At 35.6% G+C, this 61,256-nt stretch overlaps 1 protein-coding gene and 1 long non-coding RNA gene across 3 annotated transcripts; one reads left to right on the top strand and one right to left on the bottom strand.

Annotated features, from left to right (window-relative positions):
* Window positions 1–10,188: 10,188 nt before the first annotated feature.
* LOC106054110 (prostaglandin reductase 1-like) lies at window positions 10,189–54,142 on the bottom strand. Of its 2 annotated transcripts, XM_056026629.1 has the most exons (9): window positions 53,567–54,142; window positions 37,299–37,344; window positions 26,952–27,002; window positions 24,204–24,407; window positions 20,223–20,340; window positions 19,195–19,347; window positions 17,861–17,966; window positions 16,095–16,222; window positions 10,189–11,768 (listed from the first exon to the last, which is right to left on the bottom strand). In XM_056026629.1, the coding sequence occupies exons 1-9, from the start codon at window positions 53,670–53,672 to the stop codon at window positions 11,658–11,660; spliced, it is 1,023 nt and encodes a 340-aa protein (XP_055882604.1). In that variant the 5' UTR covers window positions 53,673–54,142; the 3' UTR covers window positions 10,189–11,657. The 2 variants fall into 2 exon arrangements, with proteins under 2 accessions (XP_055882604.1, XP_055882605.1); XM_056026630.1 differs by lacking the exon at window positions 24,204–24,407 and having other exon boundaries at window positions 53,567–54,140.
* Window positions 24,724–25,942, top strand: LOC129925816 (uncharacterized). Its single transcript, XR_008777501.1, has 2 exons — window positions 24,724–25,202; window positions 25,317–25,942. It is a non-coding gene; the product is annotated as an uncharacterized LOC129925816 (long non-coding RNA).
* Window positions 54,143–61,256: the final 7,114 nt, after the last annotated feature.

Here is a 61,256-nt window from a genome sequence, read left to right as displayed (position 1 = left end):
TGAATAAATTTGTTTAGAAAATGCTAATAATAATTGTCCGATTGTTAAAAATAAACACACACACACACAAAAAAACAATTAAATATTTTTTAAAAAGTTAAAATAGAGCTTCGATTTTGCATAATTGCGTCAATTAGTTTGGATTAGTCTTGTAATTAAATTTGTAATAGATCTATAGATTCTAGACTAACAAAAAAAAAAAAGCATTTATTCAAAAAAAAAAAAAAAAGACTAAGGAATAGGGAAAGGGAAAGGTAAAAATTAACCCATTGTTAATTTTTTTTTTTTAATTGATTCTTGTGTTGTCAGGCAAAAGAAATAATTGTGCAAAATCTCAACTTGATCCCAGATTGTGTTTTGGAGAAATAACGTGTAAAAACCGTTTACCAGACAGACTGAAAGAATGAGTTGATATAAGCTTTGTTAAAAATAGTCTCTCGGGACGTTAAATGACACAGAGATGGAAGGGAAATAATAGCAGTAATTTGTTATGCACATTTTAAAAATAATAATCCCCCTTTTTTTCACACGAGTTGGGAAAAAGGTTAAATATGAAAAAAAAACAAAAACACTTTTTTAAAAAGCTTGCGTACAGTGAGTGAAATTAATTATTTTGAATCAATCCTTGAATTAATTTTTAATGACTGAAAATTCAATTATATGCTTGCAATACCACATAAATTTATTGTCCAAGATCCACCCAAGAATACCAACAGGTTTCCAAAAGTCAGTGTAGGTAACACGTCATCCTATTGGTCATTTTGTTACTGTATATTTTGGAGATGGGGTTTCAGCAAGAAAAACATTTTAGAAATACAAGTATAAATGAAAAAAAAGGAATGACGATCAGATATAAGAAAAGTCACTCTCCACTAAAGAAGTTGAAAAATAACATGGTCCTCGTCAGGGAGGGTGTTGCTGTTTACTTAACTAGGGGTAGATACACTTGCATTGAATTTCCGGATTCTTCCATCCCCCCGCCTGACAGTATAAAGCAAGAACCATAAGGTAATAGCATGTAAACTACGAACATTGAATAAAAGTTACTCAACTGAACATTTAGTGAATAACAACAGTTGTCAACATGAACAATATTTAATTGTAAATTAGTAACATATTTACATGTACATCAATATCATTGATGTTAGCATTCCATTAATAATTATTGAAATATCACACCAATAACACACCTTCTACACGCACACTCCATCTCGGCGCCCTACAGAACATCACCTCCCTACACCTCCATCGACGATAGTTAACGATACAGCTCTAAGGGCGGAAGGCGCAACCTTGACCATAGCCCCAAGCCAAACACCCTGAAACGAAAAGAAAACCTAGATCTAGCGATGCCGCTACAACAACAAACTTTTCAATAGCAACACCCGTCCCGAAAGATCAGCCTACTTAATAAAACTATGTACTTACGTACCTTTACAGCCGGGAAACAAACAGCCAGCTACCCAGCTAACAAAAGAAGCTCTCTCTCTTGCGGGAACTAAGGATGACGTAAACACACACACACACAATATTCTAGACAACAAAACGCACCTAAAAGAAACTGCTTCCTATACGCTAAAACACAGATATTAAATACAAAGAAAACTTCACGCCCGCACGACAGGCCTCTTGTTTATTTTTCACTTTCATGGTATTATGTTGACACAATCGGATTTTTGTTTTTTAGAATTTCTAAGATGACGATTAACATCATAAATAAGGTTGAAGACCTGCCAATAAATTGACATTCAAAAAAATGTTACATAATTAATTAACGATTTGTAGCATAACAATTACTTAGTAGTCGTCTATTTAAATAATAGAATAATGTTAATTATTTATAGTTTATTATCATATCACTTTTGCATGCATTTTAAAATTTATTTTTTTTTTAAATTTTATTACCATTTGCATTTGTGTAGAAAATATTAATTTAAAAATTCAGGACTTTTTGTTTTTATCTTACAGTTTACGTGGATGCTCTACAAAGCTTCTATCAACTCAGTCTGTCTGGGTGGAATAATTGGATGAAGTTGTTTCTTTCATTACCAATTCCATTAGGTCGTTCGTTAAAAATTGTAAACTAATTACAGACTCTTTAAACATATTTCTAGAAATAATAGTACTAGAATAGCTTAGTGGCCAAACACGTCGGCCTTTCATCATGGAGGCTCGAGTTCCAATTCAGACGCGAACAACCTTCCTTTTGTTTTTCTTCGCTGGCTCTTGTCAACATGAAAAGGGGCAGCGATAGGTAAAGGTCCCAAGACCAGGAGAGTAGCATACGCAATTGTTTATAGTTTTTAGCAGGGCCGGCCTTACAAATTGCAGGCCCAATTAGATGGATACTACAGAGGCCCTTCTTCTAATTTTTTTTTTACAATAACAACTGTTACTATTAATTAGATATCAACATTAATAATTATACAACATGAATAAGAACAAACACAAATGAAGTAGGCGCCAGTTAAAGTTCCATCAATCGAACAAAATATGTTAACCCTTTAAGTCCTACATCTTTAAAAGCCTGTGACATAATTCATTTTGTCCCGCAAACCTCATGCGAAGCTCTGTCACAACCTTACTAAGGGGTCAACTCCCAGTTCGGCATAGGATTTCCTTGATTGAGACCCGATCTCTATAACTGTCTTCTAAAATCCGTCTCAGCCATCTTTGTTGAGCCACATTTAGTCTTTTTCAATTTTGGCGGATGACTCATGGGCGTAGCCAGGATTTTTTTCGGAGGGGGGGGGGTTTGGGGGGGATTTTTTTCTTTCTTCCCTTCCCCCGAAACAAATTATATATATATATGTTTGTATGGATGGATGTGTGTGTGCACATAATTAATCTCTATTACTTTCTGACCTTCATTCTTTTGGAAGTCGTTTATTGTGCCCTTGAATTAGTGAAAAATTTGTAGACTCCTCGCCATTGCCAGCAAGGGGTATGGGGGGAGCACTGAGAGCTCCCCAGTGCGGGGCGAAGCACTATTTCTGGTATTGAAAGCCAACTAAATGCATATTCTGATGTACCTACAGTGCATTATTCTGCTATCAAAAAGTTTTATTTCAAAAACCTAATGTGCTATTCTTACTGACTTAAACCCTCAAGCGCCATTTGGCGCATTTGTTGGCAAGCTGTTTCCATAAAAATCTGTCACTGGCAATGTCTGAAGCCTCTTCCCACCTGCTCTGAGGACTTCTATGAAAGTGTGGCGCCAAGTTGTACTAGGATGTCATCGCAACTCTTATTATGCGTATTTCATTTTGTCGGAGAACATGTCCCGCAAACCTCATGCGACTCTCTGTCACTATCTTACTAAGGGGTCGACTTCAACTTCGGCATAGGATTTCCTTGATTTAGACCCGATCTCTATAACTGGCTCCTAAAATCCGTCTTAGCCATCTTTGTAGAGGCACATTTAGTGCTTTTCAATTTCGGCAGATGACTATACATTGCACTTTATTAATGAAGCCCAGCCACTGGTAGACATGTGTAACTTCTCTTGACTACGATCTAGTTTACTATTTTGCTATAGATGTTATATCGAAAGGGGAAGTTTTATCGTCAAAATCATCTGTTGGGGGTTTTTAAACTAAAATATATCTGAAGGTTTCTTTTTGTTATTTTTTTTAATTCAAAACCACATTTAGCTACGGTCATAGAATTTGGTGACTGTTGTTTGCTTTAGAAATTATATTGAATAAAGAGGCTTTCAACCTTAAAACGCTTTGTAGTGGGATTTTAAACTCAAAACTATCTTGAGGGGTTTTAAACTTTTAAAAACGCAATCTGGAGAAGAGGGGTTGAACCTCTAAACCCCCATAGGCTTGGTTACGCTCAAAGAATTTTAGTGTGTAATTTGTTTTATTTTATACTGAAGAGGTATTTTTTTTACATCAAACCCCTCTGAAGGGAAATTTAAACTCAAAACACCCAATAGGCTTGGCTTCGCTCATAGCATTTTGATTGCGAATTTTTAAATATTTTTTTTTATTTTGAAGATTTATTTTTTAGCTTCAAATCCCGCTGGTGTGGGTTTTAAACTAAAACCCCATTTGGCTATGCTCATAGTATATTGAGTGCGTAATTTGCATTTTTTAATATTGAAAAGGTATTTTTAGCTTCAAACCCAGCTGAAGAGGAATTTAAACTCAAAACCAGTTTGGCTACGCTCATACAATTTTGAGTGTGTAATTTGCTTTTTTATATTGAAGAGGGGTTTATCGTAAATTTTGGTAAGGGGTACAAAATCTACCTTAGATGTTCTCTTGGAATTTGGGGATTGTCGTTTGCATTTTTTTTTTGTTTTATAGAAGAGGGGGATTTAAATGCAAAACCCCCTGGTATGGGGTTTTAAACTCAAAACCCCTTTGGTAATGGGTTTCAAACCCAGAATCCCCTGTTAGGGAGTTTTAACTTAAAACCTCCTGGTAGGGAGTTTTAAACTCAAAACCCATGGTAGGGGGTTTTAAACTTGAAACACTCTGGCAGGGGTTTTCAAACTCAAAACCCCCTGGTAGGGGGTTTTAAACTCAAAACCCCTGGTAGGGGGTTTTAAACTTGAAACACTGGTAGGGGTTTTCAAACTCAAAACCCCCTGGTAGGGGGTTTTAAACTCAAAACCCCCTTAGCTGTGCTAGGGCAAGTGATGGTTTAGTATTAAAATTTCACCTAAAATAAAGAAAATTAAAGCAAAAGATCAGTCACTTAACTCCGGGGGGGGGGGGGGATTTCATTAAAAAAAAATTCTGAAATTGTTTTTTAAAATTAGAATTTAAATTTAGAATAATATTGAAGAGAGATGTTTCAACTTCAAAACTCTCTGTAGGGGGATTTTAAACTCAAAACCATCTGGAGGGGTTTTAAACTTAAAACAAAAAACTCTGGTGGAGTGGGGGGTTTAAACTAAAAATTCTCCTTGGATTGGCTACGCTCATTTTTGAGTGTGTAATTTGCTATTGTTTATATTAAAGAAGTATTTTTTAGCATCAAACCCCCCTGAAGAGGGGTTTAAACTCAAAACCCCTTTGACTACGCTCAATGCTTTTTGAGTGTGTAATTACCTTTTTTTTTATATTGAAGAGGTATTTTTTGGCTACAAACCCCGCTGAAGGAGGGTTTAAACTCAAAACCCCTTTGGCTATGCCCATAGAATTTTGAGTAAGTAATTTGCTTTCTTTTATATTGAAGAGGTATTTTTTGGCTTCAAACCCTACTGAAGGGAGGTTTAAACTCAAAACTCCTTTGGCTACGCTCATAGAATTTTTTTGTGTGTCATTTGCTTTTTTTTATATTAAAGAGGTATTTTTTTTAGCTGGAAACCCTGCTGGAGGGGTGTTTTAAACACAAAACCTTCTTGGCTACTCTCATAGAATCTGGTGATTGATGACTGGATAGTCTTATATTGAAGAGGGGGTTTTAAAATCAAAATCCTCCTAAGCTATGCTCTTGGAATATGGGGATTGACGTTTGCATTATTATTTTGTTTTGTTTTATAGAAGAGAGCGATTGGACGGGGTTTTAAACTCAAAAACCTCTTGGCTGCGCTAGGCTTAGCATTAGGTTACAATGTCACCTAAAATAAACAAAATCAAAGCAAAAATAATCAGTCACTAAATTCCGACACCCGCCCTGCGGGAGGGGGATTTCATTGGGGGGGGGGAGGGGGGTTCAACCACAACCCCTCTCCGGCTACGCCCATTGAGCATAATAAATATTTTCTAGAAGTGACGCCTGTAGTAATAAGATAAGATAAACTAAAAAAGTAATGTATAGACATCTGCAAAGGGCCGCAATCTAAGTAAGTAATATTTACAAAATTAATGGCCATTTTCTTAATAAATCTTGAACACAGTAATCTCCTCTTTGTTTACATTTCAATTTTAAAGATCCGTTTTGTAGTCTTCAAGCCATAAAATACACCAACAAAGAAACAATATAGAATGCAATTTGGAGAACTTTGGAGGCGATCTAAGAAACTGAATAAAAACATTAGAACATAAAAAAGAGGAAAGAAGAGATTTTTAAATAGACAAACTAATCAATAAAGGTCACAGCTGCCAACTAAATATTTATAATGACAATAAGTTTGTGCAACAAGCGAAAAAGCTTAGTAATTTGATTTTAATGCTCGAAAATCCAAGCAGGCCGTTTTGGCGCCGCCGTTTTGGCGCCGCCGTTTTGGCGCGAAGGTCGTTTTGGCGCGAGCCGTTTTGGCGACGGGACGTTTTGGCGCGAAATACATAATGTACGTTTATTGTATTATTTGTTTTAAAAGAATTATTCATATCTATGTTTTGCATGAGTGTTTGTGTTAAGACATATTTTTCACGTATTAATGTAAATGTGTGTTTGTTTTTCACATTATTTTCTTTAATAAACATTTTGGCTTGTGTATGTGTGTTTATTAAGAGGCACACTTTTATTGTCAAAAAAGTTTTTTAAGATATTACTTTAAAATTAAAAACAAAAATCGCGTGAGAGAGGGGTGGAGGAAAGAGTATATACAAGGAGTGAAATATGAGCAGAAGAGAGGGGCCGGGATAGGTGTCACATGTAATGATAATTCCCAAGGAGATGATCGCCAGACGCATGACGCCAACGACCAGTGCTCGGTGCTGGACTTGTCTTCATTTGTTTAATTCTACCTGCGTCAATGCGAGATGTGTCACCAAAATCACCCCTACCCAATTTCTCAAAATATATCTTTTCACGTTAGAGTTTGTACTGACCACATTCCGTGTCTTGATCTTTACTATGTGTGGAGTTATTGTTGTCATTCAGCGTAATAGATGCTAACATGGTTTTTGTTATATTAAAGTGTGACACTTAGCTAGTTCGTATATTACACTAATGTCAAATAAAAAAAATCTTTTGGAAAGAAATCCAAAAATGTCATCCAGTGCGATTAGCAGAACTTACATATAGCATGTCATTACCATTCAGGAATCTGACTTATTATAGGCCTATATTCATGAAGTAAGCAAAACCTTTATAATTAAAAAAAACAATTCGCTGAACGGAGTTAGAATTCATACTATGGCCTACATACAATATTATGGTAGAGTAAAATAAACATTGTTATAAAAGCTACGTGCTTATTAAATTATCGTCAAATGATATCTCGCGCCAAAACGTCCCGTCGCCAAAACGGCTCGCGCCAAAACGTCCCGTCGCCAAAACGGCGGGGCCAAAACGGCGGCGCCAAAACGGCGGTGCCAAAACGTCACGTACCGTCTAAAATTTCGAAAAAAATATTTGATTTTACTGTTCTAAAATTTCGAAAACAATATTTGATTTTACTGTTTCAAAATTGCGAAACAAATATTTTAAATATTAAAAAAAAAAAAAAAAAGATTACTAGATCTATATTCTATACACCGGATACACCAAAATGCTATCAGTTTACAGCCATTCGTTATAGATCAAAATCGTCAATGAAAATCAATATAAGAAATGACAAATTTAATCCTAGAGACTTGTGTTTTTTTTTGTTTTTTTAAGCTTTATGACAATTGTTAAACTAAAACATTAACACGCGTAATAAACAACAGCACAGTTTGGACATTGTTCAATATATTTGTAGAATATAACAATGATAAAAGTGTCCACAATTAAAAGTGTGTGCATATAATATCACATTTTGTGAAAGTTTCTCACAGATAAACTTCTTCACATCATTACAAATAATACAAAAATATTTACAGCAAATTATCTTTCATAAAAATAATTTTCACAACTCACAATGATGAGATTCATAATAAACTGTAGATTGTGGTTTCACTGAAGCGTTACTATTGTAACATTGAGCACTTCCGTTCCATTATAACAAAAAACAAATACGTTAAATTCCATAACTTTCTTTGTCCCTTATCTTTCAAAAAGTTCAACTGTGGACATTTGTCTTTCAAAAAAAAAAACAATGTTAATATACAGAAAGTGCTAGAAAACATGAAATGATAACTGTGAATAGGCCTACATGAGGACACGAACGCAATTCGTTTTATTAGCCCTAGTGGGGATAAAAAAGTTCCCATTTCAGACCTTGCCATCTATAGGGCAGAAGATGTTAAGGGATTATCTGTTGTTGATTTTTGGCCAACGGTTAACGAACAAGGTGTCATGTGACCAGCACATCGACCAACCGCCTTTACTTACCTCAACTAAAGTCAAATACCCATCAGAGTTGAGTGAACTCTACTACTTCTACAGTAATCAACTCAAACCCAATGTCTACAAGAAGGCTCTTTTAAGTCGAGTTGGTTCACCAACATGCTTTAGATTTATATACAATTCTCTTCTATACGAAGTCTGGCTCGAATCGACAAGTAGCCTCTTTTAGACCTGGCCAGTGGACTGCAACAGCGCGTACTCAGAAGTCCCGAGGAGAGGCACTTGCTGGAAGTGCAACGTGACAGATTGGCATGTGCCACACTACACATCATTTGAATGAGCCACAATACATGATTTGTAATGAGCCACAACAGAGGCTAATGTAATGAGCCACAACACAAGCTTAGTTAATGAGCTGCAATCCAGGGTTTTGTAATGAGCCCCAATACAGGCTAATGTAATGAGACAGATTACATGATATTTCTAATGAGCCATATTACATACTGTTGGGATGAGCTGCGCTATGGGGCTGTTGGAATGAGCCTTACAAGGAGCTTTTGGAATGAGCCTTACAAGGAGCTATTGGAATGAGCCTTACAAGGAGCTATTGGAATGAGCCTTACTAGGAGCTATTGGAATGAGCCTTACAAGGAGCTATTGGCAATACGAGCTATTGGAATGAGCCTTACTAGGAGCTATTGGAATGAGCCTTACAAGGAGCTATTGGCAATACGAGCTATTGGAATGAGCCTTACAAGGAGCTATTGGCAATATGAGCTATTGGAATGAGCCTTACAAGGAGGTATTGGCAATACGAGCTATTGGAATGAGCCTTACTAGGAGCTATTGGAATGATCCTTACAAGAAGCTATTGGAATGAGCCTTACAAGAAGCTATTGGAATGAGCCTTACAAGGAGCTATTGGAATGAGCCTTACTAGGAGCTATTGGAATGAGCCTTACAAGGAGCTATTGGAATGAGCCTTACAAGAAGCTATTGGAATGAGCCTTACAAGGAGCTATTGGAATGAGCCTTACTAGGAGCTATTGGAATGAGCCTTACAAGAAGCTATTGGCAATACGAGCTATTGGAATGAGCCTTACTAGGAGCTATTGGAATGATCCTTACAAGAAGCTATTGGGATGAGCCTTACAATGAGCTATTGGAATGAGCCTTACAAAGAGTTATTGGAATGAGCCTTACAAGAAGCTATTGGAATGAGCCTTACAAGGAGCTATTGGAATGAGCCTTACTAGGAGCTATTGGAATGAGCCTTACAAGAAGCTATTGGCAATACGAGCTATTGGAATGAGCCTTACTAGGAGCTATTGGAATGATCCTTACAAGAAGCTATTGGGATGAGCCTTACAAGGAGCTATTGGAATGAGCCTTACAAAGAGTTATTGGAATGAGCCTTACAAGAAGCTATTGGAATGAGCCTTACAATGAGCTATTGGAATGAGCCTTACTAGGAGCTATTGGAATGAGCCTTACAAGAAGCTATTGGAATGAGCCTTACAAGGAGCTATTGGAATGAGCCTTACTAGGAGCTATTGGAATGAGCCTTACAAGAAGCTATTGGCAATACGAGCTATTGGAATGAGCCTTACTAGGAGCTATTGGAATGATCCTTACAAGAAGCTATTGGAATGAGCCTTACAAGGAGCTATTGGAATGAGCCTTACAAAGAGTTATTGGAATGAGCCTTACAAGAAGCTATTGGAATGAGCCTTACAATGAGCTATTGGAATGAGCCTTACTAGGAGCTATTGGAATGAGCCTTACAAGAAGCTATTGGAATGAGCCTTACAAGGAGCTATTGGAATGAGCCTTACAAGGAGCTATTGGAATGAGCCTTACAAGAAGCTATTGGAATGAGCCTTACAAGGAGCTATTGGAATGAGCCGCACAATTGAAAGAATGCTTACCTCTCTAGAATTAGACTCTGCATCAACACCCGATGGCAATAATACCAAGAGGTAAACATTTGACTTCATTAGATGAAAGGATGACTAGGAATCAGTCCAATCAACTTTAATCATTCGAAAATTCAAATTTTATATATGTATAGTAAACTTTTAACTTAGCTTACAGAAGCTACAACTTTATAATTTATGTTCAGAAGAAGTAGAAAAGTTCTGTCAACTAAAGTGTGCTTTCAGAAATAACCAACTGGGTCAGATGTTTAAAAGTATTCTGGACAAAAAAAAAAAAAAAATAATTTTATAAATCAACAAGTTGATTAGATTAGTGCCGGATTTAAGTAAGTGGAGACCTGGGTAGTACTTTTGTGTAGGCCCTTTCTCGCTTTTAAAGACGTTAATAAAAATAAAGTTTATCTTAAAGAAAGCTATTTACTGACTCATTAGAGTTAAGAGAATTAATACAATCAATCTATATTTTTTTTTTAGAATTAGTGAGAGCATTAAAAAAAAAAAACAGCATTTTTACATTTTTTTTAAAGACCCCTTAAAAACTTGCAATTTGTAAACTGTCTTAAATATGGCCCTGGATTAGATCTATGGTAAATACTGGTGAGAGCAGACCCGAGCTTGTTGCCCTGCCTCATCGTGGCGCCCGGGTGGAAACGGTCGTGAGAGGGGACGACTAGGCCAAAAGGGTAGCACAACAAGGTTCCCGCCGGGAGTGCCTAAGAGGGTACGAGAGTATTCTTATTGCACTGTGCTGGGATGAAAAAAAGCTCCAGCAACGATCTGGCAAGGGACCGTTACATAAATGGCGTGTCCCGCACGGTTAGCCTAGTATATTAAAGGAAAATGGTGTGGGGTCCCATTGGTGCGGCATTTGGCAGCGTCTCTAGTCCGCGAGTCTGTGTCCACTGGAAGTGAACACAAAATCACCCCCCCCCCATGCCAGACAGGATGGCGGGAAGGAGGAACTCGCCGCCACTTCAGGCCGGTTAAAGGAAAATTTTGTTCGCTTTTGCTGGCACTAGAGTTCCAATTGCGACGTACAACTGTACTAGACAATTTCGGACGGTAAGAGCAGATGTTAGCATCTCTCTTTGGAATGTTAAACCTATTACATAAATAACACACAAAAAAACTTTATCAATATAAACAGGCACTCAAAAAGTGTCACACTTTAAAGCATTTGATTATGCATTGGAGATTTGCATTCTAAATTGTATTCACGCTTATCTGCTCTTTGTTTAAACATTTGATAATTACATGATTTTAAAAATAAATGTTTTTTTATGCTTCCGTTTTCTTTAAACGGAGTGCTGCACCCAAAACTCTTTAAGCAAACCTTCAAAATCAATGTTTTAAATAAAAGTCAGGCTCTTTAGTAATCACAAAACACACTCTTCTTACATGTACAACAGAAACACACACACGCACAGACACACGTCAGAATCGGTAATATACAGAAAAAAGTAAACATTTTAGACAAAAATGAAAAGAGATATGTGTGTGTGTGTGTTGTAGGAAAGCTCAACTTTGATGACGTCAACTTGGAAATAATATAAAATGTTTTTTTGGAAGAGTGACAAAACTCTCTTAAATTGTTTCAGATAGAGGCTATGCCTTAACAATCAGTTTTCCAACAGCTGTTCCCTGAAATATTTCCAGCAATGCTTCGGGCATTTTAGTGAAGCCTTCAAATATAGTTTCTTTGTACTTTAATTTGTTCTGGAAAAAGAGAAAAAAAAAACAACATATTTATAAGTTTTTTACTAGCCCATGTTAAATAAATAACTACATATTTTTTCCTAACATTCCAATGCTGTATAATTAAACCTATTAGGAATATTTGTACAAACGGCATATTGCTAAAATTCATTATTATTTAAAACAAGGTTACTGTCACAACTATCTATTGAGTTGTATAGTAAAAATGTACACTATTTAATAGCGCCGCTTTCATCAATAGGCGATGGCGTCATTTGCTTTTTTTTTTCTTGTGTACTAGTTGCTCTCCCCTTGTCGCTTCGTCGTAATTTTTCATATGACGTCAAAACTTTTCTTCTTGGTCGTTTGATGCATTCACGCCATATTGCTCGACTGAAGCAGGTTGTTTCTTCTGAGTTCTCCTTGTGTCGTCGTTATTGGATAGCCTTAACGTTGGCCTTGGTATATATTCTTGAAGGATTATTTGACCCTTATTTAGGGTGAGTTTTATTTGACATTGTAAAATTATTTTAAAATATGGATTCAGTCGTATTAGTAATTTGATTAGAAGATTAGAGGATTAGAAGAATCTGTTATTTGTCCTTCTATAGGGTCTCAGATTTTTCGTCTGAGGTTTCAAGGTTTTGGTTTCGAGTCTAAGGTTCCAGATTCTCAGATTGCGGGTTTCTATATCCAGACTTGGTGTTACATTGTCACGTTGTGAGTTTGGTGCTACTCTGAATTTTGATTCTTCATGGTGGGTGAACATTCGTCTTGGCTAGAAGATACTGGTGTTACCTTGAACAGTTGAAATGAAGTGATTGATCTTCTTACAAAATCTTTGTCTTGGAATGAAATATTGTGAGGACAATACTAGCGGACACTCTATTACAAGGTGGTTATCATTGTATTTGAAATAATAATTTAGTAGTTAATGGAACTAGACTATGATTTAGTAATTTCTCATATCATACTATTTGTACTGTATTCATTTATAATTACCATTAGTCGTATGTCATTTCATTGTATAAATCTCATTGGATTAAATTTATAATTTAATTTAAATCATCATACACATCGTTTATTAGTTTATGTACAACTGGATGTGTATGGTGTGTCTGTTGGGCTGAACCTTGGGACTAAATGTAATAATAAATTATAAATTAATTATAACACACACACACATTGCAATTAATATTAATTTTAATACCTAGACAATTTATTAATGAAATCTTGAGACCTGACAGTTACAAAGACAGTTTGTGTGGAAACACAAACTCAAAATCGGCCCCCGAAGTGGTCCACTCAGACAGGTAAAAAGGCAGGTTTCAATATTTTTAGAAAGATTATCAAAATGAAATTCTATCGAAGGCAAATGACAGAGAAGAATGAAGAAAAGGTTGACAGATCTTGTGTGGTGCCCCAGCGGTCTAGCAGACCAAGGGATAGGTGAAAGTGAAGGTGAAGTTAGATATAAACCTGGCCTAACTGACGTCATATAAAGATTATTTAATTGATGTAATTGTTTTGTAAAGGGTCAATTTTTTGTTGAAGGCCTCAATTTAAAAAAAAAACCCTTAGTTAAGTGTTCGATGTTGAGGTAGCTCACGCAATAATATGAAAAATTATGTTCCACTTATGTGCATAATAAATATATGTTTTCTCTTTAAAAATTGTTACACAAATTTTTGTAAATGTAATAGTTAATAGGACAGAACTTACTTAATTGCATAAATGTGCTAAAATATGGTATATAGTCATCTTTCTTACTAGATAGCCTCCCGTGTTTGTTACCATTAATAGTGAATAGTTATAAAAATTGTGGATTTTTATTTTTTAAAAAATGCTTGCATTGTTGAAAATAAAAAGTAGCCGTTGCATCAAAACTTTGAAAGGTCTAAAATATCATGATGTCGGGTTTTCAATATCTTTTCTAGTTTACGAGATATAAACGGACGGATGGACAGACAGACCACACAAAACTAATAGCGTCTATTCCCCTTTTGGGGGCCGCTAAAAAACGTAAATGTAACAGTTAAATTATTGAATATAATTAATTAAAAGCTGATGCGTAGCATCGAACGGTGAATGTCAAACTTCGACTCATGGTGCTCCCGTTGAAGTGAGGAGGAGGAAACTCTGTTTCACATTCTCTTGGACTGCCCCCAGACTTGCTGATCTCTGCCTCGACAGGTCTGGGAAACCACAACCTCTTGGTGCCATACGTTCGTTAACCTCAAAAGCAAGAGAGGATTTGAACCTCCGGGGGCGATCACGAAGTGGAGTATGATGTCTTAATAAAGATGATGATGGCGCCCAAACCAGAACTAATAGGGACCCATAGCATCCATTGAAGGTTAGTCGGTTACTATTGTTAGAAGTGTGCCTAAAGGCAGCACGGAACACCAACTCATAGATAAGCCTTACCTCCCACTGGTCCACAAATGAGATTGGACCAAAGCGCTCTGAGCATGCTATTAGCTGTGAAAGTAGCGCTATATAAGTGCTATAATAATAATCATTGAGTGTCATCACTTTATAACTTGAAAGAAATTGTTACTAAGTGTAAGGGCACTATTATTATCGGAATGTCTGTAAATGTTCCGATACATACACGATGACTGGACTTTGCCACACTCAATCTTATAGTTTCTAGCAGGGCCGGCCTTAGGGCACTGCAACCTATGCGGCCGCAGCGGGCCCCGCCCTTTCACTCTAGTTTTAAATTATTAAATTAAACCATTTTTGCTTATAACAGGGTTTCCGCGGTCTCCTGGAAAACCTCCTGAAATTATTAAAATATCCAGAAGACTCAAAACATGATCTGAAAAATAGACAAAATTGTAATTTTGGGATGTCATTCAAAATAAAAAAAAACGCCAATCCTACTCGCGATTTTTTAAAAAAAGGCATTGTCAGCTTTCATTTTATAAAAATAATAAGGCGAATTTTAACCAAAACAGTAAGGTCCAATACTTAATTTACTGTAATAGTCCATGGCATTTACATATAGATCTAAATCTATCTCGATCTCTTTAAAAAAAAATCAGAAGCGATGTTTCGCTTGTTGATAGTAAATCTAAAAGGCAGATCTGAATGTTTATCAGCTTTATGTAGGAAATCTACCTTCTATTGTAGATGGCTCGTAAAGTTAATTTCATCGTGATTTTGTAGGCCTACTTAGTAAAGTATGAATAAAATGCAAAGACGAATTTATTTTCTAACAAAAAAATCTTAATTTTCACTTATTATCCATATCCATATCCAGACTTGGCCCAGCGCAATCAGTTTCGCATAGGGCCCCGCAATCTGTAGGACCGGCCCTGGTTTCTAGGAAGAAATAAAAAGATTGATGTTTCCTTTACTTCTTCTCGTCCAAACTCTTGAGCGAAGAAGATAATTATATATATAGAAGATTATATATCAGTATGATTATTATTAAGTATTAAAAAGTGTATTTGTAAAAGCTTTCAGAGAAGTGTAGGGGCGCCACAAAAATTCTACCCCATGGCCTCCCCATACTTAAATCCGGCCTTGGTCACAGGCGTCACCAGGTTTAATTAGCTTAACGCAATAACCCTTTCACAAAATGTAAAACTTCTCAATTAAAAATGTCGTTAGTTTAGTCTTTTGTTGAAACATAATGCAAAGAGCTAATAATCAAATATCATTGATTGGTGCACTACTATAACAAGTACGCAGTTATTTCTCTTCTTTAATAACATAGTGTATTTCTCTTGGTATCACCCTTAATGGGTCTCATACTCTTATGTTACGTAAGGTCATCGCACAGAAAATGAACACTGTCATGTATCAGTTTTAGAACCCCTGTAATATTTGGTGACTAGTGGTCACTTAACTATTGCGTGCGGTCAGCATGAGATTTTTGCTTGGTCAAGTGGACACCTCAGTTGTTCTTAGACTCTCAGAGCGAGAGGAGTGCTATGGATATTTTTTGACAGCAGAGTTATGTATTAGTATTGAAGTATTGAAGTTATTATAATTGATTTGAATTCGGGATTTTTTCCTTGGATATGTATAATGTGTGATGGCTGAAGTTGCCAATATCTTTTATGATTTGTTTCTATATGTAATAAAATCCATGTCTGCTGACCAGAGTGTTTATTAATAATTCTAAATGTTGTCGTTGGAGAGTTTACTATATTAGTGTTCTCACGCACCTGCAAATCTAGTGCGTGTGAGAAAGTATTTAGTTAAGAACATTATAGTAATACCAGAAGAGGTATCTACAACACTCAGAGACATTCGCGTCATCACGCCTATAACTAAAACAAGGCCGTGACAAACACATGATAAAGGTGGCTAAAACAAGGCGTTCAGACGTACCTCTTTAATCCACTGAGCCATTTCCGAGAGAGCCTCTTGAAACTCGTCCTCAAAAGATAACACCATCAATCCACTAACAGACAGCTCGTTCACCATGATCTTCAGGAGAAGATCATCTTTCATTGAATCTTTAGAGACACACATAAAGAGGTATATTAAATGGTGATTTTTACAAAGCTTATATCCACTCACTCTGTCTAGTCAAAGGTTGGAACACGTTGTTTCTCCCTCATCCAATCTCACATGAAGCTGAAATTTTTCACAATTATTTCTTTTACCAGATAAAACATGAACCAATAAAGAAAAAACAATTAGTTAATTGACTATTGGTAATTAATTTTTTTTGTATCAAACAAGGGGAAGAAATTGTATTTGTCTGGTGGAGCGGTATAAGTTAAATTAGTACCCTTTATACTTTGTAAGAGAAATAGATCGCCGCTTAAAAGTTTGAAACTTACAAAAGAGGTCTATAAAACCTTCTGTTTTCATAAGCACTTCCTGGCACAGTGGCTTGAGGAGGCTTGAGGAGGCTTTGAGCCCTAATGTTCGAATTCATGTCGTTCAACTTTTTAAATAAATGCATTTAAAAAGCGATCACGGCAATATTCCCACACCTACACGCTTCTTTCTCCCTCCAACCTTTCCTAACTGGTCCAGGTAAGTGATAGGGTCATTGCGTACAGAGAAAGCTTAAAGCAAAGAATTGCGGTAAACAAAAATTATTGTTAAAAATATTTCTAATCACACGGATTAATTATTGTTAGTCTTAAATCTTTTACAAATTTAATTTAAAAAATGAGCTACAGACGGAAGAGTTTTAATACTTAGATTCTGCAATAGCCAAACAGAGAACAAAAAAAGTAGTATAGTTTATAACTAGTTCCTTTACTCCTTACACATGGTACACCAAAAAGCTAGCTATTTATAGTTTTTTCTGCCATAGATGCAAATCTCCAACAGCCCTATAATACTTTTTTTTCTTTTTATGGACATAGTGAATATAGACCTTCCTTCAGGGCACAGTACCAGGAAAAAAGAAGAAGAGGTAGACAGAGAATGGTAAAACAACATAAAAGAATAGACGGCCTGCCATTGAAACAGATTATATCCAAGGCCAAAGACAGAGAGGAATGGAGAAAGACGGTCGACAAATCTTGTGTGGTGCACCAACGGTCCAATAGACTAGAGGATAGGTAAAAGTGAGGTGAAGGTGAAGATAAGACTTGATAGGATTGTCAAAAATATGTTTTGTGTACTGGCGTGTTCTACAGTTTATCAACTTTGTCATGATTAAAAGGGGAGGGCTATAGTACATCAATCAAGACATGCTTTGAAATATGTTGGCTCTAAAAGAAGCCCTGAACTATTTATCCGACCAGCTTATTGCAAATGATCAGTTCTATTGCATTGATTCATCATTAACAGAGACGCATAATTACTAAATCTATTAATTTTTTACGGATATTTCAAATCCCGGCATGCTTATTAGGTTCGTACTAGACCTAAATAAATACGTAAAATAAATAACTTATAGCTTTTATATAGCGCTACTTTCAAGCTTATAGCACTTAGAGAGCGCAATGGTCCAATCTCGTTTGTGGGGGTGGGGGTGGGGGTGGTGGTGGGCCCTTTAGGTGCTCAGTAAACACAACTCTGCTCCAATCGGGTGTCAAACCTCCAGCCCCTTTCATAGCTAACCAAGCCGAGCCAAGTTCAAGCTCTTAGCCTCTCCACCACGCTTCCCACCAATAATTGCAATCACTTACCGAGCTGATGGTTGAGAGTATCATATGCAGAGATGTATCCACAGCAACACATGCGACCTCGAGGCTTCAATGCATTGAGAGCTGTTTGGCTGTAACTTCCACCTACCTTGAACAAACAAGGGAAATGTTTATTTCTTCTGATTTCTTGATGTTAAAAGTAAAAAACAAAAGTGAAAATCATTACAGTAATGACAATAGCTTTAAGCCAGACAAGCAAGGAAAATTATAATAGGTTTGACTTTCTAATTGTACTATTATCTTATACTTTCTTCATGGGTGCTTAGTGGATAGATAGAAAAGAAGCAATGGTCACAATTGATTGACTGTCTCAATAGTAACGCGAATATGGTGATTGTCATCATCACACTGGCCAATTTTTTTTCCATTGATAGTCCGATCTGTTTCCATTCGATTGAATCACATTAAATCCAATCAAATTAGAACCTTTCCTATCCTCTTCGACATGGTCAGATCTAATCCAATCCTATCTGGTCAGATCTAATCCGATCCTATCTGGTCAGATCTAATCCAATCCTATCCGGTCAGATCTAATCCGATCCTATCTGGTCAGATCTAATCCGATCCTATCTGGTCAGATCTAATCCGACCCTATCTGGTCAGATCTAATCCGATCCTATCTGGTCAGATCTAATCCGATCCTATCTGGTCAGATCTAATTCGACCCTATCTGGTCAGATCTAATCCAACCCTATCTGGTCAGATCTAATCCGATCCTATCTGGTCAGATCTAATCCGATCCTATCTGGTCAGATCTAATCCGATCCTATCTGGTCAGATCTAATTCGATCCTATATGGTCATATCTAATTCGACCCTATCCTATCAATGACTATCCAACCTGAACTAATTCTATTTGAACATAAAGTAGGAATTAATTAATTTTTTTTTTCTAATTACATATGGCTTTCCTGACAGATTCATCAGCTCGAAGAGAAGAGAAGCAATGGTCACAATTGATTGACTGTCTCAATAGTAACGCGAATATGGTGATTGTCATCATCACACTGGCCAATTTTTTTTACAATGATAGTCCGATCTGTTTCACGGTTTAAAATTTCTTCATTATTATTTAGCTTTAAATTATTCATAAAAAAAAATCACTTTTTAAAAAATAGAAATAATCTAAAGTTTATTTCAAAATTACAACGATAAATTTTATTTTATAAAATAAAACATTTTAAGACCTTCATAGCTGTTACACCCTCCGTAGGGTCGCTTCATCAAACTCCCGCGACTACTGATTACGAAGAGACAAAATAATTGTTATCTATGAGCTATGCTTTTTACAGAATGTATCATAAACTTAATACCAACATTATCAAAATAACAGTCAATGCCATCCGGAGCGAATGTCTGGAGTGCCTCGTCCAATGTCGTCTCTTTGTAATTGAATACGTAATCGAATCCAAGAGATTTCAACCAATCAATTTTCTTTTGACTTCCTGCTGAGCCGATTACTGTACATCCCTGGAGATTTGGAGAAAGAATGAAGTTTTGTAACAATAAAATAATAAGATGATGATTATTTATTTATTTGATAGTAGGTAAGAAAAGAAAAAGAGGAAAATGATACGGTTTGATAAAGAAAAACAAGGGATGGCTTGATACTTGAAGGAAGGGAAGAATTAGGTTGGATAAGAGTGTCAGAATGTTTATACCAACTGCCCAATAACTCTAATCAGTCAAACCTGCCTGCCATGAAAAAAAAAACAAGACATAGTGTGCACGCTTTTCAACATACCATGGGTGATGGAAATAGATAAACACAGGAACGTCATTCTATCATAAATAACTAACAGCAAAAAACAAATTCAGTCTCGACACACATGCTACAGCCAAATAGGAGATTTCAAATGTCTACACCCTTCACCCTTACCTACCACTTAGTCTGTTGGAGCGTTAGGGCACCACACAAGATTTGCCGACCATCTTTCTCCATTCCTGTCTTATGCCTTGGATAGAACCTCCCCCAATGGCATTATGTTGACTTTCTTACAACAACTTGATCGATAAGTTGAATTGAAGAATGATTTTATAACTAATCTCGAGCTAATATATACTTACTTTTTATTTAAACCCCATTGTGTCCAAATCAATTCCATATTTTAAAACTCATTTAATCCTTAATTCCCCAGCTTTAGCCCTACTTTCTCTAACGGGACCCAAACGGGGCCTGATCTAGCCTCCAGTTATTCTATCTTCCCTGACCCCTGCTACCCTTTTGCCTGATGTCCCCTTGATGGCAGTAACACAAACACATATGCTTGATTCGGATAATACATTTTTTTTTATTTCTAATGAAAGACCTGAAGAGTTGAAACAACTAGAATGTAAATGCGTACCTTCAACTTGGCGATTTGTCCAGCAACACTGCCCACTGCACTAGCAGCTGAACTAATTAACACGACATCGCCTTTCTTCGGTCTGCATTGTCTCAGGAGGCCAAAGTAGCCGCTTAAGCTGGTGAAGGAAAAGATAAAAATACAAAATATAAAAGTTGGAACAAATAACACCCCGGGGTGTGTGTGTATATATATGACTATATGTCCACATTTTCTAGGCCCCGGTACGCGACGATTTTGCAACGACGTTTAGGCGAAGGCCGTTTTGGCGATAGACGCTTCTGGCGCAGGATGTTCGAATACAAAAAAAAAAAAAAAAAAACCCAGTAAAAATACGAACAAAATTTAATTTAATACTTGAAACGACATTCTCGCATTCTCCCCCCTTCCTTCCCTCTCCCCCCCCCCCCCGGTTTCAATTAAGACTGAGTATTTTACGAATAAGTGTTGTATTAACTTTAACAAGTCACAGTCCTGCCTGAGACAATGATTTAAGATGCTCCCCCCCCCCTCCCCCAGATAGGCACATACATTGTAGAATGGCATTAGCTAGATACCCGAACAAACATAGACTCGTTTAATTATAGATAAAACTTTTATTTTGGGAAACAAATGGGGTAGCGATGATTTGGGCGTCGGAGTGACGCTGGTAGCTGAATGCACTGACACCAACCCCACAACGAATTCGCTGCCACCCCATTGTGACACCTCCCACCATAGCACTGTGGTGTCATATTACAGCTTCGCTCAGTTCTCAATTAGTGACCTGACCTGACCTGACCTACATCCTCTCACTTTTCTTAACGAGAGTTCAGGTATGTACCAATATAGTGCACAGAGGGCTGTGGGACAAAAAAAAAAGGGGGAGGCGGTCAAATGGATTAAATAAGCGAGCTAGAGATAATAGACAAACGATCATTTCTGGCTCATAGACATCAAAGTTAATGACACGCCTATTAAGAAAACAAATGTTTTTGAAAATAATAATATTCCTCTAAACTATAAATATACACTCATGCACAAGATACAATGTTTCGCTAATTATGGAAAATGATAAAGTCATGCTTGTATAACTTATATACATGTATAACTGTTAAGCCGTATGGGTTAATGAACAAAAGTATAACCTATACAATAAGATAAGATAATTTTTATTGATCCAATCAAAAGGAAATTCAGATTGACTAAAATTGACCATCTCAGTGTAACTACTGTACAATAACAATTTAGATGAAAAATTCGAACAACATTCACACAGGAAACACATACACATTCACAACCAGCGCTTTATGAATTTGACTACTATGTACTTCTCGATGACGACAGATGATCTTGTAACACTCTGACCGAAAGTGGGATAAAGGAGTTTTTAAATATTTCTGTTTTAGTCCTAATGGGAAGGAGACGACCACTTCGTTCAGATCTTATATAACAGTGGTTTAATGGGTGAAGGTTATCTTTAAGAATCGAGAGTGTTTTGGAAAGGCATCTTTCATGAAAAAGCTCTTCAACAGATGGTAGCTGTGTTCGAGTGATATACGATGCTTTTTTAATTAGTCTATTTAGTCAAAGTCTTTGTGCCAGTGAAGTATTACCATACCAGCAGGTGATGGCAAAGTTAATTAGACTGCTGATGGTTGCTGTATAGAAAAGTTTAATTATTGTTTTGTCGATGTTAAATTTCCTTAGCTTTCTGAGATAGAAGAGTCGTTGGTGGATTTTTGTGTAAAGTTTTGACAGTGTTCACTCTATCTCAGTTTGTTGTTGATGGTTGTTCCTAGATATTTATATTCTTGTACTTGTTCTATGGTTTGATTGTTTATCTGAATTTCTGCAATATGGCCTTTATGTTTCCTAAAATCAATGATCATTTCTTTAGTTTTCTGAACATTTAAAATTAGAACGTTATCTATACACCATTGTTAAAAGGTGTTAATTGTTGAATGGTACAGATTTTCGTCACCGGCAATAAGGCCAATGATTGCTGTGTCGTCAGCAAATTTTATGATGGGAGTGTCATCTGATAGGCTCTGAATGTCATTTGTGTATATGGTATACAATACTGGTGACAGGACGCACACTTGCGGCGTTCCAGTGCTAAGCTCTCACATGCCCGTTCACTTTCACATATTGTGGGCGTTTGATAAGAAAGTTTAGAATCCAAGCATGTATGTTTTTGCTAACGTTCAATTCAGATAGTTTTTGTATCCTGCGATGTGGTTGGAGGGTGTTGAATGCGGATGAAAAATCTACGAATAATACTCTGGCGTAGTGTCTCTTGAGTATCAAGATGATGGTATAGACAATTCAGCATGAATAGTATTGCATCTTCTGTACTTCTTGACGGTTTGTAAGCGAACTGGTGCGGGTCAAGATTTGTTTCGACTTCTTTCAATAGATGTTTTTTTTCTTCTTCTTCTTCATCGTTCTCATTGTTATGTTGGAGTGTTCATATGACTAGACCAATACATGAGATGAACTGCGCTGTGGTTTCCAAATCAGGGAGCTCTCCATATAGTTTTCTTTCTATTGGGGTGATTTGGGGCCAATGTCTTATACGGGCCTCTTGGTAGAGAGAGCAGTTTTGGAGGACGTGGTCGGCATTTTCTGGTGATACTCCACATGGGCAGATTTCACTGGTTCCAATTTTGAGCTTCCGGAACATGTGTTGTCGCATTCTGTTGTGTCCGGTCCTGAGTCGAAAGATTAGACGTTGGTCTTGTCGGGATAGCTTATAGTAAGCATCATCTTTCTTGTGATTTGGATGGGAGCTCGTCCATTTCTCATTTATTTTATCTACAATTAATTTCTTCATTTCTTCTGGATAGAGAGCAGAGTTTACTTGTGAGTTTGTTCTCCCACTCTTGGCGAGTGTGTCAGCCTTCTCATTTCCTGCTAGTTGTATGTGAGCTGGTATCCATTGAATGACAGTTTTTTTGCTGTTGTGGTTGAGCTTTGTGAGTGCTGTTCTGAGGTTTTTAATATAAGGGGAATCAGAGTTTTGCAGGCTTTGGAGGGTTGTTTTTGCGTCTGTTAGAAAGACAATCTGACTGTGAGGGGAACTTGGATGATTTGCTAGCATGTTTTAAAATCATTTTCTCCAGGCACTTCATTGGAATTGATGTAAGTGCTACGGGACGTAGGTCATTGTTGGAAACAATGATCTTTTTTGGGTACTGGAATTATTTCAGATGTCTTCCAAATGGAAGGTATTTTTTTTTTTAGTTTGCCAGGACTTGTTGAATATAGCACAAAAGATATAAGCCAGTTGTTCCGCACATAGCTTTACAAGTTCTCCACTTAATTTGTCGGGTCCCTAGGCTTTGGCAGTGCTTACTTGTTTAAATATTTTAGTCCCTTTTTGTTTATTAAACAGTTCTTGATGTTAAGTGACTTTACAAAACTAACACAGCAAAATTAATTTCAAAACCTTATGGACAACAAAATATTGTTCACACCTCCCCCCAAAAATATGTTTGAACACAAACACACATGCAAAAAAAAAATTGAGATGTATCATTCATTTTATAGGCCTAATAAAATGTCCATTTAAAACTTTTGGTGCCAAAACGACCACTTCGCCAAAAACAGTGTCGCCAAAACGTTCTGCTTCCTCTAAGCCTCCACTAAAAAATGTGTCCGAGATCGCTTGTTATGTATAGTAATGATTTTTGAGGTAGTGGTGTATTATTTCACTATCTAGATCTGCAAAAGTATTCACTTTTTAAAGTCTGTATACGTTTTACTCTCTAGGCATCCAAAAAACAAAATGTTTACTGACATAGAGACATAATATCTGGACTTATAAAATAGCTTTGAGGCTTATCAAGGCTAAATCCGGCCCTGTATGTTACAAAAGATATAAATAGATTCCCCCCACAGACATCCGCATACATACAAAATGGCGCTCCACGCCGCGAAAAAAAACAAAAAACCAACAAAAGCTACAGCGTTGCATTCATGACAATGCGAGTTACATACCCTGGCATACCCAGAATTCCCAAATAGAGGGAAGAAGGAAAGTCACCTAGGTCGGGCAGCTCTGAAATTGTTTTTTCAGGGGCGAATCTTGGAACGTAATAAGGGTTGAACTGATCAGGGTGCAGCACTGTTTTATCCCTCCATCCGACCATGGCCAGCACCAGTTTGCCCACAGGGTAAGCAGCATTCTTGCTCTCTTTTACTCTGACCAATAAATAATTTGTCATCAAATTATATATATCGAAAAAAATAACATGTATAATAAATATTAAAGTATTCGTAATTAAAATCTTACTGCTGAGGTTTCCAATATAGAAAAAAATGTGTATTGGCTATAATATCTAGCATATGTAATTTGGAATATAATAGCCTGTAATTATATGGTATTGTGAGTCTTGTGACTATAATAGCCGTAATTATATTGAATATTTGGACTTCATAAGCCTTTACTGTTTAAGAGCTAAAAAATGTTTTGCTTGATTATGGTTATATCCTTATTATTAAACCAAACTAATACACATTGTAGTGACCTAGTTTAGTTTAGAGATTATGTTTGTTTTGTCAATAAATATATTGTGCATTGTTTTTATAGTAGTGACGTAGTCAGACAGACGAATGACGTTGCAGAATACGGGTACGTGATAGAAGAATATGGCTAGTTGTCGCAGTTATCTATGTAACTGTAGAGTAGAATTATTTCTCTAATTGTTAGTGCGGCGTTGATCACTATATTGATGACGTCATTACACTATTAATATTTTCTGTGTAGACTAGAGGACTGAGCTTTTGTTGCTTGTCACAACTTCTAGTGACGTAAATTTAGTGTGTGTGTGATTTGCGTCATTTATCGTCTAGTACAGTCTCTCCATTGTTTTGTACGTTGGTACAGATAGACGTGTTTTGAGAGCTCTTGAATTTCTCCTTGGTTTTTTGTTACTGGATAGCCTTAGCATTTGCCTTGGACATTTTCTTGTTGGATTATCTTGACCCCTGTTTAGGGTGAGTTTTATTTTTCATTGTATAGTTTTTCTATTTGAATTCGTTCGTATTTGTAAGTCTATAATTAGACTAGATATAGATGATTAGAAGAATCCTTTCTTTTATCTTCTTTAGGGTTTTAGCGTCAAGACTAAGTTTTAGTCGTAGTCTCAGTCCAGGACTCTATTTCAAGTATTAACGTCAAGTCTAAGTAGTGATCTTAGCTTGGTGTCAAGTCTATGTGTTAGACTCTGTGTCAAGTCTCAGTGTCAAGACTTGTTTATCCAGTTTCAGTTATATATTGAGAGTACAACTTTAGGTCTACAGTCTACAGGACTGAGGTCTTTCTCTCAGTTGGTCATCTGGTGTGCAATTTGGTTTTTACATGAGTCTTAGGTTCAAGATTCCGGACTGCGGGTTGTATTGGTCAGACCTGATGGTGTAGTATCAACTATGAACTTCTACTTTTGGAATTGTCGTCAGTGGATAGTGCCTGATCTAGAGGCTAGATCTACATATATTACCAGTTGTTGTTTTTGAGATTGAAGGTCTATGTGATCCATTGAACTAGCTATTATAGTTAAGGTAATATATTATGTATTTCATAATTATTTGAATGTTATTTATCTAAAGAGACTAACTGGATCATTTTAGATTACATATTATTACATATTGATATTTCATACTATTATTATCATTCATCATGGATCAGTCATTTGTAAATATATCACAAGAATAAATTTTATTGTTATTTAACATCATACACGTAGTTTATTAGTTTATCTACAACTATATGTGTATGGTGTGCTTGTCAGGCTGAACTTGAGCCAAAATATTATAATAACAATAACACAAATTGAATTAATATTTAATATTAATAAATATTTACATTTGAAATACCTAATACTAGTTTGATAAATACAAGAACAAAAGAACCTGACACTAGTGTCAAAACAGACGACACACAAAATCCAAGAAAACAGCATACAAGGCAACAATCCAATAAAAGTCAGAAGAGATGTAGGTCGTCCACTCTTAAGATATAGCCTACGGATTCATGCAAGTGCGACTTGAAGCTCTTCAGACTAGACTGTTTGTAAAAGAAAGGACAGGACAGTCCATATGGGGGGGGGGGGGGGTTAGCATAAGGGAGGGGTCCTGGATCGCAGACGGCGAACACATCAGAAGTAGAATACATGCTGAAAACAATTGAGCGTCTGGAGATTGCAAGCAAATGCAAGCCTGTGACCAAATTTATATGTATCTAGGAATGGTCTCTTTAGTCAAACAAGAAGTTGCAAATGAAAAGATATTTATGGGAGACATAATATGTAACTGAACATTATTATAAGAGCTATAGGTCGGCTATAGAAGTCCTTAACGTATTGTATTATAATCGTGTTTTTGTATATACATATAAAAGGTTTGCATATTTCAATTTTTTGAAAGTTCGCTTTTAAAAGACCAAATTTAACCGAATGTACCTATAATTTATAGGCAACAAAATATAGTGAATTCGAATTTTCAATAGTTTTTAGATGGACAAAAAAAAGGACTGCATAAAACTAATACTTTTACCCCATTTCGAGGACATAGAGATTTTTTTAGAAATGCAAGTTAACTTTTATGTATTTTTACAAATCCAATTTAATGGACAAGCGGTTGGCTTCCAAATTGAAAGTTCACTTGTTCAAAACCTGAATCTCCACAGGGTTTATTAAGTCAAAATGTAAAGCAAACCAAGATGATAGAATAAAAATATGAGCTTACCTGGCTACCTGTAAAGCAATAGGTGTTTTGTCCACTTGGATGGGATAGACTCTAATTAAATATTTAAAAATAAGACAGAACGTTTATACACTTTTTGTATATAAAAAAGTATCAGTTAAACATCAACAAAAATACATTTATATTTTTCTCTGCGAAATAAAGTCAAATTAAAAAAAAAAAAAGTCTATGTAGTCAAATGGGAGACTAAGAGTATGGGATAGGTATTTTGTTGGGTTTTGTCCCGTTACATGTACTGTTGGTTACAAATAACTTATAAAGCTAGCCTAATATTGCAATTTAGGGGTCTTTAAAAGTGTGATTCTTGTTATCGCTGGGATGCAGTTATTGCAATGGATTAGTGACCCACAGCGTCCCCCCCCCCGACACTAATACCAAAAAGAAAAAATCTATTTCTGAATTCTTAATACAAGAAAGTAGTAAGCTGTTAGTGTGCGTCAATTATATATTTTTTTTTAAAATCTATCTTACTGGCATTTGATCAGAATGTATGAATTGTAGGATTGTTGAAAATTCAAAAAAGAATTAATATCAATAAAACATTTTTTTTCTAAATTATATAAAAGAGCTGCTTGCGCCTTACAGAAACAGGTCTGCTCCGTTAGGTTACAACAAATGGATGAATGCAAGCTTTTAGAACTTACGATGAGAAAACTAAGAAAATATGTTAATAATTTAACATTCCAATGGGGAATAACAAACAAAAATTGTCTCTTTTTTTTATTGTAATTTTTTTCCTTTTTGATTTTACCCCTTAATGGGTGTCATTCGGTTTGTCTCCGCACCTACTACCCTTCCAAGTGACGCCACTGCTTTAATGCACTGTTCCAAAACGTTTCAAAGCGCTGCCACGTCTTTACAAAACATAGAGCCTTTAAATAGAAAACAACATCCACGTGACTTCACTACCTCGGTGAAACAGTTTTATATAGAAATCGATAAGACGGCAATAAAAAGAACTTAGGACTCAGAGACTTAAAACACGTGACTTTTTAGTGACAATGAATGATTAAATCTGTGTTTTTGGACATTTTTTTCAAACTTATGATTCAACATTCTCTTATCTAAAAAGATGTTTCTGTATTCTACGTCTCAAAAGAGGATATTTGGCCTTGCATTAATTCATATGGATGATCCTAGAAACATGTGAAATTGTGTGCATTTAAATGTGACGCTGAATGGCATTAACTCTTGGCTATTCAACTGAAGCGCCTCGAGCCCTTAACCTGATGTAGACTAAAGACTTTAAAACACGATTTAATTAATGCAGACTTCTTTTTTTCAGGCAGAACGTCAAAAGTCAGCACTGAAACTTTCTCCCAGCTTGCTTTACAAAAACAAGAATAATAAATCTTATTTTTACTAGGAAGAAAAGTGTGTACATGTTATTTCTCCCACACCCATTCTCGATCAAGCTGAAACTTCGCACAATTATTCATTGACATAAACAAGAAGTGAATCAATAAAATAAAAGTAACCAATTAGACAATTTATTACTGTTAACTCATTATTGTGTTTATTAGCAACAAGGGAGACTAATACATCAGTATTTACATATATGGCTAAATTTGTTGGGTTTAGTCGCCTTAAATTATTGTTAACGCTATTTCTCCCTCACGCATTCTCTGATCAAGTTGATACTTTAAACAATTACTTATTGTACCTAACAAAACACGAATCAATAAATAAAAAAAAAATTTAATCAATTAATTATTCGTAATTAATTATTTTGTGGGATACAGAATTAGGGAAATAGCTTGTGCATTATTGGTAGATAGTTTTAAAGACGTAGTTCTTTCCCTTTAGATAAGCTTTGTTGTTTTTAAAAAAGTATTTTTTCTATGTGCTTGTTAAAACTACTATTGTAGAGATGAACTCATTGACATTCTCCGGTATTATGTAAGTCGAGCTTCATTAAGGGGAAACAAAACTCATTGTAGTCTGTCACCGGAGTGGTTTTTATATGTTATGAATGTGGCTGTGGTTATCAATGTAGGCGTGGTGGTGACATTGGGTTCTTGTTACAAATCACAGAATAATGCAATGACGCTGGGTGTAGCAGACACAAGTTTAAGTTTAATATAACACCACATAATGAATACACCATACAATTCGACCCAGGGATGGTCAGTATTAATCCAACAGTAATATACGAATATCACAACTTAGTACTTATTCTATAACCAACTACTTTAAACATCTAACTCTACTGCTTATATCTTAAGTGACTCAATACAAGTGCTTGCTACAAGATCTCTATGTGGACTGACTGCCTTTAACTCTCTGGTTCACCTAAGGTCAAAAGTGTTCACCTTAGTGCAACATGGGTTGTGAATAAGATTCACAATATGGAATTAACATACACAATACAGAATTAGGGTTTCTACTCTATGGCACCAACTTTGAGGTGGTGACATTACCTATCACCCCCCTTTTGAAAAAAATTTTGAAGAAATTTTTTTCAGCTTGACGACATAATTATCATAAGTAGGATCAATTGGAATTCTTGGGGTCTATGAAATGTTCAATTGCTGAGTTCAAATAGAACTACAAACTTGAAATAAAATATATAATATGACAGTGTTACACAAAATATTTGCTGAATCAAAAAATTCATACAAGGGCAAAATTCTCTAATTCATCATATTCTTGTAAGGCAATTCAAATAATTCTCTGAGTCAAATACTTAACATCCCAAATAATTCTTTACATGTAGTTCTAATATATACATCAATGTTCAAATGTGTTCAATATTTACAAGTCTTTTCATAATAATATGTGCAAAGTGTGACGAAAATTTCAATGACAATCTCCTATGTCACAATGTGAAGAATTAATACAAGTTTTTATTCACAATATCTATTTATAAAAAAATCTTTGACACTATAGAAATGTTAGAAGTCTGTTTTTTTTTTTTTTTTTTAAACACCAATAGTACAATATGTACAAATCATGTAGAAAATGTTACAAGTAAGTCTCAATATGTAAGTGATAAGTATAGAAAAATTCAAAATATGTGTCAAAATTCAAGATTAAATTGCTTAATGAGCATTGTCACAAATTCAATGTATCCATTTACTTCAATATGAGGTTTGACATCTCCATAAAAAATTGTTGTGCATTAATATTACACAAGTAAATATGTATAATTCAAGTATCAAAATATTTGCTCAAAAGTATGAACATGAAATCAAAATAATAAGTATCCTTCATAGTGCTTGTTACATGCACCTTATGTTTCAATTAAGTATTTCTCTATATGCCAGTTCAAATAATTTGTAGCTAGTAATGGCAAAAGTTTAATGTTACATTGTTTATCAAATAATTATTGTGTACAAAGTTCAAAAAAATCTTTAGTCAAAAAAGATTCAACTGAGAAAATGTGTCAGTTGTGATACAATCTTTGAGTTTACATTAATTTGTTCAAGCATATACATACAAGCATAACATCATAATGGTTTAGTTGTATTTATTTTAATCTGTTGTGAAAAAATGTGTAAGTCCAATTTAAAAAATAATATCAAGTGTCTCTTTCAGTACTTGAAATATCAAAAAGTGTGTTTACAAGGATCTTCTTGTTGACATCAATGATTGTTACAAAAATAAAGTTCATAAGAATAGTTTGACAAAAATGTTTTCAAAAAATACAAGTGTATGTCAATATTTGATTACACTAATTGACATTAAATAAAAAAGTTACATTATGAATCAATCTCCTTTTTCAATAGTATTGAAAAATGTGACTAAGTTATATAATTGTGATAAATGACATAGTAAAAAAATTCCAATCTTGTTTACAATAGCTGTAGAAAAAATTTGTCAAAGTTGTTCTCAATACAATGAGAAAAAATAATGTTTACATTGCATGGAAAAAATTAAGCTAGGTACTGAATAAGTTGGGAAAAAAATTCAATGTTTGTTTACATTGTTGAGTACAAAAATGTTATTCTTGTTGACAAAAGAATGTGAAAAAAATGTAGGTTACAATGAAGTAATCAAATTCCAAAGTTTGTTTACAAATAGAGTTTAAAAAATGGTTTCTAGTTCAATGTTTAAAAATAGTACTCATTGTTTACAAAATAATGCTCAATATTTACAACATAATGCTCAATGTTTACCAGATGCGATGTATTAAGTCAACAACACTGATATTAATTGTGAGTCCCTTAATTGGTGTTCCATATATTTTATGTAATAGCTCTTTGTAATGGCCAAAGTTTTTTATTTGTACCCACATTGACTCTCCAAGTTCTGGATGTTTCCAAACTTTTTTATATCCAAAATCACAAGTTATTTCTTGTACTATTTGAAAAATTTCTTTCTGGAAATCACAATCAGATAGGTCATAAAACCATATTGTTTTATGTATTACTGGCTTTTGATGCACTTTAACTTTTGGATAAGATCCAATAATTACTGGACTGATAGTATTTTCAAGTACTACAACTTTTATTTTCCCTTTTATAAATGGTGATTTGATTTCAGCAATGGCAGTTTTACATTCTATCTTTCTAGAGTTTGGTAAGGTTACAATGGCTATATCATTCAAATAATCTTCTTTTTCTACTAAATTGGGCTCTACAAAAGTGATTGTGGATTCTTCATCAACTATGCATACAACATCCTGATAATTGACTTCTAGATCATATACTTCTATCTGTTTGCTGTTTTTAAATGTCAAGGCTAATATTTCTTCTGTTATTATTACTTTAGGTGAGCTAGTGTTAATGTCATTTTGTATTTCTTGTTTTTCAGCTTTATCTTTATCATCTATTTGTATTTCATCTGTTTGTATTTCACTATCATTTGTTTGTGTGTTAATTGTTTGGCAATCTTTATTTAGTTTAGATGCTTCTGTTAGCAAGTGAGTTTGACATTCTACATCTATTTTATTTGTATTTGTAATTGACTGATTATCTTTAGTTGCTTCATGTATACTGACATTGTTGTAATCATGTGAATTAGTAGTTGATGCTAACTCAATATTTTCTTGATTCACACTATTAGCCCATTTTACTAAGGCTTCTTCTGATAGTTCAACTATATTCTCTATGTTCCCTATAATTAGTTCTTCAGCTGGGTTGTTCATTACTATGGCTTTGTATTGACCAGTGAACCATGGTGATTCAATGAAAACTAATGCTGTTTCACATACTTCCCATAAGTCTTTATTCGCATAAGTCAGTGTGACCTTGTCTTCAAGTATCTGTTCAGGTTTTACTAGTGATTTCTTCACAATGATTGAGGTGCAGCCGCTGTCACGTAATGCATATACCTTAATGCCATCCACATAGGCAGGATACACTTTTAATTTGGCTACCTTTGTCTGTATATATGCTACTGTTTCATATTCTATTGGTCTTTCAGTTGCTACAGCTGCCATGTTTTGTCTGGTATGATTGTTATTGTGGTAAGTATGTTGTCTATCTTGAAATTGATCTCTTCTAGACATTCTGTTGTTTTGCCATCTTCTGTTTGTTTGATGTGATCTACTGTTAGTTGGACTGTAGCTTTGCCATGTTCTTCTGTTATATTGTTGTTGATAGGATCTATTATAGTTAGGACTGAAGCTCTGGAAAGTTCTGTTATCTCTTCCATATTTATGGTTTCTATTTACATATTGCTGTTTTTCTGATGCCATTCTCTTTCTGCACTCTGCTTTGGTGTGACCCAATATGCCACAGAAAAAACATTGTATGCTCTTGGCATATTTAAATTTATTTGTAGTTCTTGGATGGTTTTCTGTCACTGTTGCAGCTACATTGTACAATTCCCTTTTGTCAATGGTGATGTTTGGGTGTGAGTCTTTGTATGTTGTTAAGTTTGATATCAATTCAGCTTCATTTTTTATTTTTCTCTCCTTCAGGAATGAGAATGCTGCATCTGTAACATTAATTAGCACATTCTCAATGAGAAAAAAATCTAAGATCTGTTTGGGGTCATCTAAGTTGCAGTTTGCGAGTTGTAGCCACTTTGTCATGTTCTGGCGCATGTCATGTATTGTTCTTTTTAAATCTGTATTCTTTGCTAGTTTTAGTTCCCTAAAAAGTTTTCGATAGTGCTCCTCTGTTTTGCCAAAATGTTCAATTAGTCTTTGTTTTACTGTGTTGTAGTCTTTTCTTTGCTCCATAGTTAGTGTGTCGATGATGTTTAGTGGTTCACCTCTTAGGTTAGCTAGAAGTTGTTGAGCCATTTGTGCACTATTCATATTTGCTGTTTGACAGATATATTCAAATTGAATAATGAAATTCTCTAATGTGTCTTCTTTTGGGTCAAAGTTCCTAAATTTGCTATGATACTGATGATGAGATGAAGTTTGACTTGCTGAATTGTCTTTATTTTCTTTTGCTAGCTTGGCCATTTTTTCTTCATGTTCTTTTAATTTTATTTCATGCTGGCGTTCTTTTTCTTTCTCTAAGTTTTCTTGTTCTTTCTCTCTCAGTCTTCTTTCATGTAGCCTTTCTTCCCGTTGCTTGTCTTTTTCTACTCTAATTCTATCTATTTCAATTTTAATGAATGCAGCTCTATCATCTTCTTTTAACTTTAGTTTTTCCACTATCTCTATTAGTTTTTCATACTCAGCCATTTTCAAAGATTCAAATTAGTAATATAGTTTAGTAATAGATATGTGTACACTAGGTAGTTGTAAATGAATATTGTACGATAAATAATTATTATAGCTCAAATAGTAATTGCAGGTAATAGTAGATATATATTTTGTGCGAAACAATTGAGGTTATGAGGTATCTTAAGTTATTCTTGGTACTTTGTCTAGTTCGTAATGTAATACTTTACTGATCAATTATGTGATTATGTATTTTTAGTATCTCCACTTGCAATGTAAAAGTTTATTGCAACAAATAATTCACAATTGTGTGAGCCTTATTAGTCTGATAAATAGTGATCAATGTATCAATAGTATCAAATAGTTGAATGTGCTCAAAGTATATATTATTTACAATCAATCTTGTCACAATCTCAAATCAAAATATATCCCATAGTGTATCAAGTGTGTAGTGTAGTGTTGATAATAATAAAAAATAGGTTGAAATAAGAAGTAAATAAATATATATATTAATAAGTAATTAGACAAACATAAATACACTATAGATACTAAACAGTCTGCTTTAAAGAGACATTACAAGATAGTAGAAATAGTAGACAAAAGAATTACAATGAGTAATAACAATGACGCAAAAAGAAATTCAACAAATGTAAACAAGACAATATCAATACAAGAGTTTAACAATATGATAGATACTTGACGAAATACAAACTTAACTAATACAGCTATACAATCAAGTATTTACTTTATCTAAAGAGTCCCTACCAATACCTGGATGCTTACTTGAAAAAAAAATATAAATGCTCAGACTCAATAGATAATTAAATTTAGTCCCTAAAGTCAAATGTATATATAAATACAAATGTAAACAATGAAAAAAAATTGTGGTGTAGTTCAAGAGAACTAATCAATACTGATAATACTAAAGGGTAATTAAAGTTACTTCCCTTAAATATTCACTTGATGCTTGACTTGTACATAAAGTTCCGGTGATGCTCCACATAAAATATGTCCACAGTACAGTTCATAAGTAATCCACTTGCTAAATCCGCAGCACAACGGTACAGTTCATAAGTAATCCACTTGTTAAATCCACAGCTCAATGGTACAGTTCATAAGTAATCCACTTGTTAAATCCACAGTTCATAAGTAATCCACTTGTTAAATCCACAGTACAATGTTACAGTTCATAAGTAATCCACTTGTTAAATCCACAGCACAATGGTACAGTTCATAAGTAATCCACTTGTTAAATCCACAGTACAATGTTAAATGATACGGTACTCAAGTCCTTGAACAATAGTAATCCATTTTCATACAGTTGCTGAAACAAATATAAATAACTAAAAATGACCTTAGGTAGTGACGACAAGAGAGGTCTAAGAGTGAGAGCGCTCTCTTATTAAATGTGCTGTTAGACAGCGACAATAGGAGTGTGTCATTAGAATTATGACGAGCACTCGATGTAGATGATTCTTGAATATGTCAGCTACTTCGACTGACCATATATCAGCTGTCTTCAAACGATGACTTGAATGACTTGTAGTACTAGATTTTCACCCACACCGGTTGTAGTATCACGGTTGTCTAGTTTCACCCACACAGGCTGTAGTATCCAGGTTGTCTCAGCATATCATGTTTGATCTCTTTCGCTTAGGATGTTAAAAAGTAACTTTGAGCAATACTGTGTTCTTAAAGCTATCTCAACTGGTGTAAAAGTACAACCACATAAATCAGGCTTCCAGATAAATGACACTTAGGACAGTAGTCAACTGGAAAAGTTGAAAATACAGCTCACACAGGAACAGTTCAAATTGTTCAGTTCATCACAGATGAAAAAAATAGCTCGCTAACGGTAACTGTGTCATGGCAGGTCAATATGACATGTAGTAGTAGGTCTAGATACCAAGTGTGTAGTCAAAAAAATTTAATAAATTCTGGATTAGTTGCAATTCATGTAAAGTTCAATCTTGAAGTACAAGTTAAAATAGTAGGCACAGTTAACTTTCAATTTCAGCTCTGTTTTCTGTTAGAGTGTTAGACTAGCTGAAGATAATAATAATGTCACTCTTGGGTCACGTGAATCTTACTTGAAAAATTGTGTGCTGGTCTCAATAAATGTAGATCTAGGTCATCTCTATAATGTTGAATGTGTCGCTGAACGACCAAATGAGAAAAATAGTAGAGTCTATAATAATCAGGTTTTAGCTTTCTTGCTCGTTGAGTGGCGTCATGATTTGTGTAAACAAATATTTTTTAGAGTTACTTTTTCATGTGTTAACTAAATAGTTCACTTGCCAACTTCAAAAATATCCGTATAAATGTTACTGTAAGTAACTGTGGTATTAAAATACTTCTGACAGCAATAGAAAAAAATTCTTGACTTGTTCCTCTGGTGCTCATAAATCCTTTAAGTTAGCAGTTCTGACTTCTGACATCATAAATGTTTGCTGGTACTTCTGACACTATAAATGTTGTTTGCTGACACTTCTGACAGTATTAATAGTCATTTTCTGACACTTCTGACACCAAAAAATGTCACCGGAGTGGTTTTTATATGTTATGAATGTGGCTGTGGTTATCAATGTAGGCGTGGTGGTGACATTGGGTTCTTGTTACAAATCACAGAATAATGCAATGACGCTGGGTGTAGCAGACACAAGTTTAAGTTTAATATAACACCACATAATGAATACACCATACAATTCGACCCAGGGATGGTCAGTATTAATCCAACAGTAATATACGAATATCACAACTTAGTACTTATTCTATAACCAACTACTTTAAACATCTAACTCTACTGCTTATATCTTAAGTGACTCAATACAAGTGCTTGCTACAAGATCTCTATGTGGACTGACTGCCTTTAACTCTCTGGTTCACCTAAGGTCAAAAGTGTTCACCTTAGTGCAACATGGGTTGTGAATAAGATTCACAATATGGAATTAACATACACAATACAGAATTAGGGTTTCTACTCTATGGCACCAACTTTGAGGTGGTGACATAGTCCCTCAAGACTTAGACTACAGAGAGGTTTTATTGTGTTGTGGTATATACACTCTCTCCGTCTTTTTGTCTGGTACACATCTTGTACACTCTCTCCGTCTTTCTGTCTGGTACAAATCTTGTACATTCTCTCCGTCTTTCTGTCTGGTACACATCTTGTACACTCTCTCCGTCTTTCTGTCTGGTACAAATCTTGTACACTTTTTTTTCCCTCCCATTTCCGATTTTCGTTTCAAGTTGAAACTTTTCGGAATGGAGCCCATTCGCCAATCCTTAACAAACAACATTTAGCTACGTTATACTATTGATAAAACAATGAAAATTACGTATCACGTGACAGGCTTTATGGATTACATAATTTGTATAGAAGATATAGAGAACCACGTAGCCAAATGTTGTTTGTTTACGATTGGTGAATGAGGTCCATTTATCATTGTCGATGACAACACATGAATCAATAAAAAATTATTCAGTAATTTAAATAATTCACAGACATGGAAGTAATTGTGCGGTTCTGTCCCTAACATAAGCTTTGTTTTTTAAAGTATTTTTAAAAATTTCACTTCATTGGGTATTTAAATGCACTTTGTCATGCACTAGTTACAAACATATGGACATTTACTTATGATTTTGTATAACGTGATACGTGGTAGTAACGTATGAAGAACGAATTACACACCCCTGATGACAGTAACCATTGTGCGGTCAAATATTGATTTTGTAGGTACAATTTTAAGACAGTAGTAACTTACCTCATGTAAGGATCCACAGACAAATATAGAGCCTCGATTAGGATTTCTGTTTTAGAAAAAACAACGAGGAAAGATTTTTTCAATTGTATCGAGTAGACCTAAACATAAAAAAACTTGAAGGGAAAATGGAGATTACTTTTTTGAAAATTATTTACTTGAGAATAGAAAAAACATATGCAACAAAGTTACAAACGTTTACAATTGTATACTTCAAACAATATATACACACATATATATATATATATATATATATATATATATATATATATATATATATATATACATACAATATACATATATACACAAATTAACAATAGGCCAATCTCAAAATAGTTTTAAATGAAATGATAATAACAATGAATAGAAGATATATTTGCTGATCAAGAAACCAAAGAGAGTTATTTATGATTTTGAAGTTCGCGAAGTCTTCCTCCATCAGGTCATTTGAAGTTGTGAAATAGATTTGCAAGCTAGCTGAATGCACAGTAACAGTTTTTAAAAAAAACAGGGGGACTGTATAAATAGCGACATCTATAGGGGTATGTAGTTCTAAGAGTTGTCTACCATTAAAAGGAACAACCGGAACAACCACCCCCCTCACCAGTCTATAACCCACGTCCCGCAATGGCATCCTTTAAAAAAAAAAGGATGTTGTATTAAAGGTTGCATTTAAAAAATGAGGGTCCCCTCTTCGACTCCTTGGTTTTTTTTTTATTTCGGGATCTTTAGGGCGCCTCTATGTCCACCCAGCCCTAATGGGTACCTGGCAATAGTTGAGGAATAGTAAAGGCGGTTGGTCGTTATGCTGGCCACATGACACCCTCGTTAACAATGGGACACAGAAATAGATCGCTTTTACATCATCTGTACTCTACTTACTTTAACTGATAATTCTCTTTAAAATGATGATTATAATCCTATGAAATTAAATGTTTATTATTTGGGGCAACCGACCCAGGCCCTGCGCCTGGGGGGGGGGGGCGCGATCGTAGATTCCCTTGTCACCTTCAGCTTTGCAATCCAGATTAGTTTTCATTAACTAGGACTTGTTACTCAATATTTTGGGTAAAAAAAAAAATAAGGAAAAATGTTTCGTTTACCATATACTATTAAAATCCTATTTTATAATTCTTGTGACTTATGATGTTTTGACTTTCTTCTTAGGGGTTAGCACAATTCAAATCAAATATTTAGCCCATTTTTTTAATCCCTCAATCCCTCTTTTGTTTTGTTACATCCTTTTTCGGATGTTCCTTCAGAATTGAAGATTATTACAACCTGGACGATATCTCCCGCAAGTAAAAAACGGGGGTGGAAGAAAGGCAGGGTTTGAACCCTGGACCATCTAGACGATCAAAGCGCTCCATCGGTTTAAACACCCCTCTCCCTATTACACAAACACAGCCCCTATTCAACTTAGATCCAATTTGGGGTCAACGTCCCAAGTAACATGACCCCTCCCCCAGCTACATCAGTGTCAATTTAGGTATGTAGGTCAATCACAGAACTCGAGGGGACAACCTGTCTGATAGTCAAATCCAACAGCTAGGAGCTACTACTAAATGGGTGTGGAGGCGATTAAAGTTGGCAGCTCTACCAATTTCTTGGTAGATCTTAAAAATAACAACTTTGTATCGTTCTACCAGGACATTATATTTGTTTTGATGTAGTTTAGAGACGTCGAACGATAGAACTAAAGAAAGAGAAATAAGAATGTCCTGGCTTGTAGTGCTGTCCTCCTATCGCATTCCCATGATGGAGCACAAGTCTGTACAGACATTCTGGATGAAAACGTTTGAGATATGTTGCTGTCTGTATAGCACTTAGTCTTAGGACTCTTACTGAAAGGTTGCTAGAAACTCTACTTGGAAGACATGAGCGTTTTCTTGCAGACAGTCAGACAGAGTTGTCTACTCCTTCACATCGTCATTTAAATGTGGAAAAACTGCGGGTACTGTTTAATAACAAAATCTTTATCTTTAAACTGCAAGTTTATTTCTAACTTTTACAAGAGTATGGTGAAATTAAACGAAGACATAGCAAGACAGACTCTAGATTGCAGTCAACAGGGGAAGAGAAAGTTTGGGATACCAAAGCAAACATGGAGGTGATCAATAGACCAAGAAGCAAAGATGGCAGGATGGACATTGAACAACTTTAGGGATGCCCAGAACCGATGGCGAAATACTGTTGCAGCAGCATGCTTGGCTGGGAGTAAGAAGAAGAGTCAAGTCAGTCAAATCTTCTCGTCCTCGTGTAAAAGTAAAAAAGGTTCCCCTTTCAGACCTTGCTTACTTTAGGACAGATGATGTAAAGGTCATCTGTTTTTTTGTGGCCCACGGTTAACTAGGGTGTCATGTGGACAGCACAACGACCAACCGCCTTTACTTTTCCCCAACTAATATCAGGTACCCATTAGAGGTGGGTGAACTCAGAGGCGTCCTAAATATCCCGAAATTAATATTTACAGTCTTCAACAGAATTCAAACTCGGGACCCCCGGTTCGGAAGCAAAGCGCTTTATCACTCAGCCACCGCGCCTCCTTCGTCCTCATGTAGTAGCAAAGAAATATAAAATAATAGATTTTTATATTATCTTGTTGGAGACATGTAGTGAATAATAATAATAATAATAATAATAATAATTTTATTTATAAAGCTCTGTTAACAAACAAAATGTAGGCTCAAGGTGCTGTGATAACATTACAAACATAAATACGACAGCTAAAATGACAAACTAATATCAGGTTAGGGTTTTAAACAGATAGGTCTTAATGTTCTTCTTGAATGTAGTGTAGCATGTTGTCTGTCGGAGATCAATGAGATCAATGGGAAGTGAGTTCCAAACTTTTGGTCTGTGCACAGAAAAAAACCGGCAGTGGCTGCATAGGCATACGTATTTGTTCCGGTCTGTCTTAGAATCTGGTTTAGAACTCTACCCACCTTAGGCTTATGTTTTATTATGGAAGAAACGTCTGAAACCTGCTAGTCAATCCAAGAAGCAGATGATCTGAATTGGAAACTAATCTCCGATAATAGCAATGGTATAGCTAGGCCATCATTTGGGGGCTCGAAGACTTGACCTTTTTGGGGGCCGCTGCATTTTGCGTAATATTTAATATTTAATGAAAAAAAGCTACTCATTAGGGGGATCCCTTCAAGTGGGGCCCGGGGGATTTTATCATTCTCCCCCTCCCTTCCCCACCCTAGCTACGCCTCTGAATAGAAGTATGGAGAACATCTTTAATATGCATGCATGCATATATATATATATATATAAAGAACTTTTATGTTAGATTTTGTATTGATATTCAATATTTTTAAATATCAAAAATCGTCTTTTAAACGAGTGCTCCTAGCAAGACATGTGCAAATGTCCTAAGCTCAACATAACACATAAACGCTTCATTAACCTTTAGACAAGAAAATAGTTACTGTGATTTTGAGGGGGTGGGGGAAGTCAAGAAACAAGTCTCGGGGCCTTTACGCAAAGGCTTCCTCCTCCACATGGCTTAAAAATATGTTACAAACATCAGTAAATGTCACGCTCTTAAACAGTTTTGTGTAGTCAAGCCAGATTTAGCGACGTCTGCACAACTTTTAATGTCACAGTTACTTAAAAATAAAATGTAGAAAATCTTCTTGTGACAATAGGTGGATGCCCTTTTTTAACATTGAAACTACACATTACACATTTTAACCTGTGTATTTTTTTCTTACTGGATTAATAGGGCCTAGAACATGTTTGAGAACCTTTGAGAAACAATACGACAACGTCTTATAAATGTCTCCATTATCTTGTTTGCCCAAGATGTAACACTAGATGTCTAGATCTGTATCTATTTTCTTTTATTTAGATAGGATTACATCCTATTTATTTATTCACTTTTTTTTTGGTCTTTATTTATTGTTATTTTGTTTCGATTTTAATTCAGTTGTGTTTTTATATTTCTAATAAATCTGTGTCATTTTACATCTCTAGGGACGATCTTTTTTTTTTTTTTCTTTTTAACATTTCTTGTCGATACGGTGAGCGGCAAGTCTTTGCGATACATGCACAAGCTGGCTGTCTCCACGGAGATATGTCACTTGCTTCGTCCTTGTCTTATATAACATCTGGGTCATCTTTTGTTAAAAACAAAATGTTTATACCAATCACTTTAGATTGATCACGAGATTGTTACTATTTTGAGTGGAAGTTACAAAAAATATAGTGTATAACATTGAAAAGAAGTTCAGGAGTCTCCAGTTAGATGAAGACATTTAGTCGCTGACAGACATTAAGAGTTGCGCAAGGAAGCGTGTCGTCATAATACCATTTAGGATCACATTGCAAACTTGTGATGGAGGATTATTAAATTATTCAAGAAGAGGACCAAATATTAAGTGTTATAGAAACTTCCCTCCCACCCCACCAAAAAAAAAAAAAAGACTTCTCGTGTTACAGATTATCAGAATTGGTACCCAGGTGTGGAGGTCTTACAATTTTTAGAAATAATCCCCGCACGTCATTGAAGTTTTTGTTTGGTCATATTTGTTGCTTCTATGTAGAAGTGAAAAGGACCACTCTTGCTGTGACCAGAATATCCATGGGTTAAGGTGAGGCTAGTCTACGGTCAGTTCTTAGCCATTCACATAGCACTTTCTTTGGTAGAAAAGTTGTATCTAAAATTTCGCCATGGGCCTGCTCTGCGGGATCGTCACTAGCTGAATCCAGTCATCTTCAGCCCTCCTTCAGTCGTAGAACGACTTTGGTTCATCTCGAACCATTTTTAAATGTGACTGTGAAATCCTGTTTTGGAGAGACCTTCCCGTCCACATATGTCGCAGGTTGGTGGTAGAGGAGCCGGCCATGTTTCGTATGGCACTGAAGTGGTGGTATAAGCTGAATCAGTCCTCTTTATAGATTGTCGTCTGAGGCTTAGTGAACACAAACATGAAATAGAAACAATTGATAACCACACAATTTTCCATGTTCATAGACTCTTCGCTAACAGAGTGGTTACCGCTTTGGCTTGAGAAGCCTGAGAAGCCCACAAGTTTGAACTCAGGTCGCTCCCTTTCTTTTTTTTTTAAGTACACTTAAAAAGCGATCACCCAGATACCCCGTTCTTTCTCCCCCAACACCTTTCCAACTGGTCAAGACAAGTGATAGGATCACAGCGTATAGCGAAAGCTAGAAGCATGAAATTCCGACAAACAAAAACAATTAGCAAAAACATATTTCTAAGCACACAAAGTTATTATTGTTAGTCTAGATTTATTACAAATTTAATTAAATGACTGATCCAAACTAACTGCTACACTTAAAATAACCTTTTTTTTTTTTTTTGTATTTGTTTCTTATTTTGCTTGTTCACTATTGAAATACTGTCTAAAAATCAAACTATTTCATTCTCAAAATATTGTATTTGGTCGAGGTCTTGCCCCAAATTCAGAAGGAGACCCTTGAGGTACTGACTCTAACTGAAAGGCTGTTAAAGCCTCGGCACGAAAAAAAGTGTTCCGCTAAATACTCTGAATGCGCGAAGTGTTTCGTTAAGGAAAACAGTTTGGGAATCACTGTTGTAAACACTAAGAAAAGGTTACAGGGTATGGGAGGGCAGGGGAAGGTAGAGAGGTGAACCCATGGCGTCACAAAAGAAAGAAAAGCGATTCCTTCACTACGTGGGGTGATAGCGACTTTTCACATTTCCCTCTTGGAGTCATCTCGACCTTTTATTAATGGCACTATGTGACCCAATCTGTAGTGTAGATATTGTAAAGTACACTCAAACTAGGTTTTTGTGTTCATTTATTTCATCCCTAAATTGTGAGTTTATAGAACCACAACAAAAAAAAATTTTTTCAACAGTAGCTAATTTAAGCGATGGGTTCAATTTAGGCTTGACAAAGTTATGAAGATACAAGAGTACATGTGGTATGTGGCCAGACACCTAAGGGGACGTTTGAGTGCAGACATCGTTTTGTTGGAAATAGGAATTCCTAAGAAAAGCAGACGTACATAGGCGTCATCAGTAGAACAGAGGCGTAGTTAGGAAAACGTGCGCCCGGGGCAAAAAACTTTATTGTCGCCCCCCCCCCCCGCCCATTTTTCATAAACATCACATAGAAATATAGGCTTATAAATAAAAAGTATTTAATACTAATGTAATACGCAGTGGCGTCACTAGGGTGATACGGGGGTGCGGTCCGCACCGGGTGACACCCGTTAACGACAGTAGCCAAATATTGGAACATTCTTTTCACAATTAATAAACAGATCTATCTACTTTTTGTTTTCATTTCGACTTCACATATTTGAATTGTTTAATGAAATTCTATCAAAAGGTTTAAAATGTTATATCAAACTTAGTATATCAAGGAAAACGTGAAACCTTACTTTCAAATTTTTACCATAATTTTCATATGTATATGAACCAGGGGCGTAACTAGGGATTTGGGGGCCCGGGGGGATTGACCTCTTTGGGGGCCCCTTGCATTTTGACATTCGACATATGACATGTAATAATGTACGCAAAAATATATAAGCCCCAAATCAAATTGGTTCAGTATATCAGTAAACTTAATAAAAAGTAATCAAGACTCTTTTAATGAATAATACCTTTGTTTATTAGTTAAATAATGCACAAGTGACAAATCTCAATTGATATCGCTTCACGTCGTGCATTCTGTGCAGCAAAGACATCTATAACATCAACTACATCGATACTTTCTAGTATTTGTGACTTCACTAACATTAAAGCCATGATAAGCCTTTCTTGTGTCATTGTGCTCCTGAGATAGCTTTTGATGAACTTGAGCTTTGAGAATGATCTCTCACATGACGTAATGGAAGTGGCCTGAGTTAGCAGTATTCGGAGGAGGTTGCAAAGTTTGAGCACACGTAATTACCATATGAAGCCTGTTTCCTCAATATGTCTATTGGTGATTGTATTACTAGTTTGTTGATGAAAAGTGCTCGTGCATCAATGACATCATTGAAAAAGCGATTTTCCATTTATTTCATCATACAAACAGGAAAGGTAGCACAGTTTGTCATAAGCAGGTCTTCATCTAACAGGTGTCTTGGTTCAAGAAGAAACCCAAAGGTATCCATTTTCTTTCCAGCCTTTAAAATCTGCCCTTCATCTCCATATGAAATCTGTCCAGCACTTCTGTCGCAACACGTTTGAATTGCAGTTCTATTGACAGTCCTACATTAGAACTCAACTTCCCATCAAGTCTTTTCTTTCTTCTGGTTGTTTTGATTATTATTATTATAGCTTTTATATTATATAGCGTTACTTTCATGCTTATAGCATGCTCAGAGCGCTTTGGTTCAATCTCATTTGTGGACCAGTGGGGGGGGGGGGTATCTAGGAGTTGGTTTTCCGTGCTGCCTTTAGGCGCTCAGTAAAAGCAACTCTGCCGAGTCGGGTGTCGAACCTCGAGCCCCCTTCTAGGTAGCCAAGACAAGCCAAGTTCAAGCGCACTTAGCCTTTCGACCACGCTTCCCACAGGGATTACAGGGAATACATAGTATTCACTACCTTCGTTTGCTTTTTTTGATGGATTGGGTTTTTGTCAGTTTCTCATCATTTTGCAGAAAGCATGAAAGGGTACTAATTTCTTTAGCAGCTTCCCGTATATGCAGTCCAGACTTTTGTAGTTTCTTCTGAACAATATAAATTGGGAGCAAGAGCTTTGACCAGAATTCAAGATAGGCAAAAAAATCTTAATTTTCCACTGCATGAAGAAGATTCTGTCCTAATATTATATGGTATTACGTCATTGTTGGTTGTTTATGTTTTGTTCGAAAGCAAAAGGATTCAGAGCATACAAAAGTGGGAAAGATCCATATCTCGTTATGCTCGAGTATAGAAATACTCCGATAAGTGGACTGCCGTATTCACCATCACAACTGATGACGAGAAGAAGACTCAGGGAATCATTCCAACTGATCTCAAACTATTGAAACCATCGGTAGCTGAAAATGCAGAGACATTACTCAACGAACGACAGATGAAAAGCAAAGTGAAATACAATGCAAAAGCAAGACTACCTAAAGATTATTATGTCGGAGAGTTCGTCTAGGTCAAACATGGCAGAAAGCAGTTGTCATAAAAACATTCAGCACCCAGATCTTACATCATAAAGACAAACGATGGAAAAACATACAGAAGAAATCAACGCTTTTTAAATAAGAGTTTCGATGAAGACATCTCTGGGTACTATGATACCGATGGAAACAATGAACTGCAAACTGTTGGAACAAACGAAACAGACAGTTATAGACCAACGTCTAGAGAACTTGTTGTGCCAGTCAAGACAACCAGAAGTGGACGAATTGTTAAAGTTCCTAGTAGACAAGGCGGCCTTACTCCACTGCAGCCTATGCGGTTGCAGTGGGCCCCGCGCTTTCATAGGACACGCGCTAATTCTAAGTGTACATTATTAAATTACACCATTATAACGTATATAAAATAACAGGGTTTTCGTGACCTCCTGATTTCCCAGGGCCTCCAGGAAATCTCATGAAAAGGCAAAATATACGATAAAGTCCTAAACTTTTTTTGAATTTATTCAAATCTCCTGAAGAATAGACGAAATCGACATTTTGGGATCCCTATAAATAAAAAGGGGCATTTCATTTGATAAAAATGTATTGCAAAGACGAAAGAAGGCCTATTTTTTAATTCAAGAAAAAATAATATTGACATTATGCTCATCCCTACCCAGACTAGGCCCCGCGCGATCCGTTTCGCATAGGGCCCCGCAAATGCTAGGGCCGGCCCTGCTAGTAGATATCACTCTTAAGAACTTTAAAAGGAAGGGTGTGATAGTAACTTCAAAAGGAAGGATGTGCTAATATTATATGATATTACATCATTGTTTGTTGTTTATGTTTTGTGCGAAAGCAAAAGGATTAGATGGAAATAAAAAGAGAGTTTCCATTGGATTGAGGAAAAATGAAAAGATGGGTAATAACTCGAGTGTGAAGTTTAATTCTGAAATTATAGACGCCAAACCCGAATAATGGACTATTCTTGCATTATTAAGAATAACTTTTAGATCTGTTATACTCGATTCTGTAAATTTTGCTTCAATGTTAATTAGTGTAGCCATAAAATACTCGCCATTTAGATCTATTATTAGTAAAGGTAACAAGATACCTAGAATTCGCAGAATGTCATGCAGTTTTATTCGTGGCAACAAAGTTTAAAATGTAAAACTAACTCTAGAACAAACTTTGATCTCTGTGGGAAAATATATTTGTAAAATGTCAACAAAGTCAACGTACTGATAGACCTAGATCTAGGTTTAGTCTTTGTGATAAATTTTTAATCCATAAATGTTGAAAAAAAAAAGACACCCGTTGACACTATTTGTCAATCAAATATATTAATTTATGTATTTACAAATAAATTTCGGACACCCATTTGGGGGCCCCCCTAGTAGGGGGGCCCGGGGGGATTTAAAATTTCTCCCCCCCCTCCCCCCCTTAGTTACGCCACTGATATGAACACTGCTTTGATTTTTAAAAAACATGTTTTAATCGAATCTATTGAATTTGTAGCTAGCACTGTAATACCAACCAATAGTCATTGTTTAACAAATGACGACATTCTTCAGGCATAAAATATGATTGAAATCTAACATATAATTAATATAAGTTTTGTAGTCTTGGAAAGTAAAGAAGTGCCCATTGAGATGTTTGAAGAAAATTATGTTATTTCATTTTTCTGTAAAATAATTAGTAGCCAAGATGAAGTAATTGTTACAATGTGACAGTCGAATGATATAATTGAATATTGTAGGGGATTTTCTGTCTTGGCTAGTGCCAACAATGGTTCTGATGCTTCCAAATGGGGACGACTTAGTCACTATAAAAGCAAATAAAAAATATATTCTTTTGTTCTTGACTATTTTCAACTAATTGTATTGAAATGAAATAGAAATTTGTAACTTAATTTAATGTGTGGTTGAAATTAAGTCCAATATTGGAAAATTAAACGTTTGAAGATTGGAAAATTGAAAAAAAAGGACATCCTGTTTCAAATACAATTGAAAAGTAAATCGTTGCTATAATTAATGTAAAGAAGAAAAACAATGGAAAGATATATTGCATTGACTGTTTCTATAAATATTTGACGTTTTGTGACTCTATTAAGTACAAGTCTTTATTGAATAAAGAATGTCCACGAGATGATGAAAATTTTATGTATATAAAATCATAGCTGAAAGTACATCTGTAATGTTAAAAAGTTTATAAATGTTTTAGCAAACGACGTAAAAGATATTAGAGCCAGAATGACTATAAGCACCTTTGTATCTTGTTTGACAAAACAGCTACATAGCACACCTAACATGGCAAACACTGACCAGAGTCAGAAGTTACACGATTTTAAGGGAGATCAAAAAAGCTGATGAGATCAACTTAATATCTTAAAATGTCTAGAAAGGGTTGAGCTTGAATTTGTGTGTGGAACTCAAAGATATGACCGCACCGGGTGACACTCACCCTAGTGACGCCACTGATAATATGAATAACCTTAGAATGTATTACCTAACTAAAATATCTACAATAGCTTTTATATTTGGCGCCCCCCCCCCTTGAGGGAACAATCTAGAACTCAAAGAGTTAGAGAGTCTAGAATATCGACTGCTAAAGAAAATTACTTTAATTGTGATTGGTAAACAAATACTGCATATGAAATGTCATATCGAGAAGTCATTACGACTGAAGGCTGCAGACATATAAAGCTTTCTCTCTGGGCCTTCGTTACAACTAAACAAAAGTTCTGGAGTTATGGATCCGTTGTTTGTTTTTTAATTGCCTCACTCTTCTCAATATCGGCCAGTTTCGCCCACCACAACCTCTAAATATCACTCCTCTAGTGTCACGTGGCAAAATGTATATGATTACTTGTTATTGTTTTACTGGGTTTTTTTTTATGGCACGGTAAGTGTGTTTATTAAAATATCTTGAATATCTGTCTTTTACACACTGAAACGTGTGCTAGAATCTGACATATTAGTACACCGTTGTTGGACTTCTTTAGTCGTAGAAAGACTTATGTTTTATCGTGCAGAAAGACTATTTTTTAGAACGACTAAGGTCTATCTCGTAGAAGACTGGTTTATCTTGTAGAAAGACTATTTTTAGAACGACTACGGTTTATCTCGTATAACGACTACGGTTTATCTCGTATAACGACTACGGTTTATCTCGTAGAACGACTACGGTTTATCTCGTATAACGACTATGTTTTATCTCGTATAACGACTATGGTTTATCTCGTAGAAACGACTATGGTTTATCTCGTAGAAACGACTATGGTTTATCTCGTAGAACGACTATGGTTTATCTCGTAGAACGACTATGGTTTATCTCGTAGAACGACTATGGTTTATCTCGTAGAAACGACTATGGTTTATCTCGTAGAAACGACTATGTTTTATCTCGTAGAACGACTATGGTTTATCTCGTAGAAACGACTATGTTTTACTGGGGTTTTTTTTATGGCACGGTAAGTGTGTTTATTAAAATATCTTGAATATCTGTCTTTTACACACTGAAACGTGTGCTAGAATCTGACATATGAACTACTATGGTTTATCTCGTAGAACGACTACGGCTTAACACGTAGAAACGACTATGTTTTATCTCGTAGAACGACTATGGTTTATCTCGTAGAAACGACTATGGTTTATCTCGTAGAAACGACTATGTTTTATCTCGTAGAACGACTATGGTTTATCTCGTAGAACGACTACGGCTTAACACGTAGAAACGACTATGTTTTATCTCGTAGAACGACTATGGTTTATCTCGTAGAACGACTACGGCTTAACACGTAGAAACGACTATGTTTTATCTCGTAGAACGACTATGGTTTATCTCGTAGAACGACTATGGTTTATCTTGTAGAACGACTATGTTTTAACACGTAGAACGACTATGTTTTATCTCGTAGAAACGACTATGGTTTATCTCGTAGAAACGACTATGGTTTATCTCGTAGAAACGACTATGTTTTATCTCGTAGAACGACTATGGTTTATCTCGTAGAACGACTATGGTTTAACACGTAGAACGACTATGTTTTATCTCGTAGAACGACTATGGTTTATCTCGTAGAACGACTATGGTTTATCTTGTAGAACGACTATGTTTTATCTCGTAGAACGACTATGGTTTATCTCGTAGAAACGACTATGGTTTATCTCGTAGAAACGACTATGTTTTATCTCGTAGAACGACTATGGTTTATCTCGTAGAAACGACTATGGTTTATCTCGTAGAAACGACTATGTTTTATCTCGTAGAACGACTATGGTTTATCTCGTAGAAACGACTATGGTGTATCTCGTAGAAACGACTATGTTTTATCTCGTAGAACGACTATGGTTTAACACGTAGAACGACTATGGTTTATCTCGTAGAAACGACTATGTTTTATCTCGTAGAACGACTATGTTTTATCTCGTAGAAACGACTATGGTGTATCTCGTAGAAACGACTATGTTTTATCTCGTAGAACGACTATGGTTTATCTCGTAGAACGACTATGGTTTAACACGTAGAACGACTATGGTTTATCTATGGTTTATCTCGAATTAAGACTATGGTTTATCTCAAAGAAAGACTATGGTTTATCTCGTAGAACGACTATGGTTTATCTATGGTTTATCTCGAATTAAGAATATGGTTTATCTCGAATTAAGACTATGGTTTATCTCGTAGAACGTTTTCATGTGACACTATATCTCCGTTAGCCAAATAAATCTAGAACTATAGAATAGAACTAATCAATGAATAAATATACGCGGCTTCATTCGTTTGACGCTAAAATGGAAGTTCGAATGTCGGCCAAAATAATTATTTATCAAGAAATGACAAAACTTCAGCTGACATCTCCAATATACAAAAAAAAATCTCTTCAGAAGATGTAGTTCAGTGATCTATTTATTTTTTACTTTATTTTTTTTTTCTGAAACTAAAATCAAACTGAAATTTAAATATATATATATATCGAAAATGGACTTCGTGTTCTTGTAAAACTTGTTACAATTTTATAGTACGAATTTCCTTGTTTAAAGACGAAGCCACTCAATCTAGCAGTGTATCATGTTACACTGACAGAGTGGACATAGATCATAAATTATTTAGATGTAAAAAGTTTATAAAGAATACTTTTTTTTTGTTCAAGATTAGAAAAAAAAAAAAAGAAGCCTTTATAAATCATTCAAGATACATTTATTTATAGCTATGATCTAGCCATTAAATCAACATCAAAGTCCTTGGAAGTAACCGAACAGTGTGCGTCACTGGAAGTTGGCTGTCTTTGGGATAATGAAATAAAAGAGGGTGGTGGTGAGCAATAACAAAAATAGAAAAAATAAAGGTTTAAAAAAAACACAATTTTGCAAAACGACTTCTGTCTAATGTGTTGTGCGTACGGGATACCCGGATGAAACCAGCCATTCAACAAAAACACTTCCTCTTAATGAAAACGTGCAGATGTCCTTCACCTTCATTGTTTCAGCATGAGCGACAGCCCACAACGGTAGTTTCCTAATCAGCTAGATCTATACGATCTTACAATAATGCACAGAATACAGAAGAGTGTTGTTGTGTTGTTTCTCACATGAGTTGGAACATGTGTAACGTTGTGTTCTTTTCGCTTCGTAAACTTGAAAGGCGCGAAGAAGCCTTCCTAGAACAGAGGAGGATATTGCACTTAATAATTGTTGATTAACTTTTAGTTGCACATATTTTGTCATCATGGGCATTTTCTTGTAAATCCCTTGAATAAATATAGGGGGGAAAAAACTCAAACCTGTCAGGTTGTGAGACAGTTTTCAACTTATTGCATGCGCCTTTTTCAATCGTTCTCATTGCGTTGTAAAATATAATTTTGGGATAACTCCCAGTAAGATAAAACGATGACAATACTTTATATAGGGTGTCTTTCTTTCGTTTAATGATTTCGTCTTGTTGTTTGTAAATATTTTAATGTAGTGTGATGGCACAGAAATGAATGATTGAGGCTTGCAGGCTGATCTTAATCTTTTTATTATGGATTGAAGACCTGCATTGATGGAGGATGTATGAGAAATGTGCAATATCCATATTTTTAAGCCTTTTATACAGCATACCATTCTGGAGCAGATGTCAAGTGACCAGTGCGCCCCCTAGAATGTATATTTTTCACTACAGATATCTACAAACATCCTTAAGACTGTCTTGATTTTTTCAAACGTACTTTCAGAAAGGAAGATAATTACGTTCTAGTTCTAGCCCCCTGCAGGATGGCGGCACCGTGGTTTGAAGAACCAGGGGCAATCCTGATGTCAGTCCAGAGCGCATACCACACGACCAGCCTGCCATTGGAATGTTCACATCTAGGCCTACACCAAAGAGATTCAGAGTTTCACCAAACAGTGTCAACGCATCAGTCTCCAATACAACAATGCTGGGGTTGTTTTTTTTTTAAGCAGGGCTGCAGCAGCATTCAGCTCGTCCCGAGACATCGGTCTCGAGTTTTACTGGGCATGAGCTAGAACTCCGTGCCTTCAAAACTTCTGCCCACAGTGTATAAAGTGAACTTGAGAATTTTTTTGTTATTAGATGCTGTCGCAGGTGATTATAATTAGTGTAAATTTATATGACCCTAAAGAGGAAGAAAGTTGAATGCCGCTGTAGTACATCAACCAGAAGTTCAACCCCTTCAATCGGCTAGTATATGTTAATACAGTTGTGTTGGGAGCCGGTAAGAGGATTATCAAACATGGAGGAGCTCAGTAACCAAGAAGTAAAGATGGCAGGATGGACATAGAACTTTCGGGGGACTGAGCTGAATAGAATCCAATGGCGAAGTACTGTTGTGTCCTATGCTCCATGTCTAGAGTACTATATTTATCTCTTTTGATTTAATACATACTCTTACGTCATATGTATATGTTACTTCGAGTTAAGGAATAACAATCCTTGTTAGTCTACATTTCATTTTGCTAACTGTAAATTACTTTATTAACAATCTGCCACATTCTATTAGTTTGAGATATACGAATAAATACACCACTTTTCTTCATTATTTAAAAGTGTCATAAATAGTTACCACGGTTTGAGAACCTCCATTGAACAAACAGTCAGTCAACCTTACAAATTCTCGAATTTGTGTAAGTATATTATGAGAGATAGTGGCCAGACTTGCACAGTCCACAGCAGCACTTCCAAAACTCAAAACAATATACTAAGACAAAGGCATAGCACTCGATACAAAAATCCGACTGATTGTCATGGCCACATTCTTATATACTTGCTAATCTTGAAGGCTGACTGCAGAGCTAGAGAGGAGAATCCTAGCAATGGAATTGAGATGCTACAGAAAGATCCTAGGTATCACATACAAAGACCGCATCACAAATGAAGAGATTAGAGACAGGATTAGTACTGCGATTGGACCCCACGATGACCGGCTAACTACTGTCAAAAAACGCAAACTAAAAACATATGGCCATACTACAAGGTCCTCTGTGCTCGCAAAGGAAACAGCACCAGGAGATTCTGCCACAGAGAGGAACAGATCAGTGTGGTGCCCCAACGGTCCAACAGACTAAGAGATGGTTGAAGGTGGAAATTAAAGGTGGTGTAGCCAAGGCAGTTCTATAACGAGGTGAGGTAAGTGGCCATTACAAATATATAGGCTATATAATTTTGTTAGCATACATGCATAGATTAAACTTTTCTCTTTGGAGAGCTTTCACACTATCACTACCATATATATTTACAAAGTGAAAACAAATTGTGACAACGACACGCGTGGAAAAAAAGTAAAGTTTCCCTTTGAGACCGAGCGATGATCTATAAGGCAGATGATGTAAAGGTCAACTGTTTCTATGGCTGTCTGTTAACAAGAGTGTCAGGTAGCCAACACAAAGACAAGACCTCCTTTACTTTCCTCAACTAATGCCAGGTACCTTTTAGAGTTGGAGGGACTCAGGGGCTGAAAAAAATCCTGAAACACAAAAATTACAAGTCTTTGCCAGAATTCGAACCCGAGACCCCTCGTTTCAGAGGCTAAGTACTTTATCCCTCAGCCACCACGCTGATATAAATATGCGCTTATAAATATACTCAGGTGACCATTTTTATTCGATTTCTATTAAAGAAATAAACCGAGTTCAAACCATATACTGTTGTAAATGTATATTGTACTTCTTACAGTATATAGAACAAGAAATCTAAAAGCACACATAGAAAAGAAAATACCGACTCACCATCGTTTTTTAGTCCTGGTAACTCTTCCTCTATAAGTTGAAAACACTCTAGGGTTGCTGCCCCTTGGAAAGGTTTGCACTGAATCCACCGTCTCGCAACTACCATCTTTTATGTATAGGTTAGTGCTGATCGCATACTGATTAGTGGTTTTAAAACAACAACAACAATATGCAAATGAGGTCGCAAAGTAATGATGGGAAGACACTATCGTGCTATTGGTGTCTTCGAGAAAGAATGGGTTTTACTTTACAACGGACACACGCCGTACACTTGCATCAAGTTAAAGAGACCGTGGTCCTGCAGTCAGTTGTATGTTGTTTTTGTTCGCTTCTTGTAATATGCAAGAGAGGGCATTGTAAAAGAGAGTTGAGAGAGATGGTGTGGGGTGGGAGAGAGAGAGAGAGAGAGATAGGATGGAGTGGGAGGAGGAACAGGGAGGGGATGGGGAATAAGAGGGAATCGAAGCGTGTCAGCAATATCCTGCCCTAAATACTTAACAGTCCCAACTCAAGGGCGTAGTAGCAAAATAAAAAAAAAATAAGCCACATGGTGCACCGGTCCAGATCTGCTTCGAAAAAACGCAACTAGTTACTTTACTTTAAATGAGTTGGTTTTTTTTTTAAATTAATTTGGCTTACTATGATAAAAGAGAAGACCTATCACAAATTTTCTATGACCTAAACAAAATGACTAGTTTGGATTATTATGACAAGAACTCTGGAGTGCAGGGGAGTCACAGGACGGGGCTATGGGTTGGAAATAGTTGGAATAGCCTTTACTGTGAGTTTCTATTAGCAAGACTGACAAACGGTTTGCTTTCTAATTATTTTCATTCTAGTCAGTAATGTGACTGATCATAATTTTTTTTTTGGCTGCGTGTCAGTTTTAGTCACGAAAAGAGCGTCATCAGAAAGAGCGGTGCTCGGGAGAATTGCAACCGTTTTGACGTGAGAAAGCCTGGTAGAATCGCCTATTTGAAGAGAGCGATTAGAGTCGATCCTGGTGAAGACGCTTTTCTCGAAAAGAAATCCCAACGGAAGGTGAAACATACCTTTCTGTATATTAGTTTTTTAAAACGTAGGTAATACTAGCGATCGGGGCGCGGTGGCTCAGCGCTTTGCTTACGAACGTAGGGTGAATCCCAAATCTCGGTGAAGAATGGGATTTTGAACTTTGGTATTTTTACGGCGCCCCTGAGTCCATCTAACTCTAATGGGTACGTGACTTTAGTTGGGGGGGGGGGGGGGGAGGGGAGTAAAAGCGGTTGGTCATTGTGTTGGCCACATGACACCCTGCTCGTTAACCGTAGGCCACAGAAACCATAACATCATCTGCCCTTTAGTCCGCAAGGTCTGAAAGGGGGAACTTTACTTTTACTTTTTTTTCTAATGCTAGCAATAATGTTGTTTTACTTGATCGATGCTCCAATATGAAACTTATAACATAGGAGAATATAAAGCAAATCCCAAACCAAACTCACCAACCACTAGCTAGATCCACTCCAGTTAAATCTGCTAAAACTAATACAACACCCTCACTAAACAAACCTACTAAAGAAGTAATACCGAAATACCGTAAAACCTTAGTAATAAATTTTCAAAGCATTAGGGACAAAACAGCAGACTTAGAAATTTTATTAGAATGTGAGAAACCAGACATAATTGCAGGAACAGAAACTTGGCTACATCCTGAAATTCATAATGCAGAAATTGTCAATAGTAATTATGAAATTTTTAGAAAAGATAGGGCTGATAATCATGGAGGAGTTCTTTTAGCAATAAAAAAAAAAAAAAACACTCTTATAGCAGAAGAAATTACCTTACCGTACTCAAAAAATATAGAATCAACATTTTGTAAAATTAATACCACCTCAACATCCCTAATAATAGGCAGTATTTACAGACCACCAAATTCTAGTATAAAATACTTCTTCTTGTCCACCCCACCCCCTTTTGCTAACACGCTCTATCAGTTGAGAAGCTCTGCTTGAAGTATCGACATTTTAAGTTGTTGTTTTTTAGTAAGATGTCTAGGTTTTAAAACCCAATGACGCTTATAGGAGTTCCAATGTCATATTTGTATCTCACATTTCAGGTGTAAGGTGTACGGTGTAGATTCGCACGTTTTCCCCCGATCCTCCCTATGCCTCAGAGGTGGGGGTAGGGTAAAATGATCCAATCACGATTCTTCCCACCCCCGTCATCACTTCACTTTTTTTAAAGCAGGAGCCCGACCCCCTCCTCCTTTTTATTTCTTCTGTCAATGAACCAATGTTCCCTGTTTAGCCATGTTTCATAATTCGTATCTCTTCCTTCATTCTTTCCATTTTTTTTTTCTCCTGTCTGGAGCTGCAAGTTTTATACAAGAGAGGGATTAGAAAGAAAACAATTTAGATCGAGACATTTTCCAACGAGATCCACTACATCCTTCAACTACAAATGGAGTGGTAGCCCTCAGGGGACTAGTGCCTTGAAACTTGACGAGCAGTTATAGATGTATCTTAGCTTAGCTTATTAATTAAAGACTTTCCTTCAAAGAAGAAGATTCTTATTTTCATCTTACGAGTATCCATGTGCCAACCTCGTTGTGCATGATGTTATTTATAGAGAAACTCTACGAAGTCATTAGTTTTCCATCGCTGATTCAGGCAACCTGTCCCATGCTCTGAAGACACAAGGGAAGAAAGAGCGCTTGTTCGAATTAATCCTAGCGTATGGAATAAGTAATGTGTACTTATTTGTGCCATACTTTTGACGTTGGTGTGCTGGTTTGAACAACTCAGTACCTAGCAAAACAATCTTAACTGACCGACAGGTTTGGTCGCTAAATAAGGTGTAGCTCCCTTTCTTTTTATTTCTCTCTTGGTTAGTTAAACACTACTAAAATAAAATAAGATAAAAATAGAAATACTTTAAAAAAAAAAAAAGACAGAGAGGATAAGTTTCTAGAAGGTTTGAAATGAAAGTAAAAGCTATGATAAGTACAAACTAATCGATCGGCTACTAGGGTTTGCAATGATATGACAGCCTAATGAGCCAATGTGAAATACACCAGGCCTTAATTTATTAAGTGTATGAGTCTTCGTTCTTGTTGATCTTTGTGTGATGATATGAAACTTGGTTATACTCGTAACGTGCTCAAGATTAGGAGAAATGTACACACGCGGAGCAAGACTAGATCTAGTACTGTAAGATGAACAGTTCAACTTGTTTAGCAGTGGTGACCTATTTACACTTCATAGTAAAATAGTCACCCAGATGTGCAGTCAAGCTTGACAACCCTTTCATCTACCATAACAAATAGATTGAGAAGTCTCAGCATCTTGTACATATATATATTTATTTTTTTTAAAGAAAAGCGCCCATAGTGTGCATTATGTCCCTTTATTTTAGCTGTGCAAATGTATTGTGTTTACCATTGAAGAAGAGTTACAAAGCAGGAGAACATAATGGCCTAAAAATATGTTGTTAAGGCATGGTTAAAGACTTAATATTTCGGACAAGATTCTCTCCAGTTTAAATGAACTCTCTGTTTATAATATCTTCGGTTCATGAGAGAGAAATAAAAATGCTACTGGAAAATAAGGCTCAAGAAATTGTGTGAATATATAATACTTTACACTTTGTAAATGATTCATTTTTACAATATTATTTTTTTAACAAAATCGCAAACTGATGTAATATATAGGTTTGGTGTTTCGAAATGCACACACTCCACTTACAATATTTTACCAAGTGTCATGTATAGAGCGTGCCTCTTACACTCCTCATTAGGCCAAGAACGCGCGTAATTTCGATGAATAGTGCAACATTTTTTAAGCCGTTTTCTTTGTTATAAATCCTATTCTTCGCTTGTTCGTTTTTCATGGGCAGACTCTGGAATCTGGATACAGAGATAAAAAAAAACGGCACAAAAGATTTTCTAAAAAATTTCACATTTATGTATATCTTTATGAAACAAAAACAAAACTAGATAATTGGCCACATAGGGAAAACTCTGATTTGACCATTTGAATTATTCAAAATATAATAATCTTAAATTGAATTTGGTTTTGAGATGTAGGCCTATATCTTGAACACGTCAGCGGGAATTCTCTCTAGTAATCACAGAAGAGTTAAATAAACAAATTTGCGTTCAGAAACATTTTGCGCACCGCCTTTTGTAGAATTCAGTCTAGACTATTGTCTAATTTGTCTTTGTAAGTCTGGATCATAGACATAGTATCATAGACATACATAAATATAGACTGGAAAAAGGAAATAACTTTAACTTGAAAACATGTATATCTATTGTTGTCGGATTTCCGAATTCTGAAAAGTTGCATGATCTTCAGTCTTAGAGATTAAACAAAACTACACTGCTGTATAATATAGTCATAGACATATATATGAATATAGTACACAAAATTGCAAATCAAAAATTTTCGTTTCATAAAACTCTTTTATTGGCCAGTCTATATTTATTTATGTCTATGCATAGGATCTAAAACTATAAATGTAGCCAGGATTTTTTTTTCGGGTGTGGGAAATAAAGGCTGATTAATAAATGTTATATCATCCACCGGATATTAAAAGAACAAAGTAATCGCTCTTATAAAAAAAAAAGTCATTAGATTCATAAAGGAAGAATTATCTTTCTAGAAAAAAAAACGAAACCTTTTTTGTTACATTACTTGATTTTGTTCAGATATATTTTCAAAGGGCCTTAACCTACTTCATGTTCATAATTAGCGCTATAAAAATTCAATTTTTTTTTTTAACTTTAAGAATATAATTAATAACATTCGTTATTTTTGTCTAAATTACTCTTGAATAGCTTAATTATCAGATAAATCTATAAGTTCAGTGCGCTCTGATCCAATCACTTTTGTGGATCAGGTGGGGGAAGGGGGATATCTGGGAGAAGGTTTCCCTGCTGCCTTCAGGCGCTCAGTAAACACAACTCTTCGCCAGTCGGGATTCGAGCTCTAGGTCCTTGATAAGCAGCCTAGCGGTTTATTCCACTTAATCACACCTACCACATTGGTCAAATTCCTTAATCTAGTGACACGTCATCAGATACAAAAAATCAAAGTAAGATAATACCTACCAGGGCCGCCGCTACCTATTGTTCAATGTATGCATTGCGCGCAGGCGGCCGAATGTAAGGGGCGCCAAATCATTATTTCAAGATTACTTTTTTTATATTTAGTCTAATAATATTTAAATTACTTAAATATCTTATTTAAATTCTAATTATTCCATTATCCTTTGAGAACTTGCCGGGGGGGGGGGGGGATATTCGTACAATAAGTTATTTTGGAAACTTTACAAAGAAAAAAAAAGTGGCGCGCGATGGTTCCCATGGGTTTTTCCATAAGCGCCGACTCCTCCTGGCCTTGAATTTTCGCGGGTTGTTTGCAATATTTGTTTCGAATTGAATAGCCCGCCCTGTAAGTAGACCTAGTAATTAGAAAGTCAATGTTAAAACATTGTCACTATTATTTGAAATGGCTGTTAGTTGAAATTAGAATATTTTTGGCCGATGATAGAGTGTAGATGTAGATCTACAATAAATTCATTTAAGTTCCAGTTTAAAATACATTTTAATTATCTTCTTTTAATAGTAACTTTCTCAAACATGGGTCCTCCCCGAGGGGGGGGGGGTGCGAGTACCTTGAATGGGGGGGGGGGGCGCAACTTCCTGACAAAAGAGGTGTTATAGAGTGTGTGTGTGTTTCCTAGGCGGCAGTAAGAAGAGGTTAAGCGATTGATTGGTGGTTATGTATTGAAGATGATGAATTTAGCGTAATGCAAATGTGAAACGGCAGACAATCTTGAGACATGTAAAGGCGTTGTTTTGTGGTGACCTAGATTTCGTTTAAATATCAGTATATTTCATTAATACTACATCTCAATCTCAAGTTAAATATGTGAATATTGTAATAACAGATAGGCTTTATTGAGTTTATGTTCACATAAGAAGTTTCTTCAAGTTATTTAAAGTTTATTTAGTAAAAATATAAAACGCCTTTATTGTTTCAGTTGTACTAACGACTAATAACAAGAAGGAGAGGGGGCGTCGAAAATAGTATTTTATTTTCAGTGTAACTAATCTGAATATTAATAAAATTACATGTTTAAAAATTAAAAAATATCAAGTAGGAAATGTCGTTTTATCTTCTAATAAGACCTTGTTAAATGTACACCGCCTTTTTTTTCGAGGCGCGTATGCAACAATATAGGTGGAAACGTTTTGAAGAAAACATTTTAAAATGTCTCCGCTAGTGTGATTCTTCTGGATTTTTTGTCTCAGAATATGCGAATTTCTTCTATTGCACTTTATTATAGTGACGACTTTTGTGTGGAAAAAAAAACGTCCGCGACAGAGAGGTCTTACATAGCAGGAAAAATATTTTTAAAAAGATCACGCCCATTACAGAAGTACGAGCGCAATATGTAGGCATAATACTATTGGCCAGGGCTGCCTCTTTATTATAAGATTTAATATGGCCCTCGACTTTTTTTTTTATTAGGGTGAACAGTGCGTTGTGAGATTCTCTCTTCTTACTAAGAAAAAAAAGGCCAGAATACGCTGAGCGCCGAGTCCCGCCCGGAATTAAACCCCTTGCCGACTTGAGTGAAAACCTGCCGCATCTTCAATTCCATGAAGAAACTTTTACAACGATTAAATGTATGTAGGCAACACTGTTTTGTGAAAAAAAAAGCCCATTATTTTTGGTGAAATGTCATTTCCTAAGTTTGGATTGTATACATAGTGTTAAAAAATATAAATGAAAAACTAAAGATTAAAAATTGTGTTGTAATTAAGACTAAGTTTCTTTTTTTTTTCATTACATTCTTTACAGAAAATGCAAAGTTAAAATTGAAAACAAAACAACTTAGAGGGCCCATGGGGATACGACAACGATACGAATATGAAATAAAAAGGAATCGTCTGCAAAAATAGATTTAAATGAAAGACCGCTTTAGGTACAGTGTCAAGCTCAGTCTTAATGATATTTTTTGTAAAAAAAAAAAAAGGGGTGTGGCATTTTAAAATTTTGCCTGCAGGCGGCCACAACCCTCGCGTCGGCCCTGATACCTACACATTTAAAACCTAGCTTTGACCAAATAATTCAATCTATATAAAACAATTAGCTAAGAGGTAAAACAAAACAAAATCAACACATTTATTATTTCCAGATAAATTCACAAAGCAATTACTATCCACAAAGTGTTATTCGAGCATGGATCAAGTCAGGCCAACCAATAGGATAAGAGAGTTTGCTTTACATTTTAGCTTGTAAGCATCCAACGTAAACATAACATAAACAGATTTATAAAGGCGTTGCTGTAACAATCTTATTTTGTTAAAAGAAATTATATCTGGAAATGGAAACATAAAATATTATTTATCACAAGTAAAAAAAAAAACGGTTTCTTTTCCCCTCTAACAATTTTTAACACTTTGTATTATTTTTATAAAAACATAGAAATGGGGCAATTGAGAAAACACATAGAATTGATGAATGCAATTTAACTGTACATTTAACTTTACATTTAACTTTACATTTAACTGTATATCTAATTTTGTGGCAAACATGAAACAAACAGATAAAAGCTATTTAGGAAAATGTGTAATAAATACTTAACTCACGCATAGATACGCTAGAACAACTGAACTCATGTTGTTGCTTTATTATATAAA

The sequence above is a fragment of the Biomphalaria glabrata genome, chromosome 4, assembly GCF_947242115.1.
Source record: "Biomphalaria glabrata chromosome 4, xgBioGlab47.1, whole genome shotgun sequence".
Classification (NCBI taxonomy): domain Eukaryota; kingdom Metazoa; phylum Mollusca; class Gastropoda; family Planorbidae; genus Biomphalaria; species Biomphalaria glabrata.
Note: the sequence above shows the minus strand (reverse complement) of the source record. Positions and strands in the feature narration are given on the sequence as shown.

Excerpts from the sequence above, each read along its gene's own strand:
- LOC106054110 (XM_056026629.1), bottom strand. The coding sequence starts at position 53,672 with ATGGTAGTTGCGAGACGGTGGATTCAGTGCAAACCTTTCCAAGGGGCA. Across the intron at positions 27,003-37,298 it reads TCTGTGGATCCTTACATGAG|AGTCTATCCCATCCAAGTGG; the intron begins GTAAGTTACTAC and ends ATATTTAATTAG. Across the intron at positions 17,967-19,194 it reads TTGACTGTTATTTTGATAAT|GTAGGTGGAAGTTACAGCCA; the intron begins GTTGGTATTAAG and ends TGTTTGTTCAAG.